The sequence below is a fragment of the Schistocerca serialis genome, chromosome 1 (assembly GCF_023864345.2).
Source record: "Schistocerca serialis cubense isolate TAMUIC-IGC-003099 chromosome 1, iqSchSeri2.2, whole genome shotgun sequence".
Classification (NCBI taxonomy): Eukaryota; Metazoa; Arthropoda; class Insecta; order Orthoptera; family Acrididae; genus Schistocerca; species Schistocerca serialis.
In genome coordinates, this window is record NC_064638.1 from 1082423738 (window position 1) to 1082495826 (window position 72089).

The 72089-nt window shown below is 42.5% G+C and overlaps 2 protein-coding genes across 2 annotated transcripts; one reads left to right on the plus strand and one right to left on the minus strand.

Moving 5' to 3' along the window:
* Positions 1–28559: 28559 nt before the first annotated feature.
* Positions 28560–56180, plus strand: LOC126455542 (glucose dehydrogenase [FAD, quinone]-like). Its single transcript, XM_050091296.1, has 4 exons — positions 28560–28838; positions 44743–44960; positions 48840–49042; positions 54979–56180. The coding sequence occupies exons 1-4, from the start codon at positions 28560–28562 to the stop codon at positions 56178–56180; spliced, it is 1902 nt and encodes a 633-aa protein (XP_049947253.1).
* Positions 56181–64655: 8475 nt separating this feature from the next.
* On the minus strand, positions 64656–65837 carry LOC126455550 (choline dehydrogenase, mitochondrial-like). Its single transcript, XM_050091308.1, has one exon. It carries the CDS (start codon positions 65835–65837, stop codon positions 64656–64658), a length of 1182 nt encoding a protein of 393 aa, XP_049947265.1.
* Positions 65838–72089: the final 6252 nt, after the last annotated feature.

Consider the following 72089-nt stretch of genomic DNA (forward strand, 5'->3'; position numbering starts at 1 on the left):
AATTAAGAGAAATCTGGGCTCGCATAGAAAAATTTAAGTGCTCGTTTTTCCCGCAGGCCGTTGAGAGTGGAACGGTAGAGAGACAGCTTAAAGGTTGTTCATTGAACCCTCTGCCAGGCACTTAATTGTGAATAGCAGAGTAATCACGTAGATGTAGGTGATTCAAAAATGCTTTAATGGTCTTTAATAACGATTTTTTTTTTCAAAAATATCTTTCACACTATAGAAATGCTGAAACACGTATTGCTTTTATTTCTGACTGAGAAACTAAATACCAGTTTTCATAGCTCTAGCTTAAAAATTGGATGTATTGTGACATTTTTCTGAAAACCTGACATCACCTCTTTCACCCCCTTAGTGGTGAAATTTCGAAAAATGAACACCCTCCCGAAATTTCAAGTCTCTATTCGTAGTGCTTTGGGCTGGTCGAAGTAATATCAGGACACTGCCTTTTATTCTGGGTTAGTCACTATCTATTATCACCTAGAATAACTCCCAAACTATGATAGTAGGTGAAAAATTTGTGGGATAAATGTTGCATGGAACAACGGGGGCCATAACATTACGTTGTGTTTTTGTTGCTATGTGGGGTCGAGTCAGAGATATGAAGGTCAACTTTGTTTCTTTAAATGGGATGCTATTGGGTATTTTTTTCTGATAGCTGCTATCGAGACGAATCCAATAATGTGTAAGGTCTTTGAAGGTCAGCGAATGTCGCAAAGGTGGCATGAACGTCCATTAACAGAAGGTGTTCGAAGTGATGACCAATGGTATTAATTAAGTGCTGCAATCTTCTTATCATGGATTGCATGGTAATCCTTATCCCTTCGGCACTTATCGGAGCACCATATCAGTTTCCACCATGAATTAAATGGTACGGATTGTATGTGCTGCAGTGAACTCTGCCGATGGGCTCAACTTCAGTTCCAGAGGGATGACACATTTATTAATTAGATTTTATTTACTGACGAGGCTACATTTAAGAAACACGGGAATGTTAATTTGCATAACATTCATTACTAGGCAACTAAAAATCCATGTTGGCTGCGCCAAGTTGCACACCAAAATCCGTGGTCGGTGAATGTATTTGTGGGGTTCTGGAGGCCAGAGTTATTGGCCCCTATTCCATCGAAGGAAATCTTAATGGTAGGAAGTACACCACATTCCTGCAAGAAACATTAGATCTGTTATTCAAATAAATACCTTTAGGAACAAGGAACTGAATGTGGTATCAATACGATGGGTGTACGGCAAATGTTTCGCCGATGGCTAGAAATGAGTTGCAGAGATGATTCCCAAATCGTTGGTTAGGACGCGGAGGAGATGTGTCGTGATCGGCTCGTACGCCACACTTGATGCCTTAGGATTTTTTCTTGTGGGGAATCTCAAAAAGATTATTTGTTAAGACGTTATAACTACACCTGAAGATATGCGAGAAGGAATTCTCAGAGCATGTGCTTCGATAAGAGCCAAAGTGATAAGGAATATAACACTATTCATGATAAGAAGATTGCGGCACTGCATAGATACCAATAGCCATCACTTCGAACACCTGTAAATGGACGTTCTTGCCACCTTTGTGGCCTTCACTGACCTTAAAAGACCTTACTGTTAAACATCATTGGATTCGTCTCGATAGCCGCTATCAGAAAATAAGTACCAAACTACAGCATCCCATTTAAAAAAAAAAAAAAAGTTGACCTTCGTATCTCTGACGCGACTGCACCTAGCAACAAAAAACCAACGTCATATTATGGTCCCACAAAAGTTTCAGTTCCTATCATGCTGTCGGAGCTATTCTTGATGGCAATAGTTAGTGACTCACCCTGTATTCAGAGGTGGACAGTTATCATGAGTGTAGTTAGATGAAAATTTAATGCGAGCAGGGGGCTGGAATGTTAAACATGGCTACATAAGTTATCAGCCTCTAGGGACAGAAAGGAGGGTCGTCGGATGCTATGTTGATGGTGCAGGAGGTGGGCTAGAAGTTAAATTTCAAAATCTACAGGAAATTTGGAATGAATGTGACAACGGGTAATGTGGAGTTTGGAATGAATGTGATACTGGGTAATGTGGAGAGGAATGAGTGGTTTGGTGCATTTACGCCTGGGTTTGGACAGGACCTTGTTAAAGATTGAGTTATGATTATTGATTTGACAGGGAGAGATTGGTGGATTATCTTTGGTGGGTTTTAGGAACAGAAAATTTTATGATACCTTCATGGTTCGGGGTTAAGCTATTCCACCACGTTCACCTCAGGTTTCAGTATCTTCGGAGTATAAATATATTCAGATATTGACACTGAAACCGTCAGATGCAGAGAACCTACTGTTTTGCAAAATGACAAAATGACGGTGAAGGTAGACTGTCTTGTCTTTGTCGGCGATACAGTCCTGATGAGTATTTGAGAGGAACTACAGTAGAAGCATACGTATAAATGACTGGACAAGGACGGTCACTCTGTTCCCCTCCAGTATGGGTTCAGCACCTTCACAGCAGTGTCACTTTTGTTGCTGTTTCAGCCTCGACACATCAGTGGTGACAGAATTACACGTACGTGACAACTGTCCCACAGTCAGCCGTTGTAGTGCTGGTCGTTGCACGGTCTCCGTGACAGAGATAAACAACACCTCGAGTAAAATAATCACGTGTTCCCTCACCAGTCAACGTACTGAGGACCTTGGTCATTGTGTCCCTTACCTTCGTGTTCTGTCTTTGTAGTAAGTCTACAAGAGGAAAGCATCTGTTGTTAGCAATATGTTTAAGATTACGACTCGTGATGCACACATCGTGTAAGGTGGCGCAGAGGTTAGCACAAGGAACTCGCATGCGGAAGGACGACAGTTCAATAGTCCGTCCAACCGTCTGTTTTAGATTTTCTGTGATTTTTCCCTTAATCGCTCGAGGGAAATGCATTGTGGTTCCTTTATAAAGGATACGATGGATTACCTTCCCCATTCATTCGTAATCATAGCTTGTGCTCCGCCTATAATGATACCACTGTTGACGTGAAATTAAACACTAATACTTCTTCCTTGCTTCCTTTCTTCCTAACTTACCCAAAGCACTTGTAAATTCCACTTTTGATATCGACCAGTACATAATCAAATGTTACAGTATTTTAGTTGACGTTAGTTTGTAACAAGACGAAAACAGACAGGCATTTTTTTTTTTAAATTTCCACTTGGTATTCATCATCTGAACGGGACAATATATACATGTAATGTCTTAACGGAGGAATACGAATTATTGCATCCTCACTGACGGAAGATGCACTCGAGACGAGTGTTACAAAGAAGAAAAGTCAGTGACTTATATACCGATCAAAGTTATCCTAATGATCACAGTGTCCACTGCTTATTAGACAAGCAAACGGAAATTAACTATAAATGGAACACCATATCTGAATGTCTGCTAGCAGCAATAATTTGACAAAAAAAGAATTCGGCTGTTATCTGAATGTCCTGAAAGGAAAGTCTACGATAAAGATGTTGATTGCCGTAGATGTAGAGCGTTTACAATTTGCGAATCGTCTCGATCGCATTTAAACTCAGGTAAGTTTGCATCTTACAGCATGTTATAATGTTGTAGGAGACTGCCTGTGGAATGTAAATACCTCAGGTTTAAAGGAGATGGATCACTGGAAAGCAGAAGCATTGAGTTGTCGGCAGACATATACAACAGAAAGAGAACTTGTTAGTTTTCGGATGTATCCATTGACAAGTTAGAGTAAAATACACACAATCTCACACATGCGCATACAAACGTCTACGCCCCCTACATGGTTCTAGCTGGCACCATGTAGGGGCATAGGTATGTGATACGTGTGTATAAGCGTGTGTCTCTTTGTATATTTTACTCTACCTCTTCACAGGATAAATCCGAAAGCTAGCAAGTTTTCTTTATATTTATTAATATATTTCAAACACCAGCGATATGTGCCAACACATATGTACCAATAGGAGTAAAAAGTGTTTACATGCAAGCTTACACTCGTCCGACATGTCTCACAAGTTCTGCACTGAGCAATAAGTATACAGTGAACATGGATGACAAAAGTGAGGGTTCATTAATTACTTTGTATCACCATAAACCTGAACAATGGGACGTTATGTGCAAGTTCTGTAAAAAGGGAGTGAATACACGTAATGCCTTAATGGATATGGCGAAATAATCTTTAAGAAAGAGAGTCTTCGTTGCTCAAATATGTGCTGTAAGAATAATATGTGGTGCTCACCCACGATCATCTTGTAGACATCTGTTTAAAGAGTTAGGGATTCTGACCATTGCTTCACAGTACAGTTATTTCCTCATGAAGTTTGTTGTAAATGATCCATTAGATTTCAAGAGGAAAAATAAAGTATATCATTACAATAACTGGAGAAAAATGACGTTCGCTTCTCCATATTTGTACACATCTACATAGCTACTCTGCGAATCAAGTTTACTTGCCCTGCAGAGGATTCATCGAACCACCGTCACAATAATTCTTTGTTATTCCAGTCTGGAACAGCGCGTGGAAAGACGAAGACCCGCATCTTTCTGGGGAAGTTCTGATTTCCCTTATTTCAATAGACGATAGTTTCTCCGTGCCACAAAACATGTAAACGTGGTTATATACAATAAACTTTACTTTCTGACAGCGATATTCATGTCTGAATGCTATGTTACACATTATCACGTTTATATGTTTTGTGGCCAGTAATGTGCATGAATGTCTGGTGATAATGGATGATTTGGTAATGGACAAGCAGTCCGAAAATAGTCATCAGTACATAAATAAGACTTCTTACTCAGCTTAAGACGGCTTCTTTAACAATTATGGTAATCATACAAAAGTTTCAGATCTGTTTCAACCGGGCGACCGCTACGATCGCAGGTTCGAATCCTGCCTCGGGGATGGATGTGTGTGATGTCCTTAGGTTAGTTAGGTTTAAGTAGTTATAAGTTCTAGGGGACTGCTAACCTCAGATTTTGAGTCCCATAGTGCTCAGAGTCAATTTTTCTATTTCAACCCTAGTATTGCTAAGGAACATCCCCTTGGCTACTAACAAAATGTTGCCTGTACTGTTCGGTATTGTTCAGTACTTCCTTAGCAGTTCTTTGAGTAGTTATTACTGCCTTTTAATGACAGAGGTAGCAGAGTATCAGTTGGCGTACCTTCACTACACCACCTTCCATGCACTAATTCGCCGGTTTCTAAATTTTCTCCGTCGGATGTACGTTAACGTCTGTATATATTTGAAAATAGTTTTTCAGGCCGTATTCAACAATATAAAATGCAAAAGACCAAATAAAACAGATCCACGCGTTGGTGAAGCGGCTATCTTAGTTCTCTAAATAATTTAGACATAATACCAAGGTAGTTTTCCCCTTGTCTCTTACAGTGTCTGTAGTAATAAATGCTCATGGAGCCACGACTATTAAATGGGCATTGTTTCATAATATGTTATTGTAAAGAGAAACCATCGTCAGCTGCAAAAAATTGTGGCACACACGATCTTCTGTCTGGGAGAGGAGTCTATTCGAGACCTGTTGCTGCGGTTTCAATGAAACGCTGCAATTCAGCTGGCTCTGAAAACACCGCCATCAGAAACTTTTCCACTGCTGCCAACTGTGATGAGGAATTTGTAGCTGGTATCAAAAATTGCCATTAAGACATCACTAATCTGGCTTTTTATAGTTAAAATAATTCCTGTCACCCTTTCGTGAATCTTGCAGAAGGATATGTTTCTCGTCAATAGCTCCCAAAAATCAGGGGAGGTTCCGCTTCAACAAACTGTGACATAAATTTATAGCGATTTCTGTCCGTATGTAAAACGTCAAAGCGATTGTCACACACTCGACATACATTTCCGGAGAAAAGTTTCAGACGTTGACACCCCATCATAGTAAGTAGGTAACCGGGTCAGTTAAACGACAACCATCATCAGGTAAAACTTTTGCTGTGGTTGGTTCTAAGACACCAGACATTGTTAACTATGGTGGTAATTACATTGTGGAGTTTAACATTGTCTCACGTCACTGTATTAATTAGAGTGAAAGTAAAGTCTGAAGATTGTTGTCACTCAAATGAAATGGGTAATCTTCTTAATTTTGTGTTATGATCCCCCTCCCCTGACGGTTCAATCCCGCGTCCGGCCTTCCTGATTTAGGTTTTCCGTGATTTCCCTAAATCCCTCCAGGCAAATGCCAGGACGGTTCCTTTGAAAGGGCACGGCCGACTTCCTTCCTCGTCCTTCCCTAATCGAGTGAGACCGATGACCTCGCTGTCTGGTCTCCTCCCCCAAAAGAACCCCAATCCCCCCCTCCCCGTCGGCCGGAGTGGCCGAGCGGCTCTAGGTGCTACAGTCTGGAACCGTGCGACCGCTGCGGTCGCAGGTTCGAATCCTGCCTCGGGCATGGATGTGTGCGCTGTCCTTAGGTTAGTTAGGTTTAAGTAGTTCTAAGATCTAGGGGACTGATGACCTCAGCAGTTAAGTCCCATAGTGCTCAGAGCCATTTGAACCATTTTGAACCCCCCTCCCCATGAGGTCAGGGGTTGTAATATGTCAGAACGACCGAGGGGTATGGTTAAATAGAGAGAGATGACTCACTCCAAAGCGCGCAAAGAAACATAGTCAAGTGTGTCAATGACTTTATTACATCTAAGAAACACAGCCAACCTTGAGCTGAACTCGGCGAAGGCGCCTCGCAGCGTGCGTGGATCAGCATCATGCAAATGCTGGAATCTGCAGCGTCGGTGTCCCGGTTGACCAGCCTTGCGGACGTAGCGATCCCACACGGGCCACGGCTAAACGGCCGCCGGGTGGAGAAACTGTGCCCGTGTCCCGGAACACGACTGACTGCCTCCTCAAGCGTGACTCGTGGGTGCCATGTTGAGCTTCCATGGGGTGCAGCCGACAGCAGTGTTGTAGTGAGCCTTTGCAGCTCCGGCAGTCCGCTCATGGCAGCTCATTTAGCGCCCAAAGACAGCTCTGCACCCGGGACACCGCGAGTTCGTGTGTTGCCCCGCCCTCGAGAACGACAGCCTGCTGTCCGCCGGACTATGCTATCCAGAGAGCGGTGGCTAGCAGCCCGCTCGCTCCTCGTGCCGGTGGAGCTCCACGGTGCGGCCCACAGCATCACAGCTACGAAGCGTCTCTGTAGTGGAGGTTCGAGGTTACTTCAGCGGGCCAGTTGGCTGCCCATCTCCATCACTAGAAGGTCGTCGTGGTTGGCCTGTAACTCAAACAATCTACATCCTCTCCTGTTCTAGATGAGAATAAAATGGCGACACGACTGCCTGCTTTGGGCCTCCAGGCTCTCTTATTTATACGTGTTTTCCCTATGCCTCTGATGAAGTTCCTCTGGAGGGGACAAGTGTAGTTCCCTTTGATAGTTACAGTAGTAGGACTGAATTTAAAAAGTTTTTTGTGTTGTTTAAGTAACTGGTACAAATCCTTAGTATTCCTCGAAGTAGCATCCTTGTGCTTCGATACAACACGTATAAAGCGATTCCCACTGCATGTACACCGTCTGGAACTCGCTTTCCAAGACCCTCTTTGGAGATACCGCGTCGGCGTTTTGTACGTCTTCTACGGAGCCGTATCGGCGTTCCTTGAGGTCCCTTTGAGCTGGGGAAAGAGGAAGAGGTGCGCCGGTGAAAGATGTGGACTATAGGGAGGGTGAGGTAACGTGGCAACCCTGTGCTTGTCCAGGTGTTCCAAAACCCACAGCTCGCAATGACACGGCGTGTTGTCATGGTACAGTTTCCAACAAGCGGCGACGCCTGGCCGCACTAGGAGCACGCGTTTGCGCAAACTTTCAAGCACTTATTCGTAACATTTAGCATTCACAGTTTGTCCAGGGGCCACAACCTCTCTGTGAACCACACCACGATGGCCAAAAACGCAGATAAGAAAGGTGTTGATCTTGACTTTCTCATTTTGGCTTTCTTCGGATGCGGGAAATTGACGGTGTGCCATTGAGCGCTCTGGCGTTTGGTCTCCAGGTCGTAGTCGAAATACCACAACTCGTCCCTGGTAATCACATTGTGAAAAAATTTGGGTTTTCACCGACACACTTCAGAATTTTCTGGGAAATTTGCAAATTTAGTATTCACAGTTTGTCCAGTGGGTACAAAGTCCCAGTGAACCACACCACGATGGCCAAAAAAGCAGATAAGCGTGGTTTTGACCTTGACTTGCTAATTTTGGCTTTCTTTGGACGCGGGGAATTGGCGGTGTGCTAGTGAGCACTTTGGCGTTTGGTCTCTGAGCCGTACTCGAAACACCAAGATTCATCACTGGTGATCACATAGTGAAGAAGATTTGAGTTTTCTTGGACACAGTTCAGAATTCCCTGGGAAATTTGCACACGATTCAGTTTTTGTTCTTCACTCAGTATTATTGGTATAAACGTGGCACGCACCTTTCGTATGGCCAAATCCTCGGTAGCAATTTTTAAGATGGTACCGTACGAAACCCCCAACTCATCAACCATCAGGCGAACGATAATTAATTGAAACTCTGAGCTGCCGACAGGTGTTGTTGATATACCTGATGGGGACAGCTGAAAATGCGTGACCCGACAGGGACTCGAACCCGGAATCTCACTCTTACATGTCAGACCCTCTATCCATCTGAGCCACCGAGGACACGGATGAATAGCGCGAGTGCAGGGCCTTATCCCTTGCACGCTTCCCGTGAGATCCACATTCCCAACTGTCCACAATCTACATATATAATGTACCTAATAGATATTTGCTTGCCCGCCGGAGCGGCCGTGCGGTTCTAGGCGCTACAGTCTGGGACCGAGCGACCGCTACGGTCGCAGGTTCGAATCCTGCCTCGGGCATGGATGTGTGTGATGTCCTTACGTTAGTTAGGTTTAATTAGTTCTAAGTTCTAGGCGGCTGATGACCTCAGCAGTTAAGTCGCATAGTGCTCAGAGCCATTTTGATATTTGCTTATCCACTCATTACTCGAGCACACTAATGTGACAATTTCCGTAAGAGTTCGGGCAACCTGTGCGCATTCGCACAGTGGATGGGTAACTATCTATTAGGTACATTACATACGTAGATTGTGGACAGTTGGGAATGTGGGTCTCACGGGAAGCGTACAAGGAATAATTCCCTGCAGTCGCCCTGTTCATCCGCATCATCGGTGGCTTAGATGATTAGAGCGTCTGCCATGTAAGCAGGAGATCCCGGGTTCGAGTCCCGGTCGGGGCACACATTTTCAGCTGTCCCCATCGAGGTCTATAAACAGCACCTGTCGGCAGCTGAGGGGTTCAATTAATTATCATTTATTCCAGGGGAGCTGAACGGTCATCAATGGTATCCGTTATTTCGAGAACAATTACTATCTTCATACATCAGACGAATGTTGAAGCGCCGGTCGGAGTCCAGGAGTGCCTTCACTTTGGCCACGTTTTCATCATTCCTTGAAGTTGACGGGTGACCGGCGCTCTGGTCGCTTTCTACGAGTTCCCGCCCCTCCCACAACAGCTTTTGCCACTCGAACACTGTTGAGCGGCTCAGGGCAGCAGCCTTGCAAGATGTCCTTAATCATTCCGATGGTCTCCGTCGCCGTTTTCCCGAGTTTCACGCAGAATTTGGTTGCGTAGTGCTGCTCGAGACTTTTCTCCATTTTGAAACGCCACCACACTAGTGAACGGAGGACCACAAAAATCGATATGCTGTCCGGTTTCGTGCAGGGGACTGGAACAATTGTCGGTCTCTCCGGAAGGATCCCCACCATCACACCCAGCCAGTCCGACCCCCCTCCACCGCTCCGTTCGCGCTACAGAAATTCAGTCCTACTACTTATTGAGCACACACTGTACAATGTCAGCATTCTTCATCCCGCTTCAGTCCCTATACACAGGTCACTATGCGCTGTTATAACTGCAACATATGGGCTCTTCACAGCACGTCGGAGCCCTGTGCTGCCCTGACTACTTCACATTAGTATGCAGCGCCCGCTCGGCCGCGCCCTCCAGCCTGCCAACGGTGTCCTAAACCTGCTTCGCATAATCGTCTGCAAAATATCAACATCGCCTGCGCCTGCCATCCGATGTGCCAATCTGTGCCGTAACTACTTACTGCGCGTAATTTGTAAGAATTCCTCTAATCCTCACCACACAGATATATTATTCTATAAAGAATGATTTGAATGCGTCAGTGCACACACCAGGCTTGGTACTATTGGAGATGGTGTACTCTTGAATTCCTCTGAGCTCATTTATACAGCCGTTAGAGGAAGGAAGACAATTTGGCGAGTGCAACATGGTTCTTTTAATAGAAATATATCACTGGAATTAATAATTAAAGCACTAAGTGCCAGGAAAAAATGCATGTTGTTAACTGGTGATCAAACCTTCGAATAAGTGGTCTGGTATTTAGTCACTGAGCCGTTACGCGGCAGATGAGCACATATGATATATTGTGCATTTCAGCTGTACTCGCGGAGTATTCAGTAATACCGTTATGTTTTAAGAAAAGACGTAAGAACATTAAACATACATCTTTACGAATATTCTGTAACAAGTTAATTGCACGACAGTACTGAGTACAAATGGGTTTAAATTTAAGCCTGTAGTTTAACTGGCCTACCCACGACTGAGGATTGTTCAAGGACTCCCAATTTTTTCGTGAACTGCTGAAGAGCTGTACGATATCGTTTTAATATCCACGCCTTTCAACCAGTGACCATTTGGCACAGAAATTTTTGTTGTCTGGAGTCGACTATAGCCAAAGGACGAGCCAGGAATAATTTGTTAAACACTGTCCACTTTCCGTCTGGAGAGCGGTTTCGTTGAACGCCTGCCGGAGCAGAGACCATTAAAAATTTAACAGAACTGGTGAAGAGTTATTAGCATACATTATGTAACCTCGTAACTAAGTGACGTTACATTTTGCAAGTCGTGAGGTGCACTGAGTTATGTAACTTTTTATATGTGTACGTGAGGATGGGGAGGGAAGTGTGACCTGCTTTATGTGGCGCAGCGACTTCCACAGCTGCACCAACCTCTTCATCTCAGTACCCCTAATACCTAACGTCCTCGGTTACCTACTGGATTTTTTCCAATATCTATCTTCCCCTATAGTTTTTGCTCTTTGGTTCTCTCAAGGAGCGCGGAAGTAATGCCCTTAAGTCTTAGAAAACGTCCTAACACCTTGCCTCTACACTTAGTCAGTGTTTTCCACATATTTCCTTCCTCCTTGACACTGAGAAGAGCCTCATTTCTTACCAGCCCATTTCATTTTCAACACCTATCCACAACACTACATCTCAATCGCCTCGATTCTCTTTCTCCTTTTCCCAAAATCCATGACTCACTTACACACAATGCTGTGCTCCAGACATACATTCTCAGAAATTTCTTCCTCAAATTAAGACCTATTTTGAGTAGTAGCAGTTCCTTTGGTGAAGCATTCTCTTTTGGTCTTACTCTTGATTATCTTTTATGTCCTCCTTGTTTCACCCCTCATGTGATACTTTGCTTCCAATGCAGAATAATTTCTTCAACTCATCAGCTACGTGGTTCCCAATTCTGAAGTTAAATTTAATGTTAATCTCATTGCTACTCTTCAACACCTTCGTTTTTATTATGTTGTCTCTCAGCTGATATTCTTTGGTGAGCTGACTTTATTTGACTCTAGACGTAGTGGAATTCTTCGTCACTTTTACTGGAGAAAGCAAGGCGTTCAGTGGATCTTAAAATTTCTCTAGGTCACCATGAACTTTAATCTCCCTTCTGAACCTTACTGTTACGTCTTCTTCGAAACCTGTGTCCTAGAGTGAGGCCCATTTTCATCTAAGCGGTTCTCTTTAGGTTTTACACTCTTATTTTTCGCTATTCATCCCTTCACCAGTATATACTGCATATTAAACGCCTGTTCCCCTTCGATTTATGCGGAACGTACCAGGGGACTTCAAAAAATACCTTAAACGTTATTATTACAGGTCAAGCAACGTTTCTACATCCAGGTTACACATATACATGGCACTATTTTTCAACACAGTCACCAACTCTCCTTAAAAAATGGACGAAACGTTCTACCAGTAGTTCCAATCCTCGCAATAGAAATCCACTCCTTGGTAAGCCATTCGAGAACAGCTGTAAGAATGTTCTTGTCGTTGTAAAATCTGCGGTTGCTGCTAATCAGTTCGTAGATTGCCTGAATATTGTCGTCCGTGGGTGATATCCATGTCCTATTTTCCCGATTAGCATTAGCATTGCCACTATTTCACTCTAGCTGACACGACATTGCAACTGGTCCATATTGCAACATAATTTCACTGTGAATCTGTTCGCAGTTTAGGGCTTTTCCCGCATAAATCGTACTGTCCGGAGTACTTCAGCTTTGGAGTAAGTATCCAGTTCGCTCACATTTTAATTCGCATAATTTGATGCACCTGTTAACCGTACCGAGGCACAACTTTGTGTACAGGAAATCTGCGACGTGTACACGCTCCTGACAATACACCACTCTTCTTGCCCATAGATTTCAAACCACTCTTGTTGCGCATTCATTTCAGCATAGGGCGACATGTGTAATTTAACTTTTAGAAGTCCTTTCGTACATGTATCGCACTTTCCTAGAGAGCCACTACGTACAGTCTAGGCCTTAGGCTGTTGTTGTTGTCGTCTTCAGTCCGCAGACTAGTTTGATGCAGCTTTCCATGCTACACCATCTTGTGCAAGCCTCTTCATCTCCGAATAACTACTGCAACCTTCATCCTTCAGAATCTGATTACCGTATGCGTCTCTTGGTCCCTATCCACGACTTTTACTGCCCCCTCCGGCTCACACTTCCCTCCAGTAGTAAATTTGTGATCCCTTGACGTCTCATAATGTGTCCTATCAATCGATACTTTCTTCTTGTCAGGTTGTGCTACAAATTTATTTTGAACCCAAATGTATTCAGTGTTGCTTAATTAGTTACATGATCTCTCCATCTAATCTTCAGCATTATTCTGTACGCGTTCCCGGGTTCGATTCCCGGCGGGGTCAGGGATTTTCTCTGTCTCGTGATGACTGGGTGTTGTGTGATGTCCTTAGGTTAGTTAGGTTTAAGTAGTTCTAAGTTCTAGGGGACTGATGACCATAGATGTTAAGTCCCATAGTGCTCAGAGCCATTATTCTGTAGCATCACATTTCAACAGCTTGTATTCTCCACGTGTGTAAACTGTTTATTGTCCATGTTTCATTTCCATACATGGCTACACTCCATATCAATACTTTCAGAAAATGCTACCTGACACTTTAATCTATATTCAATGACACCGAGTTTCTCTTTTACAGAAATGCTTTTCTTGCAACTGGCAGTCTATATTTTATATCGTCTCTACTTCAACCATCATCAGTTATTTTGTTGCCCAAATAACAAAACTCATCCATTCCTTTAAATGTCTCGTTTCCTAATCTAATACTTTCAGCATGTCTGATTTAATTCGACTACATTCCATTATCCTTCTTTTGCTGATGTTGATGCTCATCTTATATTCATCTATCCAGACACTGTTTATTTCGTTCAACTGCTCTTTCACGTACTTTGCTGTCTCTGACGGAATTATGGCAAACCTCAAAGTTTTTCTTTCTTCTCTTTCGACTTTAATTTCTACTCCAAATTTTTCTTTGGTGTCCTTTACTGCTTGCTCAATGTAAAGATTGAATAAAATTATGGATAGACTACTATCCTGTCTCTTTCGTTTCTCAAACACTGCTTCCGTTTCGTGCCCCTCGACTCTGAAAACTGCCATCTGCTTTCTGGACAAATTGTAAACAGCCTTTCGCTTCCAGTATTTTAGTTGCTACTTTCAGAATTTCAAAGAAAGTATTAAAGTCAACACTGTCGAAAGCTTTCTCTAAGTCTAGAAATGCTATAAACGTAGATTTGCCTTTCCTTAATCTGTCTTCTAGGTTAAGTCACAAGGTAAGTATTGCCTCACGCGTTCTTACACTTCTCCGGAGTGCAAACTGATCTTCCTCGAGGTTGGCTTCTACCAATTTTTCCATTCTTCTATAAAGAATACGTGTTATTATTTTAAAACAATGATTTATTAAACTGATAGTTCGGTAATATTCACACCTGTCAGCACCTGCTTTATGTAGAATAGGAATTATTACGCTCTTCTTTATGTCTGGGATTATTTCGCATGTCTCACAAATCTCTTTCACCGGATGGAGGAGTTTTGTCCTGGCTGGCTCTCCCATGTTTGTCAGTGATTCTGACGAAATAACGTCTGTTCCTGGAGCTTTGTTTTTCCATTGAACTAATATTTGTATTAAAAGTAACCTTGAGAAATTCATCGTCATTGAATTTTATACGGTGTGTCATCCTATATTTGGATCCACACCAATATTTATTGTGTTTCGACCGTTTAAATAGAAAAGCTTGCATGTGAGCAGTAGTATCTTCTGCATTTGGACCAGGGGAAGGATGGTAACTTCCAATGTATTGAGTGAGCTAAATTTCTATCACCTAATGTACATTTTTTCACGTGTTGCTTTAAGGGCATGCTCGTAAATCATTTGTCGATAATTTCCAGTTTCTGAAAACTATTATCATGTAAATATTTCGCTTTTACTTACGTCAGTAATGTGAACTTCTGTATTTATTTTCCCTGCATATTCAGAACAGGCCCTTCTACGACTCTCACTTGGTTCAGGAGTAGATAGTCCGAGCTCCCGCTCATTTAACTTTTACACCGATTCTGTTTCTGACACTTTTTCCCATCTCATACAGAGAAGAAAGTTACAATCGTCTTGAGCTGCAGCTTGCCACTACACGCTCTTATCTCAGCAGAGAATGTACTTTCTCCCTCCTGTGGTTGAGTTACAGCCTTTATCGGGGGTTGTGCTGTTGTAGAGAGCACCACCTGCAACACAGTTCTCAGAAATTATTACGTTTTGCTTCAACAGATATCTGACGAAACAATTTCTGAAAGTACCTGCAGCAATTCTCAACATATAATTCCTTTTAGTGTCACCATAAAGAAACGGGCCAATACCTTTCACACTACCTGGAAGACAGAGAGGGTCGGCCAGAATATTTCAAAGGTATTGTTAAACCACAGTCTAATACATACAGTCACAACACTCTCTGGAGCGAAAGTTGTACCATATGACATCTGGAGCGACACTTCCGCTCCAAGTGGTCAGAAAGTAGTACCATGCATCGTAAGGGTAATGTTTGTTTTGATTATTTACTACTTAATTACAGAAATAGTGATTATATCTTCGACTTCCACGCATTAATAAATAAGCAGGAGACATAAATGATCGTGAAACATATTAAGAACAGTCGAATCACACTGATTCAATGAAATAAGCTATAATATACTCACGAAAAAATACTATCCAATATGTGTATATATGCAGCTTATTCCGTCGAAAGCAAGAGAATATAAATGCATACTTTATGTAGGAGATGCAAATATTTCTGTTATCTGTTGTTGACGCTGTGAAATCTTTTGAGTCTAATGATTCGCCCGTTCTTATACTTCACTCGATTTTCTAATACACGAATATTTGTTGAAGATTCGTGCCGTTTGTGGCTCAAATTTAACAAGAACTGTGGTATTGGAGTCTTCTGTTGGGGGAACAGTTTTATTGCTTTCGAAGATTTATTATCACGTCTTTGTGGTTTTCCCTTAAGCTACATTTTTGGTTACTTATTTGATACGTTTAATAATGTAGATATTACATTCAATATACATTTCTTACGTTCATATTCACTGATTGGGCTGAAAGTGTAGCGAACAAATCTCAACGTAGTTGGGTAGACATACGACGTCTTTCAGCAGAAGGTCAGGTCTTGTAGAGCTTCCTAGTAAACCTTTGTTGTTGAAGGAAAACGATACTGCTCAGCAAACGACTGCTTGTTAGAAGAGAATCTTAAATAAACTGTCCTTAGACATACGATGTCTTTCAGCAAAAGGTCAGGTCTTTTAGAGCTTCCTTGTAAATTTTTGTTATTGCAGGAAAACGACAGTGCTCAGTAAATATCTGCGTGTTAGAAGAGATTCTTAAGTAAACTGTCCTTTAATGTGCCGTTTTGTACCTTATAACGTCCTTAGGAAACTAAATAATACAAATGCGGTGTCGCTTTTAGATTATTGTCAACTTTTATGGCACTACATACACCCCCTATTGTAAAAACCATGTTACAAATCAATGTAAATGTTAGTACTCGCAATCATCCGATATCGTATCCAAAAGTGTCGTTAACTAGCTGCTTGGGACGCTGCTGTTGCTGTGGGTAACAAAAACGAGACGGGGTGTCGCGACTGTTATGGTAGACTGTGGTTAAATGTTTCACAGTTTGAGAATGCAGTGTAGTATCTGTGACCAGAGATAGAACACGTCTATGTACGTGAACCTCGTTTCGAGGCAGTCGTAAACAGCTTTGGTGGGACACATTAACGGCTCTCTCAGTAACAACCCAGCTTACGCGAAGAGCGTGTGGAGCGTTCGCTGGCAGGTAAAGCTACTACGTCGTCCAGTGTAAAATGCTCTCTAAAAATGTCAGTCTTACACAAGTGTCACAAAGGGCAGTGACTAGAATTCCTGTCTGGGCACCCAGGTTTACTTTTTCCGTGATTTCCCTTAGTCGCTTAAGTAAAATGCTGCCGTAATTCCTTTTAAAAAGCTCGCCCGATTTCTTTCCTCATCCATATGCGTTCCGGGGTGCAAGTGATTTCTAATGACGTCGTCGTCGACTTGATGTTACGCATTAATCTCGATTCCTTAGCAACGTTTTCGTAAAGTATCATGGGCTGTTTCCTGCATTGATTCTTGAAAAACGGCTTGTACAATACACGCTCTTATTTTTGTCCGTTTTCGAACGGTACATCGTCTCCAACGCCCTCAATATCGATGGGCTTTGAAGCTCTACATACCAGTTTACGATGTCGTTGGTGCTAAATTTTTCTATGGAAGAGTCTGGGTAATTGACGTCTAGAAAGGTATATTCATTTACGTACGATTTCCATAGCGCAAGATATCTCTAGTTCGTATCTTTGAGTAGAAACGATCAGCAAAGAGGATCACAACAAAGTGTGTTACGGTTTCAGAAATATTCCATGGAAATTACGCGCCGGGAAGAAACAGTGAAGGTCATTGTTTTTAAGTGAGTCATTAGCAAGACAAACTATGAGTAATAAGACAAAACGTTCGTATATACATCTCGGAAGTAGAAGAATATGCGTCTTCTCTAGCTTTTCTGCCACTCCTAGCCAAATGTTACTGCTGTTTCTCATATTGCGAACGCCGTGACAGTCATCTGTCAAGAGGAATGCGGAACAACATAAAAATTAGACACCCGCTGTAAATATATTATAATTAAAAAGTGAAGAGAATGTTTATTTAAAATATGTTCTTCATTTATATAAGCATAAAATTCGCACTACACAACCAAAATGGCAAATTCCCGTATTTCCAAGTTATAAGTGAACATTCTAACAATGATTGTTACTTTTTATCTCAGTTAGGCACGTAAGAATTTAACAATGCGAAGTGATTATTACGAATGGAGGAAAATCTACGTCTTTCCTTTCAGAAGACGTCGTTTGGCGGTTACTGTTATTTATTTATAAGGTCAACGAGTGCATTTGAGCCATTTCAGGGTAGACACAATAACAACTGCAACTGCAGATTTTTAAATGAGTAATTTTATCAGTCAATGGCAATGATGATTTCTTTCCAAACGTTTTATCTGACTGTGATGTTCATTCCTGCCTCCCTGCCCCCCCCCTCCCCCCCAAAAAAGTCTCTTTCCGTTGTTGTGTGTCTGTCACATAGCCAGATTAATGTGTTGCCTACACCTTCATTCTCTCTTGGCAGACACTCTCCGTAACTTGTGGGCTGTGTCTGTTTCCAGCGATACGCTGTCGGTCTTGTAGGAAAGCGATAGTGAGTGCTTTCAGCTATCTACGCGTTTTGCATTACATTAGGTTACACTGGTCAGGTGCCAGTCGTTTAACGAAACACTGCCCTATTGACATTCGCAATTCTAAGGACACCTTACGCCCACATTATGAAAAGTTGTAATTTAGACAGTTACTTCATATTTTAAAATTTTCAAAAAATTATTCTTTTTAACGAATTCCTCTACCAGATTCATAAAAATTTTATAGTTTTCTATTAAATTTAAGTGATAGTAAACGATGTCATTTTCCTCAATGAATCTCATACTCAGTATTTTCGATTCAGTACTTTATTTACACACCAATATCTATTTAAAAAGTATGTTGTGAGTAAAAGTCAGAAACACTTAACGAAATTAGCATTTTTAAAAATATTTTTAGTGTGGGCAGAAAGTAACCACACGTTACTGAAAGAATCTTGATATTGCTAAGAATGTGCAAAATCATCTACATCTCCATCTACATGGATATTCTGCAAGTTACATTCGAGTGCCTGGCAGAGGTTTCATCGAATCACCTTCAAATTCTCTATTATTCCAACCACGTACAGCGCGCGGAAAGAACGAACACGTGTATCTATCCGTACGAGCTCTGATTTCCCTTATTTTATCATAGTGATCGCTTCTCACTATGTAGGTCGTTGTCAACAAAATATTTTCTTATTTGGAGGAGAAATTTGGTGATTGGGTTTTCGTGAGAAGTTCCCGCCGCAACAAAAAACGCCTTTGTTTTAATGATGTCCACCCTAAATTCTACTATCATTTAAGTGACACTCTGTCCCGTTTTTCGCGATAATACAAAACGTGCTGCCTTTCTTTGAACTTTTTCGATGTACTCCGTCAGTCCTACCGGTAAGGATCCCACACCGCGCAGCAGTATTCTAAAAGAGGACGGACAAGCAGAGTGTAGGCAGTCTCCTTAGTGGATCTGTTGCATTTTCTAAGTGTCCTGCCAATAAAACGCCGTCTCTGGTTAGCCTTCCTGACAAAATTTTCTGTGTTCCTTCCAATTTAAGTTATTCGTAATTGTAATTCCTAAATATTTAGTTGAATTTACGACCTTTAGATCTGACTGATTTATCGTGCTACCGAAGTTTAACGAATTCCTCTTAGCACTCATTTGGTTGATCGCAAACATTGCGTTATTTAGAGTCAATTTCCACCTTTCGCATCATACAGATATATTTTCTAAATCTTTTTGCAATTTGTTTTGATGTTCTGATGACTTTATTTGTCGATAAACGACAGCGTCATCTGCAAAAAACAAAAGACGGCTGCTCATATTGTCTCTCAAATCATTTATATAGATAAGGAACAGCAAAGGGCCTATAACACCACCTTGGGGGACGCCAGAAATCACTTCTGTTTTACTCGATGACTTTCCGTCAGTTACCACGAACTGTGACTTCTCCGACAGGAAATCACGAATCCAGTCACATAACTGAGACGATATTCCATAGTCACGCAATTTCAGTACAAGCCGCTCCTGTGGTACAGTGTCAAAAGCCTTCCGGATATCCAAAAAATACGGAATCAACCTTAATCCCTTGTCAATAGCACTAAACACTTAATGCGAGTAAAGAGTTAGTTGTGTTTCACAAGAACAATGTTTTCTAAATCCATGTTGACTGTGTGTCAATAGACCGTTTGCTTTGAGGTAATTCATAATGTTCGAACACAATATATGTTCCACAATATTGCTGCATATCGACGTTAATGATATGGGTCTGTAAGTTAGTGGATTACGCCTACTACCTTTCTTGAATACGCAACTTTCCAGTCTTTTGGTACGGACTTTTCTTCGAGCGAATGGTTGTATATGATTGTTAAGTATGGGGCTATTGCATTAGCATGCTCTAAAAGGAACCTAACTGGTACACAGTCTGGACCAGAAGACTTGTTTTTATTGGGTGATCTAAGTTGCTTCACTACTCCGATAGTAAAAGATCATCAATCGTAGGGATTATGCGTCTGTTTAAGTTTGGCAAGTTTGTTTAGTTGTTTCTGCAACAGTGTTCTGGCCAGTTTTGTGTACCAAGGAGGATCAGCTCTGTCGTTCGTTAATTTATTTGATATAAATCTCTCAATTGCTGCCGATACTATTTATTTGAATTCAAGCTACACCTGGTCTATAGTTATATTGTTAATTTAGAAGGAGTGGAGATTGCCTCTCAGGAAGGCGTCAAGTGAAGTTTTATCTGCTTTTTGAAAAGGTGTATTTTGCGTTTATTTTTGGAGGATTTGGGGATTACAATATTCAGTCTCGCTACGACAACCCTGTGTTCACTAAACCTGTACCCGTTTTAAAACACGTTATTAACTCAGGATTATTTGTTGCTAAGAGATCAAGTGTGTTGTCACAAATGTTTACTATTCACGTGGGACCATGAACTAACCGCTCGAAATAACTTTCAGAGAGTGTGTTTAACACAATTGAAGATGATGTTTTATGCGTACCTCCGGAATTAAAAATGTATTTTCATTTTCTGGAGTCTACTATCATATCATTACTTCCTTAAAAAGTAAGTTGTTAGTCTAAGTAAAGAACAGTTAACGATTTTAATTTTTTAATAATTTTTCGTAGGACGGTCATAGAGTACTTTCCGACCCCACCCTTGGAAAAGTGTGTTATGAAATAGAAGTTGGTCTTGATAGGGCAAAGTACATCGCTATTTAGTTGCAGGTTATAAAAAACACAAGCAGTGTAACTGTATTCAGGTCTCTTACAGATCTCAATGTTTTTCAAAGTAATCTAGAAATAGTACTTTTTCTGCCGAACAGAGACACAAAGTGATCCCCACGGGAATTAATTATCATGCCCAAGGGATTAATAGTCTTTATTATCCTTAATAACATTATAGACAGCTGACGTACCCAATTACTCCAGTACTACGGGAGCAACAAGTACATTCGTTTCGAAACAATGAACGTAACTGACTACCAGTGCAGCTATTTCGGTACATAGTACAGCAGCTCTGATAAAGGAATTTATCTTCAGAAATTCAAATTAAAATATTGTCTATTTATATTAGTATATAATGTATATTATTTGCATTTAAATGTATTTTTTATTACTGATCTTCGCTAATAATGCATGAAAACCTAGAGTGAGGACATAACCAATGCAAAACAATAACAGAGAAGTTTCATACGAAATCCATCAAATGTGACACCACTGCGCAAATGTTAAAAAGTGACCATTAGTACTTACAATAAAATGCATACTGCTATTAACCTCCTAGATACTCTGAATGAATATTAATATTTCCGATTTTAGCTCTGATTCGAGGATTTTCTAACACAGAATGTGGCAAAGTCTAAGAAAATTCTTAACCGAAATTATAATATTATGAGTTTATTAAAGATCCAGTACAGTAGTTTCATATAGAAAGCAACAGTTTTATTTTTGGTATTCTTTTACATCTTGCCACTTGCAGTTTTTGTACCTATTTATTTTTATCTTCGACTATTTAAACTTACAAGTTGTTGAAAAATTCATTAGCTTACGACATTTAAAAAAAAGGAACTGTAAAACAGAAATCAGTTGTTAAAGTACAACAAAAAGGAAAACTTGTATTTAGCTACCCACTGTTTATGAACAGCCTTGCACTTAGGAGTTTGTTACACGTGTCACTCCATAAGCAGATCTAATTTGTCAAAAATCTGTAAGAAATGCTTTTAATTTCCTTGGTAAATGGTGACAAGGAGATTCTTTCGATAACTTTTGGTGGTTAGAGACAATAATAGTTTCCGCGGCTTCGGGTAAGAAATTAAACTGAAGTATTTCAAACTTCCTTGGCTGTACCCTTGTTGAAGAGTACTCTTAGATTTGTTGACTTACGCGCAGGCCAGCACTTCGGGTTCCTGTGCCTCATATGTTTTCAGAACGGAAACGTACCAGACTTCGTATGTGCCTTGCTACACAAGACATTGAGAGTACTTCGTTGTTAAAAATTACCAAGCTTAATTCCAGTGGACTATAAAAGACCGCTATAAGGAATGTAACTATTAAACGTCGTCGTGTGTCCATCTGCAAAGTTCACGAGTGACGCTTTGAGCCTAAGAAGTAGCTAAGGTGTCTATTTGCACAACGGTACCCTTGTGCCCAAATAGCATGACGTTACTCCAAGGGATGACCACTCTAACTACCAAGAAGTCCACTACTTGTGATATCCAGTGTTATGTCGGTGCTCTTCAGTGTTACTGCCTGCTAGTCTCACTGAGTTTACAATGATCGTCAACGCAAGTAACAGTACTAAATTCCTATCAACAGAAATGAAATGCACACTTTGCGAACTGAAGTAAACATTTTTAGAATAATAGTTCTAATTGTAGATAGACCAAGAATGGGACATGTTTATGAGTCGCATCTGTAGAGACTGACAGATTGCGATCGCTTGGAACAACGTCATCAGAGCAACAGTGAAGCTTGAACACAGCGATGACGTTTTTGGAGATAAGATAATGCAACCGCGCCAAGTACGTAGCTATAAACTGAACACATCTCGTACTGACTCACCATCAGTTTCCCTATGTTGATCGTACTGGATGCCGACATAGCTTCAGAGTAATAATTTTCCATGCGTCAAACATCGTGACACATCTATTCGAAGTTCAGTAATATGAACATGAATTTAGTATCATCAATATCCTATCATTGCACGGCTGTCTACCTCAGCGAGTGTATTCAGTTGTCACCAGATATCTACATCCAATTCTAGGTGTCTTTCTTTTGAACTTTTGGCACACCTGGTCTAACTCATTAGAGCTTTCATTCAAGTAGATTTTATGTCAATCTGTATTTGCTCCTCAGGTAGTCACTGGCAGATATTGGGACATACTACAGGTGGAAATGCTTCAGATGCGATTGTAAGAGAGCACCTTAACAATCCTACAGTGTTAAATACTATACCCAAGGATGAACAAAATGATTTACTAGTGTGTATATTGAGTGCTGGTCATGAGGAAATTAATTCAGAAATAGCTAAGGCAGGTTTTGTGTAGGTGGTAGAATATGAAACTGAGGTGTCTTCGAAATTTCAGTTGGTTGTAATATACCGTTATCTATTATCTAATGAAGAGCCTGTTGAAAGATCTTCTTCAGCAGCTTCAGTTAGAATATTCAAGCCGATCTTGTCGAAGAACACAAAGAAAAAGTAATATCTGGGAGTTATGATGGTGCATGCGTCATGTGCAGCCAAATGTAAGAGAAGAGTATCATTTCTCGTATTATGTGCTTTGTTATGAACACCAACTCAACTTAATTCTTACCAAAGCTACAGGTAAAGTAAACAAATAGAACTGTTCTTCAGTACTATTGCAGACGTACCAATGTCCTTCTCATTCAGCTCGAGGAATGGTTGTTTAGATGCAATTGCGAAACGAAGAACCCCTCGTGGATCAGCCACAAAATGGGGCTTAAAATAGAGAACAGTCCTTACAGTTCATGAGGGTAAAGAGGCTATTCAACGATGTCTTGAACACATTGAAGATACCAGCAAAAGGATGGCAACTGTGAATCTGCCTTATAGCCTGAGGGAATTAGATTAGGAAATGAGACACTTAAAGTAGTAAAGGAGTTCTGCTACTTGGGGAGCAAAATAACTGATGATGATCGAAGTAGAGACGATGTAAAATGTAGACTGGCAATGGCAAGGAAAGCATTTCTGAAGAAGAGAAATTTGTTAACATCGAGTATAGGTTTAAGTGTCAGGAAGTCGTTTCTGAAAGTATTTGTATGGAGTGTAGCCATGTATGGAAATGAAACATGGACGATAAATAGTTTGGACAAGAAGAGAATAGAAGCTTCCGAAATGTGGTGCTACAGAAGAATGCTGAAGATTAGATGGGTAGATCACATAACTAATGAGGAAGTAGTGAATAGGATTGGGGAGAAGAGAAGTTTGTGGCACAACTTGACTAGAAGAAGGAATCGGTTGGTAGGACATGTTCTGAGGCATCAAGGGATCACCAGTTTAGTACTGGAGGGCAGCGTGGAGGGTAAAAATCGTAGATGGAGACCAAGAGACGAATACACTAAGCAGATTCAGACGGCTGTAGGTTGCAGAAGGTACTGGGAGATGAAGAAGCTTGCACAGGATAGAGTAGCATGGAGAGCTGCATCAAACGAGTCTCAGGACTGAAGACCACAACAACAACAACAACAACAACCTGAGGTTGAAGCACCAATACCGAAAATTTCCCTTTTGATTAGCGGTATTATATAAAATAATGTCCTACGTGGATGTCGGGTATAGACAGTTACCAAAGCGCACCACTGGTAATAAAGCAAGCGATTGCACCATTCGAAAACGAAATTTTGAAAAGTAGAGACAATGTTGATAATATCATGATCGAGGAAGAACAAAATGTAGCAAAAAGAAGATGAGACAGCATATGTATAACAATGAATGTACGAGTCGTGTTTTTAAGTTAGTTGACAATGAAAGGTTATTTTAAAAAAGTAAATTTATTTTCAGGAAATACATACTTCACTCTGTTTTTCGACATAGTTGCCAAGTTTGTTCAAACGCGTATCATACCTTTCAACCAATTTCAAAATACCCTCTTCATAAAAACTTGCCGCCTGCTCCGATAGCCAAGAGTTCACTACCGTTATCACGTCGTCGTCATCATTGTGACGGTTGCCACTGAGGTGTTGTTTGAGGTGGAGTAACAGATGGCAATAGCTCGGCGCAAGATCAAGACTGTAGGTTGGGTGGTCTAAAACTTCCCAGCCAATGCTGTCCAATAAATCGCGCGTCTGACGTCCTGTGTGAGGTCTTGCATTGTCTTGGAGAAGGACAATTCCCCTTGTCAGCATGTCGGTCTTTGAATCGCTCTGCGTAGCTTTCTCAGGGTTTGGCAGTATGATTCTGCATTGACAGTGGTTTCTCGTTGCGTGAAGCTGACCAACAAAACACCATGCCTATCCCTAAACACCGACGCCATGGTTTTGCTCTGGGACAGAGTCTGTTTGGCCTTTACCTTTAAAGGCGAGTGTGTGTGTCTCCATTCCATGCTTTGTCGCTTCGTTTCGGGCGTGATATACGAAACCCATGTTTCGTCTCCAGTTACCATTTGACTTCTTCGTGATAACGAGTCAAGAACTTCATCGCACACTCAAATCTTTGGTTTTTGTGGTCCTCTGTTAGGGTTTCGGGACGAAACGGGAGCACAGTTTCCCTAACTTTAGGTGTTCAGAAACAATGTTGTAAAGCACTGATCTCGACACGTCAGTAAATTCGTTTGAGAGACCTGTTATTGTGAAGCGCCTGTTCTCACGAATTCTCGCTTCAACTGAAGCCACCAAATCGTCTGTAATCAAAGAAGGGCGACCGGAGCGGTCCTAAGAAAATGGTTCAAATGGCTCTGAGTACTATGGGACTTAACATCTGAGGTCATTAGTCCCATAGAACTTAGAACTACTTAAACCTAACTAACCTAAGGACATGACACACATCCATGCCCGAGGCAGGATTCGAACCTGCGACCGTAGCGGTGTCGCGGTTCCAGACCGAAGCGCCTAGAACCGCCCGACCTCAACGGCCGGCGGAGCAGTCCTCATCCCTGGACGTTCTCACGGCCATCTTTGAATTCTTGTACTCACTTACTCACTTTGCTTTCACTTATACCATGACCACGGTACACTTCGCAAATCTCTCGATGAATTTCTGCAGCAGACAGGTTCCTTGCTGACAAAAACCGTGTGACTAAGCGAACCTCACACGCGGCGGGCAATTTGATAGTCTCAAGCATTTTGAACGCACAGAACAGAACCTTACAGGTTAGCTACAGAGCTGAAACTGAGCACAGTTGTTCCCGAGGAATGCCGGTACACGACGCACGCGCTAGTTGATTTATGCGCCCGAACTACTAGTGTCTACAGCAAAATGGACCTTACTTAAAAAGCACGCCTCGTAGCAACGAAGAAAGTATGTGACTAATAATTCAGCAGAAAGAACAGGGGTTTCAACACTCCACCCCTTATTGGCCTCCAACTTAACTCTCCAGCACTTCTTCCCTTCACCAAGAATTAAATTTCCTTACAAAATTCCTTTCTGTTGCTGTGCAGTTCTATCCATTTTCTAATAAAGCCACGTTAAAAATAGAATTCTCCTGAACATTTTGGAACTTCCTTCTTTCATCGATCGACTTAACTGTTCCGTTACTCAACGTTTCTTCGCAATTATTTTTCTTGTACCAAATTTGTCTGTCCATCATAGGTGATTTTTCTTTTTAGAGATGTCCATTTCTCTTCAACTGAAGTGCCTACTCTATTAGTCCCGATCACAGTATCCACGTCCTCAGCTAACTTCAAACACGATTCATCATTCCTTAGACATCTGTATCCCACTTCCTCCACACTAATTATTCGTACAGTTCTCTTAAACTTGATTCTGCTCTCCACCATCACTAAATTGTGTTCTGAGTCTTTATCTGCCATTGGGTACACCTTACAATCCAATACCTGATTTCGGAATCTTTGCCTGACCATAATGTAATCCAGCTGAAAACTTCCGGTGTCTCCGAGTCTTTTCCAGGTACGCTTCCACCTCTTGTGCTTCTTGAACAAACTATTTGCTATTACCACCCGAAATGTATTGCACCATTCAATTAGACTTGTTCCTCTCTCATTACTTCTGCCAAGTGCATTTTCTTCCGTAACCCTTTCTCCTACTCCCTCCCCTACAATGACGTTCCAATCTTCTATGTTTATTAGATTTTCCTCTCCTTTTACATACTGGACCACCTTTACAATATCCTCATATGCTTTCCGTATGTCTTCTTCTCATTGCGACGTTGGCATGTATAATCAGCTGTCGTAGTTGGCGTTGGTTTTCTATCTAATCTGACAGGAATAACCCTATCACTAAACTGTTCATAGTTGCTCACACTCTTCTTTCACTCTCTGCAAAGAATCGTAACCCTGTTATACCATTTTCTGCTGCTGTTGATACTACCCCATACTCGTATAGCCATAGATCCTTGTCTTCTTTCCATTTCAGTTCACGGACCCCCACTATTTGTAGATTGAGCCTTAGCATTTCCAGCCGGCCGAGGTGGCCGAGCGGTTCTAGGCGCTACAGTCTGGATCTGCGCGACCACTACGGTCGCAGGTTCGAATCCTGCCTCGGGGATGGATGTCCTTAGGTTAGTTAGGTTTAAGTAGTTCTAAGTTCTAGGGGACTGATGACCTCAGAAGTTAAGTCCCATAGTGCTCAGAGCCATTTTGAACCTTAGCATTTCCCTTTTCAGATTTTCTAACGTTCCTAGTAGGTTAAAACTTCTGAGACCCCACGCTCCGTCCTGTAGAACGTTATCCCATAGCTGATTATTATAAATTTTTCATATGGTCACCTTCCCCTTGGCAATCCCTTGCCGGAGACCCGAATGGGGGAGTAGTCCGGAATCCTTTTCCAATGGAGAGATCATCATGCCAGTTTTCCATTTACGGGCCACATGTCCTGTGGATACATATGATATGCCTTTAATGCAGGAGTTTTCATTGCCTTCTGCATTGTCAAGCCGTTGACCATTGATGATCCTTTCGTCTTTTCGGGGCATTTTCCCACCCCAAGGACAAGGGAGTGCTTTGAGTACTACCGCGCCCTCATTAACAAGGCAGATGCCAGAACGAGGGTGACTTATTATACTAGAAGTCCTGGGCAGCCATTTCTAATGATTTTTATTCAAAACTAAAGCAGTGCCTTAATTGGAAATCGGGCCCAGGTCGTTTTGGTCACTGGCCAAAGACGCTATCCCTGTAGCACCGCGTCTGAGTGCTACTTGTTGCTTCTAATTTTCTACTTCATCTGTCTCAGTGCAACTTTTTGTGGGAAGTTCTTGAGGTAGATTCGTATTGTACTATTAAAAAATTATTTCTTAAAATGTCAGTTTCATGGGTTTAGCAACTTGACACCTTTACGGACTGATTTTCTGGATGTGCTAAGGTTTTGTTATAAACTTACTATCCAATGTTTTTCATAATGTTGGATGATGTGTGTGTGCAACAAAAGAGGTTTCTAGTTAGTACAAGAGTTTTGTTTAAGTCAGTATTGCTGTGCACCATTTTGCTTACTGCCTACTATCTTGTATCTCTTAGGTTAAAGCTTTAGTGCTAATTTGTTTATTTTTCTCTAAGTAAGGGTTTTTCAATATAGCTAAGGCAGGATGCAATTACAAATCGTGAGATTTTGTAAGATATTGGGAATAGTGTCTTACAATTAGTTTCTCTCTTAACGAAGTTTTCTGATGATGTGGTTTTAGTTATTGTTATGAGTAGATCAGAAGCAGTAAGCGTCCTCCTGTAATTGTTAATAAATTCCGAAGTAACGAAATTAAACTAGTTACGTACATCTAATGTTGTTATGAAATCATGGTTCTGATTAATTTCTGCGGTTAAGCCGCTTCAAAATGTATGTTGTAAAGTTGAAGAATTCTTTTGTTTCGAACCTAATTGTTTTACCGCTGTAGTTGGATCACTGGTGCACCCCTTGCACCCCCAGATTCAAGCACCTCTATTTCAGTACTCCGGAATTAAGGAAATTATTTGCATTTCCTGCAATGTTTTATATTGTTGAACAAACAGGTTACGCTTGTGACCAAAAGGCCGTCTCCCGACGGCAAGGGTGTCACGATGTGTCTTCCAGCAACGCTGAGGCCACGTTGGTCGTCATCCGCAAACCAGTCCTGCCACTGGGCGTCTACCAGCTGGGTCTCGGACCCCGAGTCGCTCGTCTTCTTCGATCTGCTGGTACTCCTCGTTCGGTCAGTGTACCCCCTCCTGACCGCGGCTTACGAACTGCCTCGGGATGCCGCCTGTGACGTGGAGGGCAGCTACGACTTCGTTATTGTGGGCGCTGGAAGCGCCGGTGCCACCCTAGCTGGCCGTCTCAGTGAGAACAAGAAATGGAAGGTAAGGCTATGTACAGCTGACTGTGACGTTTCCATATTTTATATACAAAATCTCTCCAGTCTCATTAGTAGCCTCGAGCCTTGATCTTCCATTCTCATATTTGGCCGATACCACGTGTAGTGAAACCAGCACGGAAAAAACGTGACAGACATTGCTGTATACCAGCATCTAAGTAGAGAACATGACACGTGCATGTGTTTGTACATGTTAACATCAGAGTGCCAATTCTCGAATAGTGATAATCATGCATTTCAGTAGCAAAACTAATGTTGCCTGTCTGGAAACATATACAGAGTGAATATTAATGAAACCGACAAAATTCAGTAACGGATTCCTGATTGGAAATGGAGAAAGAAAAGATCCTATGAACATGTGTCCGGAAATGGACGGTGTACCTCATCATCATCACCATCATCATCATCATCATCATCATTTAAGACTGATTATGCCTTTCAGCGTTCAGTCTGGAGCATAGTCCCCCTTATAAAATTCCTCCATGATCCCCTATTCAGTGCTAACATTGGTCCTCTTCTGATGTAAAGCCTATTACAACAAAATCATTCTTATCCGAATCCAGGTACCTTCTTCTTGGTCTACCCCGACTCCTTCTACCCTCTACTGCTGAACTTATGAGTCTCTTGGGTAACCTTGCTTCTCCCATACGTGTAACATGACCCCACCATCTAAGCCTTTCGCCCTGACTGCTACATCTATAGAGTCATTCCCAGTTTTTCTTTGATCTCCTCACTGTGGGCACCCTCCTGCCATTGTTCCCATCTACTAGTACCTGCAATCATCCTAGCTACTTTCATATCCGTAACCTCAGCCTCATTGGTAAGGTAACCTGAATCCACCCAGCTTTCGCTCCCATACAACAAAGTTGGTCGAAAGATTGAACGGTGGACAGATAACTTAGTCTTGGTAATGACTTCCTTCTTAAAGAAGAGAGTAGATCGCAGCTGAGCGCTCACTACATTAGCTTTGCTACACCTCGCTTCCAGTTCTTTCACTATGTTGCCATCCTGTGAGAATATGCATCCTAAGTACTTGAAACCATCCACCTGTTCTAACTTTGTTCCTCCTATTTGGCACTCAATCCGTTTATATTTCTTTTCCACTGACATTACTTTCGATGTGGAGATGCTAATCTTCATACCATAGTCCTTACATTTCTGATCTAGCTCAGAAATATTACTTTGCAAACATTCAATCGAATCTGCCATCACAACTAAGTCATGCGCATATGCGAGACTGCTTATTTTGTGTTCACATATCTTAATCTCACCCAGCCAGTCTATTGTTTTCAACATATGATCCATAAATAATATGAACAACAGTGGAGACAGATTGCAGCCTTGTCTTACCACTGAAACTACTCTGAACCATGAACTCAATTTACCGTCAACTCTGACTACTGCCTGACTATCTATGTAAAGACCTTTAATTGCTTGCAAAAGTTTGCCTCCTATTCCATAATCTCGTACAACAGAAAATAGCTTCCTCCTAGGAACCCATTCATATGCCTTTTCTTGATCTATAAAACATAAATACAATTCCCTGTTCCACTCGTAACACTTCTCCATTATTTGCCGTAAGCTAAAGGTCTGGTCCTGACAACCTCTAAGAGGCCTAAACCCACACTGATTTTCATCCAATTTGTCCTCAACTAATACTTGCACTCTCCTTTCAACAATACCTGAGAAGACGGTGTACCTGGAACTAAAATACATCGTCCCGGAACATAGTGCAGAGCGGCGCTGCATCCACGTCACACCAGATGTTCAAAGTGTCCTCCATGGAATTGCAAGGCACAATAGAGGTTACCATGCAGTATTCACATAATTATACTTCGCCTTACACCACGTTGGCGTGCCTGTTGCCTGGAGCTTGTAGTACGTTTCATCTCAATATCTTGTAGAATCCGGTCCTTCAGATCTGGTATGGACACATTCCGCCGTCTCCCTGCATGTCCGTCTGTCTGAAATGACCCATGGTCACACAAACGTCCAAAAAGGCTTAAAATGTTCTGATGTGGTTGTTGTCTGAGAGGGTACTTGTTTTGATATAGCCGTGCTGCCTCTCGACCGTTCCATCTACCTGGTCTACACAAACACCATCTCGGCTTGTTCCCGACATGAACACCGTACCGTTCGTCCACTTACAGCACGCTGCGTCAATCACACGGTCTGCATACAACATACAAGGGGCACACGGCACGTGGTCAAAAATGTTCAAATGTGTGTGAATTCCTAAGGGGCCAAACTGCTTAGGTCATCGGTCCCTAGACTTACACACTACTTAAAATAACTTAAACCAACTTATGCTAAGAACAACACACACGCCCATGCCCGAGGAAGGACTCGAACGTCCGGCGCGAGTGGCCGCGCAGTCCGTGACATGACGCCTCAAACCACGCGGACACTCCGCGCCGCACACGTTGTCAAAGGAACTGTCATTCGTCAGCACTGTCTACAGTGACAACGATGCATTACAGGACACATGTTCGTAGTACCTTTTTTCCTCAACTTCCAGTCAGGAATCGGTCATGTAAGTTATCGGTTTTATTATATTTCACGCTGTATAATATTCTCAGATTTAACAAACGACGTATCCCGATGCCAAGGTCATGAACATGAGGAATAAGAATAGAATAGTAAATTGAAATCTTTATGTTGCGCAGAATATTTGCCACTGTTTGTCGCTAATCGACAGACTACCAAAGGTTTAATCATTCTCTATTCATTGATCATGTCTTACAATTAATATTGCAGTGTCTCTTTTTACACTATCCATGTGTTCGTTTGGACTTATTTTCACTTAATAACAAGTGAGAAAATATTATCAACTTTCATTATATTAACTATTATACAAAGTAAGGACCTCTGAGATGAAAACACAAGAAAGAAGAAAAGAAGGGAGAGAAAGGAAAACCATTAAGACGTGGTTAAGACTGCGTGCAGTACATAAAAGACAATGAGATATAGTGTAAAGCACCTTATTGTGAAATACACTGCTGGCTATTAAAATAGCAAGGCTCAGAAACTGTACAAACAAACGTAAAATTCATGTGAAGTGTACTAGAAAGAAATTATTAGCATTTGAACACCACCACGCGAAGTACGCTGTGCGAACGCCTTCTACATTCTGTATGTGTGGAAATAGTATACACAGGCTTTCTCATTCGAATATCACAATTTACTTGTGTTTATTTGTGTGAACATCGTTCATTAAGTTAAACCATCTACTGTCATGAGTCAGTATTCAGCATCGCCAAAATCGTGGTCTAGCGAGATTGTCCTATGTCGTTGCACGAATTTGCTCTTTGTGCTGCTCGGAATTCCACGACTGTCATGGGAATATAAGAGTGCGTGCTGAAAACTTATTCCTCTGAATTTTTCATGTGAAAGCACTTAAAGCTTTCTAAATAAAGAAGAAAGTTATTAATATTCTACACCTTTACCTTCATTTCTGCATATCTGCAACCTCGTGCCGCTATAGTGCTCCAAATTGTAGGGCGTAACAGAGCGCTGTCTAATGCAACTACGTCTGTGCTTGGGAAACAGCATGTTGTAGTCAAGTTTCGAATCCGAAGAGTTCGTTCAGACATGGAGCACCCTATCCTTCAGCATGATAATGCTAGACCACAAACGAGCGCTGTGACGTATGCAACAATCTGACGCCTTTGGTTCACTGTCATCGATCGTTCTCCTCGTAGTCTCGATTTGGCCCCATTCGATTTTTATATGTTTTCAAAACTGAAAGAACACCTTCGAGGACTTCACTTTGATGATGGTGAAGAAGCGATGCCAGTAGAGGTAACGACTTCGTCAACAAAGCCAGACATTCTACACTGACAATATAAACAAACTGGTCTCTCGCTGGGAGAAATGTGCTCATCGGAGGGTGACTATTTTGAGAAATCAACATATAGACATGAAGAATATTGAAGTAGAATGTTAATAATGTTTCTTTTATTTGGAGAACTTTAAGAATTTTCATATCAAAAATTGGGAGGCATTACTTTTCAACACGACGCCATAGAATCATTGCGTTCAGGAGGGCCATAATTCCATACAAGATCGCATCGATCCCATGCCATTAGGGCCCGCCAGGACAGGCATGTGTTCTCGGCCGCATAGGATAGCAACTTCACGCACCTAGTGTCGGGAGACTGGCATGTTCACAACGTTACCAGTATCCACAAGCACAGTACGACGCCGTCTGGAACACCACAGAACTGCTGCAGCCTCGCTTGACGTGCCACGTCCAGCAACAACACTGGGCACGACAAAGGCACCAAGTCGTCTTTTCAAACATTCCCCATCATGACGAACTCATCCGTTGGCGTGATGTTGCACGTAGCCAATAGTTACACATTGCTACCATCTTTTGTTCGCCGAGCCGGTAATTTTAACAGTAGGTGTTACATTTCTGAACTGTTAAGGTCGTTGGCTGTGCCGTAGTTTCGAGGTTTCCGTGATTTTCTCTTTCTACAGTTTAAGACAAGATCACATATTGCCCTTGCTGTCCTAATCTACGGACAGAGAGGGTATTCGACAGCTATTCTGACAAGCATGTTATCCAGCTCTTACCCATTGGAAACATCGGTCTTTTCCCGAGATACTGGCATACCATCACTTACCAGACATCATCAGTGAAGTCCAGCATACAGTTAAAAAAATGTCACATGGAAAGAAAATCGAGTATGTTCGCAGGTTTTTTGTTCTTTGGGGCTCGCAATGTAAAATATACCTTGTAGTGACATGATTGTTATGAATATCAGCCAACTACATTGCTCATAAATGGTTTTTATTTTATGAGTCACTCAGATGAGCCCACTTCGTCATATTTTCATCATCAGGTGTTCTGGAAATACTTAAGTAAATGATGGTCTTATCATAATGGTCTATAACCATGATCAGAAAAGTTATAATGCGTTCATTTCGTGTTTTATCTTACATGTAATTAGAACAAAAGCTACAATAGTAATAAAAAACCAACCGAAATTCCACACATCACTTATGTGTCAGGGTAATTATGTAGACACGTAATATCACTGATCCACTGCCATCCAAGCTGTCAAGAGAAAAATAGCATGCATAAAAAGCGTCCGCAGTCAGATATACATCTCCAACGTACATCTAAGGAGAACTAATACTTCTACAAACAGACGGGACATGGTAGCAACGATACTACGTGCAAGGTAAAAACAACAAACGAATGTATTATAACTTTTCTGATCATGGTTACAGACCATTACTTACTTGCGTATTTACAGAGCGCCTGATGATGGCAGTTGCCGAAATGGGCTCATCATGAGATATTTATAAAATAAAAATCATTTGAAAAGCATTGTAACTGACTGATATTCATAATAACGCTCGCAAGTACTCTTTAAGACACATCTTGCTATACACTACGAGCCACACGTAAGATATTCAACCGTCTGACTGGTATTCTGGCATAGAACCTACCGTCAATAGCATATATCATGCACGAGTGTCAATTGTAAAATTTTTAGGATGGATCTGATGTGTATCTAGAAAACATAGAACCCTGTGAATATTTCAGATCCAGCCGTAGTTGCAACAGAGAGATTTTATAATTGATATGGATGTGCATAATATGTGCCGCCGACGATGGGATATATGTCCGAATACTGGCCTGGGAACTGAATATTTTACATGCAGTCCATAGTGTCTTGGAATAAGCACGGAATGACGTACCCGCATCTTTCATCCAGGCTCAGCTGTAATAGTGCCTATGTTGTTGCCTGTGGGGATAGCCCTGTGTACTTAATTTCACCCACTGTATACTGCCGAATCGCTTACACATTTTATCATGTACTAGTAGAGAAACGCGGCGTTGTTCAGGTATTTATTTATACCTATGCGTCAACGCCCGTGCCATGCAGAGTCAGGTCTTGTGCTTAACGTTTATGACGTCACGTATCCTCATCTATCTGTCGTACAATGATAAAATTTGGTAGGTACATTCAGCGGTATATTTGGACACTGTCTGCAAAATGTGTTGCGAATGGAGTTATTTGCAACGAAATAATAAATTCAAACGTCATGCATGATGCGACAGTTTTACACGCAGCTAGTGTTCATGATGTCATATCTCCTACAATGTTATAGTGATACAGATACAATTATATATATATATATATATATATATATATATATATATATATATATATATTTATATATATATATATATTGCAAATACATTCAGCAGCATATGTGGATACCGTCTGTGAAATTTATTGTAAAGAAGTAATACATATAAGAGTTGTGCATGATGCGACATTTTTCACTCATCTTATAGTTTATGATGTCATGTTTCCTGAACTATATGTCCCACAATGATGTAGTTTTGCGCTTGTGTCCAGTGGTATACGTCTGTCTGTAAAAAGTGTCGTGAATACAGTTTGTAGTGAAGAAGTAATAATTTATGACGTCATGTCTCATGTGGTAAATTTTTAACAGCAGAAAAGTAGTAAGCGATAAACATCTGTTCTTTCAACATTTCGTAGGGGTCGTGATCGAAAAATAATTTCATAAAGGTTTGAAATTAAGGTTTGCAAAGTTGCTAACAGCTCTCATGCACGAATAAAAACTGCAATTCACGCGTCGGTGTCTAGGCCCGTTTTTCACCCCCACCCCTTTGAGAAATAGGTGGTTCTAGCCCCCACAGCGATTGTCACCTGACAGTAAAGTAGGTGTGTACCAAGTTTGGATCAAATCTGTCCATTGGTTTAGGAGGAGAAGGTGGAAAATACACGTACCCACACATAGACATACGTTCACTTTTATAGAATTTTATTCATTTGTTTGTCTTCATAATTATAGACTATTATCGGAAATGCTAAAATCGATAATCAAAATCAAGTTGGCTTGGATAGTAAGACAATTATGTGTTAACTATTTATTTCTGATACTTAATACAAAAAAAGAAAGAGGAACAAAAAATGAAATGAAAGAAAACTAAAATTGCTTCTACTATTACAAAAATACAAGAAATCCTTAACCACTTAGGTTGGTTTGTGGGGGCTGAAGGGACCAGGCCCTTAACCACTTACCCAACTAATAATCTACTATGAGCACTACAAAATTTGTTCTTTGTTTGTTCATTTATATTGGTGCATTTAACTTCTAGATGGTTGTCTCTGCTACTGGACCCGCCTTCATACTACCCCGGTCAACAGCCATTATCTGCAGAATTCCTCGGGCGCCGAGCAGCACGACAGCAGCGTTTCCACTATAGCAAGTAATTCCACCCATCACTCTTAAAGTCCATACTTCCGTGATCATTTGCACCGGCCCAATGTAGATTCTTGGGGCAGTATTGCATTCGGTGGTCACCGATCTCTTATCTTCTATCCATCCACAAAGTATGTTGTCTAGCGTGGGTGGCAGCATGATGACTTATGGTTGAATGCCTCGTGAAGCCATCCTTGTCCTTCCTGGATATTGCCGAAAATGCGCCAAGTCGACTAACCCCTTAGTGCTGCTTTGGGATCCAACGTGCTTAATACCTGACGTCCATTACACGGTGCATCTTCAAGGAGCGTGCAGTCCCACAATGTGTATTCTGATGTGCCCACACTGCCAAAGATGCAGCTATCATTCATCTGTCCTATAATTTTATATAGATACGTAGCATATGGGCCATGGCAAGTCGGGTAATGTACCTGTCCACTCGAATGGTTAAGAAATCTCATTTCTAATCGCTCCCTGATGTCAGGGAGAAATTCGTATGGTCTCCTACCTGTGTCTGAAGTCTCCCACTCATTTTGCCACATTTATAATATGCGATCTTTTATTACCTATTTTGAACTGCCTCGTTACCAGGCACCCTTCCAACTTCTATTTGATTGCCTTCCTTTAACCAGTAAAAGGCTCCCATTTTCCTAATTGCCAAGTACAGTGGGCATATTCCTAGAATTACTAACAAAGCATCATTAGTGTGCTGCAGTAGGCTCCCGTCCTTCTTAGTACTATTCCTCGTTGAACTCTTCTCGCTAATGAGACTGGCTTCACTAGGCACAGTCTGTGGGCCAGACCTCCATACGTATAAAACAAAGTAAAGAAAAGAAACTGATGAAGTACCAGGAATCGAATCTGGGTCATTCCATTTCGAAGACAGCGATGTTCACTGTTCGGCTGCTTAACCTATTTATGATCCAGTTCTAAATGTTGAAATCATGTTTTGCTCATCTCCTGTACGTTTTTGTACTAGGAGCAAACCAGGTGGCGCTGTCGTAAGAAACTAGGCTCGTGTTTAGAAGGGCTGTGGTTCAAATCACCATATGACCATACAGATTTTAGCTCTTTCCCTAAATCGCTTGAGTCGAATGCACCAATGTTTCCTTTGAAATAGGCGATCAGTTTTCTTTACCGCCTTTCCACAATCCGAGCGTATTCTCCATTTCTGACGCCCCCAACGTCAATGCGACATCAAACCCCTAGCTTGTAAGACACCAACAAAGCTAGCAAGTCTTTTGGCTGCAGAAGTGATCTGCACTGTTTGGACCGACTTAGATAAAGATTGCTCCTCACGAACCCAGATTCGTAGATGATTCTGTTGCGCAACGGACTGAACTATATGAATACAATGTCCGTAGGAAAATCAGTCCCAGGTGTTGGTCCCTACAAAAAAAATTAGACGTTAGATAATTAAAAGTGGTTTTTCTACTGAATTAACAGTCTTCGCCAAATTTTTAACTCCAGCGGATTTGTAAGTACACATTGCTTGTAAGTACACATATAATCAAGAAAGCAATAAATACACACTGTACAGTGGGGGCCGATACTGAATGGATTTAACAGTATAAAATTTGATTTTTATTTCTCACTTGATGTCCCTCGCGGCCTTCTGCCTGGCGACTAGTTTCATCATATCAGTCACTTTGCAAAACCGGACAGAACCACTTTGAAACTCACGTGATGAAACATCAGCAGCTAAACTCACATGTTGGTGAAGAGGTAACGCTACCGAACTGCGCGTCTACAACTTGGCTGTCCAGTAGGGAGGGTTGGAGGCAGTCACGTGGGGGTGGAACCGCGACCAGCCACCGGGAGCGGATACGCTGTCCGCTCTCTTCTGCTGGCAGCTTCCGAACCGACTAGACACTCTCCTCTCCTGCTCTCTTGGGTAGCTGCCGATTCAGTTTCGGTGGCTTCTCTAGACCTGCCTTTCCTTTTTACGGCATTAAACACTCATGCACTTAAAATATGTTTGATATTTCACCTCAGTGGGTGCCCATTGCTTTCCTTTCCTCGCCAATCCTGACGCATTAACAACATTAATGTGCGCAATAAATCACTGAGAGGAATTACCCAATTGGGACGTTGAAATACGCTTAAATCGGGGGTAGACTGGTTGGCAAATTCTGTAAGAAAGAAGGAGGTTAAGAGTGACCACAGTTTCAATACATTATTCATCCACAACTGGGGTCAGGTGTGTAGGGATTAGCCTGATCTTGCCATAAAGACATATGAAATCTGCATGCGAAAGACAGAATATCCTCGTCCGTGCATGAGCCCTCGAATCTCAGATCATTTGTTTAGTCACGAAAGCTGATTAAGTTTAGATGCAATAGACCAAAAAAAAGCCTATCTCCTTTCCGTCTCAGTTATTCTATGCTGCCAAATAATATCACTCTAGTTGACGAGTCGCAGCGTCGAGTCCTGCAACCGTCGGTACCTTCTTCCAGCAACGTATCATCAAGCAATGTGGGATCGGCTGACACTCACAATCTCAAACATGTCGTCTGCCGTGCCTCCGAAGTCCAAAAATCCTCCTCTCCACGGCCCCAAGCCCCGAGAGTCTGCTTCCACACCTTCATACAGATTGCCCAAGAAAGATTTATTTTACCTCTCTGCTCTGCACAAAACCTGCGTAAAAGATTATTTCACCACTCAAAAGGCTTCCTTTCACATCGGCCAATACACTTTTTTTTCCAGCGAGCAACATCCCACCTAGCAAATGTTTTATTAGTTATCCAGTCAACTTCCTTGCGGCGTTCCGGCGAAAGCAGTTCTGAGAAAGCCGACTCCCGAACTCCCACTTCACAGATATCTTTTACGTAGCTCTGTGGTCTATCTTCCTGCGTCTGAGGTTTCCAGAAAAGGGAGTGGTAAACTCCTACTTACAGATTGTTTTCGTACAGCCAATGGTCTTCCGTCCATCATTGCGAGAGAAAGAAGATAAGTGGAGTGGCCTCAGTCTGTCACAGTTCCTCTCCAATAAATGGAGAAGAAAAAATGTCAACAATAAACAGCCGCTGAGGTTTCCACGAGAAAGCAAGGATGGAAATATTCCAACCAGCATGGGATAGTCCGTTATTTGACGAAAGCAACTCTCCACTCAGGTGTTCTACGACTAGAGAGAATAACATGTAGAAATAATGTATTTCGCGCTGGTTGGATATGTAACACAGTCCATTAACCGGCTCTTTTCAGACGGCCTTCCGGACCCCACAGCACGTGGCTATGTCCGACGCCATCTTGACCGCTCGCTCCATGTCGGAGCCAGCCCAGACAATACCAAGTCTTTGACCTACCCACATGTTTTCAGTTTCCGGGCCACTGCCCCTCCTCCCAGGAGCCCGCTTCTAAGAAGATGCCTATTGTCCCTAGAGATCTCCGGAGTTTGCTTCTAGTGGCCCCCGTGCCTTCATGAGGTCCCATTGAGGACTTTGTCAAACTCGTAAAGCACAGGAAGTACAGGATATGCAGTTAACTGAAGAGGCAGAAGGATATTGTGAGATGGGTTGGCATGGTATTTTCATCCACAAAGACGTGCTGGAGGACACAGAAAGTCTTTTTATAAGTGTGTTATACTTATAGGAGATCAAAACAAATATAGAACATAAATATTGTATGATCCGAAGTTTGGTAGATGTACAGCTTACACGAATGAAAACTTTGTGTGATAATGAAAACTGCTCTGTGTAATATTCCCTAAAGTAAAAGTTATTCACAGTGGCTGCAAGTATAAATTTTACTACTTAATCTACATGTTTTCTCTCATATAACAGTATTTCCAGGAGAATTTCGAAATTACAAGGAACATAATCTTAGAACTGCTTGCCACACTTCACTTCGTGTAGTTTCAAAAGGCTTTGCCTTCCTTCGAGGCTCGTAGTGCAATGATCATGCTGTGCAAGTTTTTTTTTCCTCTGAGAGAACAAGGAGTGAATAAAAATGGTGATATGGACATACGGCCGGAAATGGGCTACAAGGAATGTGTGGCCTCTTGAAAGTGGAGATAAAAGATCTTTGACGAGGTAGGTTTTCAGCTATCGGAAGCACACATGAGAACACACTAGGTAAATGAGAATGTCCTGTACGAGTGTTTCAACTCGACACTCAGGAGGGTAGTAGTGTGGGCCACGACAACGGTACGCTCGCACATCAGTACCAGGGGGCATCCGGTACACTGCTGTTGCCGAGTCACTGTGGTGTGAACGTGTGTCATCTAGTGCAACGATAAGAGGCGACGGCCCGGTACACAGACCAGGATCAGGCCGACATGGTCTTCACACAAGGACAGACAAATGGTTCTGGCAGGCAGCAGCACGATTGTAACACGGAAAGTATCCCAGCCGACAGCAGCTGCAGAATAAACTCTTTTCAGCTGTGTCGTCGTTTGTGTGAGGCAGACTCGTATATGGGAACGGGTAATTACGAAAAGCAGGTGCACCCGATACATACACAGGTCCTCGAGGAGCAAGCGTTGAACACTGTACAGTATGACCCCGGTATCAGTAGGAGAGAAACGGCTCGCCAGCATGTGGTAAACCTGATGACCTTTTGGAGCATTCTCCACAGCTGCCAGTATCCGTATCACTTACAACGCGCACACGAACTTATTACCTACGAACTTGCCTCTGCAGCGACGGTTTTGTCACAGGTCCATCGCACAGGCCACGAAGGTACCGAGATTACCGTCCATCCATGGTTTTCACAGACGACAGTAACTTTATGTGGGGTCGTATCGTCAACTATGACCACGCTCATCTGTGGGACACAGAGAATCCCTGTGGTATAGTGGCAGCGAGCCATCACACTATTCATAATGTATGGACAAATCGACCACCTCATGGGACCAGTAAAATGATATGACGTGATCGTATGGCACTGATTCCCGATAATCTCCACCTGCGAAAGTTCGTCTGCCAAGCTGCAAGTCTTTTTAGTGGACGTCACACTGGGCTGATAAAATCATGATATCACCCAGTCCTCGAGCGGAAAAAATCCCCAACCCTTCCAGGAATCGAACTTCGACCCTGTGCATAGCAGTCAGAGGTGCTGACCACTCAGCTAAGACGGTGAACAGTAGGGCCAGTGAACTTTCCACAACGGCTTACTGTCTAGGCAAATTTGCTATTCTTGCGGAAGAGCCATTTTCCCCTGCATGGAAGATGTGCCTTTGTTGGCACGAGGGGTAATATGCCTTCTACGTGATGGTTGGTGCTCCAGTTCATTGCCACATTTCCATGCGGAGGCATTTCGACAACATCTGCGCCAATCGATGGAACGGCCGACGTGCTCAGGTTGCATTGACCGCCATATCGCCGGACCTCAAACGTTTCTAATTTCTACTTTCATTGGCACCTGATAGTAGTCATGTAAGCGGAACATATCTCTGACTTACAGACACTTCGACAGCACATTCATACTGCCTGTAACACCATTCGGTTGCAAGATGGCATGTCTGGAAACGTGTGACAGTTACTGCTACATCGAATTTGCGCATGCGTAGAAGACCGTGGGATCCGCTTCGAACGCTTTGTTAACACTGGTCTCATGGTAGCATATGGATCTCTGTACTGCACTGTACTGTACAGTCGTGATGAATTAATAAATACCCTACTGCATAGAAACAATGAATGATCCATTTTGCTCCTTATGCTCAGAGAGCGTTTCGTCCAATTAGCCCAAATTTAGAAAATTTTGTAATTTGGAAATTTGTTGGTTGGTTGTTTCGGGGAAGGAGACCAGACAGCGAGGTCATCGGTCTCATCGGATTAGGGAAGGACGGGGAAGGAAGTCGGCCGTGCCCTTTGAAAGGAACCATCCCGGCATTTGCCTGGAGCGATTTAGGGAAATCACGGAAAACCTAAATCAGGATGGCCGGACGCAGGATTGAACCGTCGTCCTCCCGAATGCGAGTCCAGTGTCTAACCACTGCGCCACCTCGCTCGGTTTGGAAATTTGTGGTAAGGTCTTATGGAACCAAACTGCTGAGGTCATCGGTTCGTAAGCTTACGTACTTTTTAATCTAACTTAAAGTAACTTCCGCTAAGAACGACACATACACTCATACCCGAAGGAGGTCTCGAAACTCCGACGGGGAGAGCCGCGCGGACCGCGACAAGGCGCCCTAGACCGCGTGGCTGCCCCGCGCGGCTCGGAAAATTTTGCCGGGTGTGAGTACGACTCACGCACTGAGGCTTCAGAACAAATTTCATTACTTAGACAGACAGTTCGTGCATTACGGTAGTCAGAATCTCGATGATTGTTGGCTGTTATCCACACTGATACTGGCAAGACATCGGTCGCAGGGATTCCAGGGCTTTCGAGAAAATTTTAATTTCAAGTTTGAAGTCGATCAACAAATGACAAAAGAAATATTTTTTTACCTGTAATATACATTTCAAATTATCCATTTTCTAATTTTTTTCCCTTTCTTGTATTGTGAAACTTTTCTTCCCGCCAAATTTCTTGATTCTAGTCAAGGGGAAGTACCTTATTGATTTTAATGGATGAGTTTGCGAGTATCAACACATGTGTTATAAATGGACAGACAGACAAGAATTTTGAAGTAAATGGGAAGTTTCTTGTAAGTTTTGGGCAGTAACTTTGCAAGTATCGAAGTATGTGGCATAAATGGTAATATCTTTTTACTGCATTGACATTACAACGTCAAGTGACTATAGACCTTAATATGTGTCATAAATTTCAACTTGAAAAGTATACCCACCTGAGAAAAAAAGGGGTTGGACATACCGAAGGACAGACAAACAGTCATGTAACAAATGACCAAAAAAATGTTCGTCTGATATAATTACAATTGACAATTTTTGGATTTTTTCCTTTGCCTGTGCCGTACCGTGAAAGCTCTCCTGCTGACAAATTTCATGATTCTAGGACGATGGGAAGTATCCTATATGTTTTGCTGACTAATTTCGCGAGTATCAAAGTATGTGACATATCTTTTGCTGACACTAACTTCGAAGCTTCACTTTTTACACCTTCGTGAGATCATAGGCGTTAGTACATCTGTCTACATCTACGTGATCTTCCATTCTCGAATGCGGGAAAAACGAGCACTTAAATTTTTCTGCGAGAGCCCTGATTTCTTTTATGTTATCGTGACGATCATTTCTCCCTATGTAGGTGGGTACCAATAGAATGTTTTCGCAATCGGAGGAGAAAACTGGTGATTGAAATTTCATGAGAAGACCCTGTCGCAACGAAAAATGCCTTTGTTTTAATGATTGCCCCTCTAGTTCACGTATCGTGTCTGTGGCACTATCTCCCCTATTTCGCGATAGTACAAAACGAGCTGCCCTTCTTTGTACTTTTTCGATGACATCCGTCAGTCCTACCTGATGCGAATCCAACACAGCACAGCGGACATGCATAATGTAAGCAGTCTCTTTGGTAGATCTGTTGCACCTCCTTAAGTGTTCTACGAATGAACCGCAGTCTTTCGTTTCAACATTATCTACTTGTTCGTTCCATTTTAGGTCATTTGTAATTGTAATCTCTAAGTATTTAGTTGAATTTACAACCCTCACATTTTTGTGACTTATCTCGTAATCGAAATTTAGCGGATTTCTTCTAGTACTCATATCAATAACTTCACACTTTCCTTTGTTCAGGGCCAATTGCCACTTTTCGCACCATACAGATATGTTATCTAAATAATTTTGCAATTAGTTTTGGTCATCTGATGACTTTACAAGACGGTAAATGACAGCATCATCTGCAAACAATCGAAGACGGTTACTCAGATTGTCTCCTATGTCGTTAATGTAGGCCAGGAACAATAGAGGACCTATAACATTTCCTTGGGGGACGCCGGATATTACTTGTGTTTTACTCGATAACTCTGCGTCTGTTACTAAAAAGTGTGACCTTTCTGACAGGAAATCACGAATCCAGTCGCACAACTGAGGCGATATTCCATAGACACGCAGTTTGGTTCGAAGACGCTTGTGAGGAACGGTGTCGAAAGCCATCTGGAAATCGAAAAATATGGAATCAATTTGACATCCCCTGTCGATAGCATTCATTACTTCATGAGTATAAAGAGCTAGTCGTGTTTTGCAAGAACGATATTTTCTGAATCCCTACTGACTATGTGTCGACAAATCGTTTTCTTCGAGGTACTTCATAATGTTCGAATACAGTATACGTTCCAAAAAGTGACATTAATTTAAACTTGATACGCATACTCGTTCCTCAGAAAAAGCGTTTTGAACAGTCAGACAGACAGGCTTCCTTTTCTACCTATTGAGGTATGGAAAGCTAAGAATCATCCTGTGTGTTTGAGGTATCACAACTGGAGCTGATCACTACCGAAGAAAGTGTCAGGTATTTGCACTGGGCATAACTGGAACGGTTCTCTATGGAAAGATGATGTCTTCAGTAGCACAGAGAGGTGTGTGAGTTACGGAAAACTTAGGTCGATAGGATGGTTTTAGAGGTTATCGCTGTTTGGAACTTATTGTAGGACTCGCAGTAATCGAAACTTCCAAATGAAGCGATCGTCGGTTCTAATTAAAGAGGAAAAAAGGGATTTTTGTGAATCACGGGTGTTAAGGGATTTACGCAAGAGTGAACCGACGAGTGTTGGATGAGCTGTGAGGATTCCTGGCCACCAGGTGCTGCTTCTGGAGGAGGGGTCGGCGCCGCACGTGTCCTCAGAAGTGCCCGGCCTGGTTTCGCCAGTCGCACTGCGCTCCAGCGGCAAGATGTTCCACACGGAGCCGGAAGCCCACGCATGCCGAGGACATCTGGGAGACAGCTGCACCATCGTGACCGGCCGCGGTCTTGGAGGCAGCAGCTGCATCAACGACATGTACTACCTCCGCGGGCACAGGTCAGTCATTGTCAATGTCTACCTCAACCGTTATTGCTATTACGCTTTACCCTCAGTGCTTTGCTTGCAGTATTACTGTAATGTGAGTGCAGTGGTGATCTTATAATTCGGTTGTTTTCTTTGCCAAGCATGTGAACGAGGTGGCTTGTGCCACCTATTCTTCAGTACTGTTCGAGTGATTGGGATCCGCACCAGGTGGGTTTAAAGGAAGACATCGAAGCAGTTCAGAGGCCGGCTCCTAGATTTGTTACCAGTACGTTCGTATAATACGGAAGTATTACGGAGATGCTTCGGGAACTCAAGTAGGAATCCCTTGAAGAAAAGCGACTTTCTTTTCGAAGAAATTTAGAGAACCAGCATTTGAAGCTGACTGCAGAATAACTCTACTGCCGCCAATACAATTTCACGTAAGGACCACGAATACAAGATACGAGAAATAGGGTTCATACAGAGCCACATAGACTGTCATTTTTCCCTCGTTCTGTTCCTGAGTGCCGGCCGCTGTGGCCGAGCGGTTCTAGGGGCTTCACTCCGGAACTACGCTGCTGTTACGATCGCAGGTTCAAATCCTTCCTCGGGCATGGATGTGTGTGACATCCTTGGTTAGGTTTAGGTAGTTCTAAGTCTAGGGAAATTAAGACCTCAGATGTTAAGACCCATAGTGCTCAGAGCCATTTGAACCATTTTTGTTCCTGAGTAGAACTGATCAGTAAATGACTAGCAGTAGTACAGGGTACCCTCACCACGAATGGAGTGTTGGTTTGCGGAGTATGTATAAATTTATCAAAAGCGCTGCTTTCGTCTTAATTTATTTGTCATCTGTAGCTATGGCACTGTGGAAAATTATTGTTCATCTATACACATCCCAGCTGATGGGATATCATTTCTTTGCATAAGACAAGTAGGATATCATACAAAATGTTAACATCTGAAAGCAAATAGGCGGTTTTGTTTTTGTTCTGACTTCCCATTTTTTATTTTTTATTTTACTTTTTTTTTATTTAATTTAAGAAGCAAGAGCCACTTCTGACAAACCTATCAGCCCGTAATGGAATGTGGTACCTCAGGACATAATCTTCCAAAAGAATAATATAACGTTTTCAAGATGACTTAAGGCCTCCACAAGCAAGCTCATGACCAAATCTGTGTTAATGTGAGTAAAATTGACTCTCTGTGCAAAGCTGATTTCTGTATCTCGATTAGCTACGTCTTAGATTACACAGGACGAAACGAAGCATAGATTTAGAGGAAAAGACAGCAGAATGATAATAAATGTTCTTTATTGAGCTTTAAAAGCATAAAAAACATGAATAAAAATTATTAAAACAATTTTTCCTGATATATACGTCATATGCTGGAGAAAATTTTTAATTAAACGCCAGGGACAGGTAAAGGTATCAGGTCGAAATTTATTTCACATACTAAAGTCTATGGTCCCATGGCGGTGTTATAAATGTAAGCTTAAAAGTGAACGCGATATTTTGATACTCGCAAATTCACTCATCAAAACCTAAAGGATACTGAGTGTTGGCCCAAGATCATGAAATTTGGCATGGAACAATGTTTCAAAATACAAATAAAGGAAAAAATCCGAAAATTGTTAATTTGTGATTATACTACACGAAAAAAAATCTTCGGTCATCTGTTATCCGACGTCAGATTTGAAATTAAAACAATCACTAATTCTGCATTCAGGTTGATCGGGTCGCCTTTTTTAAATGTCAGTCATCAGGCATAAAAAGGGACGAAGATTGGATTTAACGTCCCTTCAACATCATCATTAGAGATGGAGCAGAAGCTCGTATTGTCTCAAGGATAGGGAAGGATATCGGCAGTCCCCTTTCAAAGGAGCCGTACTGACATTTGCTTGGAACCTAGGAAAATCACGATGAACCTCAGTCTGAGTCGACAGACGTGAGTTTGACCCGTCGTCCTCCCAAATGCGAGTCCATTGTGCTAACTACTGAGCCACCTCACTCGGTAAACATCAGGCAAGGAATGACCATTGCCCAAATGACGCTTTTCGGAATTTATTCACCATCAGATATCAAGGTGTGATTACTGCTCGTATATATGACGTTTCAAATTGTATGTGACGCAAAAATTCACAGACTAGTCTGCCTGAATGGAGATATACTGATTATTTTAATAATGATCGCCTGCCTGTCGCATGAATTTGTCACATTTATATTACTGAAATTAAAACATTCTGGATAATATTGAAATTCAAGGAACCGATATCTGGCCAGTATGTGTCGGTAACAAGTAAAAGTGATCGAGATTCTCGATTCCTCGAATGGATGAACTGTCTAGACACATAAGTAAGTTTGTACCGAACACTCAGTGCGCGAGTTCTACTAGCACTTGGCCATTTTTTTTATTTATATGTGTGGTCCGAGCCTTATCAACAAATATTACTTGGTTTCGTACTTATGTTCTGCACATAAGTGCAGATGTACAAGGTGTAATTCTGAAGTTTCAATACTGATACATTTCTGAGTAGGGGAGCGCGCGCGGACCGGTTCCGCTCGATGGGGGCTTCAGGGAACGAACTGACGCTGCGGCAGTTGCCTCCGGTACCCTGTAGAGTGCGCATCGCTTGCAGCGTGAGTGCGTGTCATTGACCTCGGTCGAAAAGTGGGAGAGGCGGAAATGGAGAAGAGTTATGCGATTAAGTTTTGCGTGCGACTGAACAAAACCACCACGGAGGCTCTCGGTATGATTCATGAGGCCTTTAAGGAAGAAGCCATGTCCCACGCAATGGTTTTCATGTGGCACAAACGCTTCAAAGATGGCCGCGGGAATGGTGAAGACGACGACCGCTCTGGGAGGTCATCATCACGCCGAATTTGGAGAGAGTGCGGGAACTTTTTAAACAATGACTATCGTCTTAGTGTGAGTGGTCCGCCGTTTGAGGGATCGAGTTCACTGCGTCCGCCCGGCGATCAGGGGTGATTGGATTCTCCACCATGACAACGCGCCCGCTCACACGTCGCGGGCCGCCGCCGAACTTTTGGTCAAGTTCAATGACAACACTGCCGCAGCCATCCTGCAGCCCTGTCTCGGCTCCAAGTGACATTTCCTCTTCCCCCGAACGAAGACTGGCCTAGGGAAGTGATTCGACTCCATCATCGCCATCCAGCAGGCTTCGACGAGAGCCCTTCACAGAAAGATGCCCGAAGCCTTCCAGAAGGGCTACGAACAGTGGAAGACGCGTGGACAGCGCTGTGTTCATGCTGAAGGATCATATTTTGAAGAATTTTAGTTCGCTGTACTTAAATGTCCAATAAATCTCTAGTTCTGAGTTAAGTCTTGAAACTTTTGAGTCACACCCTGTACAGCTGCACATATTTCGTATATTATTGGGTAGCTTTATATTGTCTTCGTGAACTACAATACCAGGAAGTAGTATTAATGTTTGAAAGACACAGAGTCGCTTAGCTTCATGTTCGTGTTTTCCACGAAAACATGACGTAATGTCGCCTGGCTCATATGTAACATTTTATGATAGCCGTCGCTCCTGTATGTGAATACGGAAGCTAGGAATTGAGAGAGTGCTTACTGCATAGACCAAGCTGTTAGCCAATGAACAACAAGTTCTCAGGTAAACAGTCTGATCGTCGTGTCAGACGTGCACAATGTTTCGACAGCAAAACGAGTTTTCACCGTCAAACGGCATTCCAGCTTCCTGCCATCAGACCACCAACGCGCCGGGTGATGAAATATCGTTTTGCTATCGGAATAGTGAGCTTGTCTGATACGACGAGCAAGTCGGTTCGCCGAAAACCTTTCCTTCACACTAAAATCGGTAAAAATGAAGAATTACACGATTTAGTTTTAGTCCAGTTAGTGACAGAGTTGGTGAATCTTGGCTTTCAGATACGATTACGACAATTGGGAAGCACTTGGCAGCCCCGGCTGGTCGTATGAGGATGTGCTGCCCTTCTTCATGAAGTCTGAGGACGCGGTATCGGAGGACATATGGGGGCTACCAGACGCACAATCCCACCACAGTCGAGGGGGTCCTCTAACCGTCACCACGCCGACCAGGGAACATCCGATTATCCACGCCCTGCAGCAAGGTACGCCTATACAATTGCGACTTTCTTATGCGAGACAAGTACATCGCGAAAAGTACTGTAGTTGGAGTCACGAACGATGGCGGTCGAATTTAGGCTTGTTCTGCGCATCTATGGCACTTATTCTCCGGCAGGCAATGAGCGTTCAGCATGTTCTGGGTGCCCTGCTATGAATGACGTAGCTAGGATTAAACGTGATCGTAATTACTTGTTTAGTGAATTTCGATCCAATTTGTTGCGAGCTGTCATCGCTAATTGTAGTGATAAGTATGAATTCTGCACAAGCAAGCGAGAGATATAATTTGCAGTATTTACGCTTTGTTCAAGCGGAAAGCACGCGCATGCACGTACCGCAACTGTCTCTTAGAATTGTCAACAATGCAATTTGCATCCTCGACATGCGCGAACCACCATCGATCGTAGATCGGACTATAGCCACCCGATTACAAGCATGCATTGGTTGCATTGGAGCGATGCAAATGGTGTAGAACTGGTACCAAACGGCCATGTCACACTTCAGCGCTGACGTGAGCTATGACTGTGTAGTAGAGTGTATGTGATAGTCAGTTGTATGGAATCAGTACAGTAATATGGATTCACGTAGGGGCCTTACTGAATGTGAGGATGGAAGTGTCCGTGACCACAATGTTAGTGACAGTCTGCAAGGAATGGTGTATCGCTCGCAGCCGTAAAACACATTGTAAGAAAGACTGTCGAAGACACTGAAAGTCAGGGAGAAGAGATGAGTGTTGCGTCCTGTCAGTGACAATAGCTTTCAATTTCGACAGCAGTTGCTGCTATCAGGGAATGCAAGTCCATTACAGCAAGTGTCCGTGCAACGAGGAATAGAACAAACCACAAAAAAATTAAATAAATGAAACATGTTGCAACAAAGCGGCACAGAAAGTTCACGCCTTCAATGGGACAAATAAAGCAAAACTGGGCAGCAAAAAACTGCAGGCGTTTCATATTATTTCTTTACTATAATTACTATAATCATTACTTTAGTATAATTAAGTATACTCTGTCCGAACAGCCCTCGGAAGGCCCAACGGTATCGACCGACGCCGTGTCATACTCATCCGATTGGTGTCTCTAGATACGGATATGGAGGGCATGTAGCTACGACAGCGCTCGCCCTGCCCTTTCTTAGTTTTCGTGACGATAGCAGTTACTTCTCAGTTCTGTAGCTTCTCAACTGGCCTTACAAGGCCTGAATGAACCCCACTTGCCAACAGTTCTCGGCAAATCCGGAAGGTCACCCATCTGAGTGCTAGCCAAGTCCGACAGCGTTTAGCTTCGGTGATTTCACTGGAACCGTTTTTACCACAGTGGAATGACTGTTTGCCGTACGCATGTATATATACAAATGTCATCAGCGAATATTGCTCTTATTCTCCTTTCACGTTGAATTTTAATCCCAATCTTGAATCTTTCATTCATTGCCATCATTTCTTCTTCGTTGTTTATATTGAACAGTTCGATTGTTCAAATGTGTTTGAATTCCTAAGAGACAAAATTGCTGAGGTCATCAGCCATAGACTTAAACGCTACTTAAACTAACTTCGGCTAAGAACTACACACACATGTCCGACGAAGAACTCGAACCTGCGGCGGGACATAGCGTCCTAGACCGCGTGGCTATATTGAACAATGGGTCGAAGTTTCGACCCTACTGTTCAATCAACCAGCTTGTGAAAAAATGCAAGAATGTAATACATTGACAGCTGGAAGATTGCAATGGGAAACCCGATGTCAAACACCTATGTATGAATGTGAACAGCAATCAATAAATATGTGTAAGGGAAGAAAATAACATATTCCTGTATAATTTTTTATTTACGTAACTTCTGTAACTTGAAATAAGTGTATGAAGGGCTTTCCACCTACCAAACTAGTCTGTTTGTAAGAACTTTATTGAGGCAACTGCTTACAGCTGTCAGATATTTGAAGTAAAGCATCATGAGCCTTCATTTGTACATAAGCAACTTTATTTCTCAACCGGTTTCACTTACTACAAGCATATCTCTGGAGGACTAGAACTAAAACGAAACGAAATATACGCTACTGGCCATTAAAATTGCTACACCACGAACATGACGTGCTACAAAAAAATGGTTCAAATGGCTCTGAGCACTATGGGACTTAACATCTGTGGTCATCAGTACCCTAGAACTTAGAGCTCCTTAAACCTAACTAACCTAAGGACATCACACACATCCATGCCCGAGGCAGGATTCGAACCTGCGACCGTAAAAGTCGCGCCGTTCCAGACTGTAGCGCCTAGAACCGCACGGCCACACCGGCCGGCATGACGTGCTATAGACGCTAAATTTAACTGGCAGGAAGAAGATATTGTGATATGCAAATGATTAGCTTTTCAGATCATTCACACAAGGTTGGCGCCGGTGGCGACACCTACAACGTGCTGACATGAAGAAATTTTCCTACCGATTTCTCATACACTAACAGCAGTTGACCAGCGTTGCCAGGTGAAACGTTGTTGTGATGCCTCGTGTAAGGAGGAGAAATGCGTACCATCATGTTTCCGACTTTGATAAAGGTCGGATTGTAGCCTATCGCGATTGTGGTTTATCGTATCGCGACATTGCTGCTCGCGTTTGTCGAGATCCAACGACTGTTAGCAGAATATGGAATCGGTGGGTTCAGGAGGGTAATACGGAACGCCGTGCTGGATCCCAACGGCCTCGTATCAGTAGCAGTCGAGATGACACACATCTTATCCGCATGGCTGTAGCGGATCGTGCAGCCACGTCTCGATCCCTGAGTCAACAGATGGGGACGTTTGCAAGACAACAAGCATCTGCACGAACAGTTCGACGATGTTTGCAGTAGCATGGACTATCAGCTCGGAGACTATGGCTGCGGTTACCCTTGACAATGCATCACACACAGGAGCGCGTGCGATGGTGTACTCAACGAGGAACCTGGGTGCACGAATGGCAAAACGTCATTATTTCGGATGGATCCAGGTTCTGTTTACAGCATCATGATGGTTGAATCCGTGTTTGGCGACATCAACGCACATTGGAAGCGTGTATTCGTCATTGCCTTACTTTCGTATCAGCCAGCGTGATGGTATGGGGTGCCATTGGTTACACGTCTCGGTTCGTATTGACAGCACTTTGAATAGTGGTCGTTACATTTCAGATGTGTTACGACCCGTGGCTCTACCCTTCATTCGATCCCTGCAAAATCGTACATTTCAGCAGGATAATGCACGACCGCATGTTGCAGGTCCTGTACGGGCCTTTCTGGATACAGAAAATGTTCGACTGCTGCCCTGGCCAGCACATTCTCCCTCTCTCACCAATTGAAAACGTCTGGTCAATGGTGGCCGAACAGTTGGTGCGTCACAATACGCCAGTCACAACTATTGATGAACTGTGGTATCCTGTTGAAGCGGCATGGGCAGATGTAACTGTACACGCCATCCGAGCTCTGTTTGACTCAATGCCCAGGCGTATCAAGGCCGTTATTATGGCCAGAGCTGCTTGTTCTGGGTACTGATTTCTCAGGATCTATGCACCGAAATTGCGTGAAAACGCCATCACATGTCAGTTCTAGTATAATATATTTGTCCAATGAATACCCGTTTATCATCTGCATTTCTTCTTGGTGAAGCAATTTTAATGGCCAGTAGTGTATATCTAGTACAGACAGTCAAATAATAACATACCCTGCCGGAAAAAAATTTGTGCACCCTTTTAGAGGTTTGCATTTCACTCAGAATTTATTGTTGCAACAGTTCATATGATGTACATGAAACGATTACATCTATAGAGCAAGAGCAGAAGCTGTTCTGTGGTACCAGATATCGACCCATGCTAAAACACCAACACTGGTACGTGGTGTAGCCTCCACGGGCGGCAATGCTGGTGCTGACTCTGGCACCCAGTCGATCGTACAGATGGCGAATACCATCCTGGGACACGTTAGTCCACGCCTGCTCAACTATTTCGCGTAGCTCTAGTACAGTTGGTGTTTGATGAGTCGGACGAGTTGCTTCTCTTCCCATCATGTCCCACACGCGCTCGACTGGAGACAAGTGCGAAGAACGTGCTAGCAGAGAAAGTTGCTGCACGTCTTGCTGAGCACGTTGAGTTTCACGGACAGTTTGTGGGCGAGGGTTGTCCAGTTGGACTAACACATCACATTCATACAGAACAGTGTCTAACAACATTCTGAAGGTGCTGAGCTCAGGTTAGCGTTCACTCCAGAAACACCCAAGGTGAACGAGAGTTGTAGCTAAAGCACCCCAGACTATAAGGTCTGGGGAAGATATACCAGGTCTACTTCATACGTGCGAACGACGATCACTTGCGTGCAGGCCGAACCTGCTTTCATCGACTAAGACCACGGCGCGCTACTCCTTCTTCCAAGTAGTCCTCTGATGGATCGAGCCGTCCACGTCGATGCTATGGCGTGACTGGGAGACTGGCCAGACTTGTGGGTGCCCATAGTCACATTGCTAGTAAACAGTTCGCAACAGTTGATGTTGACATGTCTGGGCTCACGAGCCCACTTATCTATGTTGTGGTGGGTGTACGGTCTGTCCTTACAATACGACGGTTCTGGAGGGCATCTGTGCTGCGTGAACGTCCAGAACCTCGTCTACGGGTGTGAGAATGTTCACATGACCACTGATACCAGCATCAGTGCACAACCGACGCAGCACTCCCAATTTGGAAGGCAATTCTCCAGAAAGTCGATTACGCCACTGGGAGGGCCACAATTTGACCTCTTCCAAACTGATTCATTTAGCAGTAGGAACCCCGAGTGCATTTCCCTGGCACGGTTACTGCTTGTTTCACACTTTGGCACCACACTGGACCTTCCGGCTGTAAGCATTCCCTGTTAAAGGGTAGACACAGATGGTGCTCTAGTAGCTATGCCACAACGTTGTCTGTTGGCGGACGACGTTCAACCCATTATCAGAACGTCTACTTTACCCCAGGAGGTATATGCCGTCATCGGATCAGAATCGATGTCGTCTTCATGGGTAAACTATTTTTCTTTTCCTCGGCAGGTTAGATATTGTATGTACAAAGAGAGAATCACCTGCAGTACTTACAGAGTTGTACAGCGAAAAATCAAAATGCTGTTAACATGGCGTAGGGCGTTATAATACGTTCGAAATAACTAAATATCACGATGAACAGCACTCGAACGATAAACCTGACTTCAGTGAGACTCATACAGGTAGTGTTATAAATATAAGTTACAAACAGGTATATGTTATCAACATAAGGCAAAATATCATATAATGAAAGAATATCAAAAGCAATGGAACATGTATCATCACAGACCAACGAATCATCTATCAGGCCAAAGATTGGTAACAGTTATAGATAACAAAAAATATGTATTGGCGTCAACAAAATCCTTAGTCTAATCTTAGTCATATCTAATAGCGACTCCTTATTAATAAAGTGTACAGTAGTAGTTTCGAATTAAAAAGGGAAAAAACGTTATGACTAAGTAATAACATCGTTTGTCATTTTCTATGAACACCATTGTTACATAATGAAGTGATAAGCTAGTTTTGTTTAAGGTACCATTACAGTCATGAAATTCAATGATTCTTAGGCTTCGTGTAACTTTTTGTTTCCGTAAACATCAGTAATTCAAATATGTCGATGTAATATTAAACTATTTCACTAAATCACATTTTCTGGGTGACTTCTTGTAATGCGCAGGATAAGGTCTGTACTCGATTATTCCGGAATGATCTACAATAATAGAACTTTTCGTCCTGAGCAGTAAATAATTTTCCCACGCCATATACAAACAAAAGGTGGAGGAATGTTAGTAAAAAATTAGTCCTGTTACAATGGTACAGAATGTTTCTCAGATTTGTGTTAGCTTTATTCCTTGTGTGTATATAATTATTCTATGGTATTTTTTCTGTTTTTCAGGAGCACTTCATTTCAACCAGTCTTTAGTCACGGACTTCAACAGAAATGATATGATAGGTTACGGATTAGTCCAGCACACCATAAGGAATGGAACCCGTTGTAGTACGGCCAAAGCCTTTCTTGCACCAGCCAAACATAGGAAGAATTTGCACGTTGTGCAGAAAGCCTTAGTAACTAGAGTACTAATAAATACTAAGGCGAAACGTGCTTATGGAGCTGAGTTCATACTCAGAGGCCAAACACGTCAAGTAAGAGCTTCTCGAGAATTAATCATTTCCGCCGGAGCCTTAGGCTCGCCAAAGCTACTCATGCTCTCGGGCATCGGCAGACCGGAACACCTACACCAATTTGACATACCTGTTGTTCAGAACCTGAGCGTGGGAGAAAACTTACAAGACCATCTAATGTATGTTGGTATTGCGTACTTGTTGGACAAAGATGTGTACAGCGAACCAGAAAACATCGACGCTGTGTACGAATACCTCAAAGAAAGGACAGGACCTCTCGCTTGGCCGGTGTGTGAACGGTACACAGGTTTCGCTGCGAGAGCAAACAGTGAGACGAAAGGAGCCCCTACTGTTCAAATACGCCATTACTGCACTACCCACAAATTGTCGTTCAGGAGCGCCACCATGCTGTCTTTCTTCCAAGGTCTGAAATTAGACACACTGCTGAGTTGGCTGGACGTGCTGAGACAAGCGCAAGCTGCTGTAGTGCCGGTGGTGACACTGCTTCGGCCACTTAGCAGGGGTAAATTGGAGCTGCGCAGCAAAAATCCAAAAGACCCTCCGCGGATATCTGCCAATTACCTGTCCCATCCCGATGATGTGGAGACTCTGCTGGATGGTATCCAGCAAGTGGTCGACATTGGCCACCATGTGCCTGGGGTGAACTCCGTCCACGACATCCCCGTTAGCCAATGCTTACAGCACCCGCGCCTCACAAGGCAGTACTGGCGATGCGCCTTGCCCTATCTCACTTCCTCAGGGTCCCGCCCAGTTGGAACGTGCCAGATGGGCACACACAGGGAGTCAGTGGTCGACCCACGTCTGCGAGTAAAGGGCATCAGTGGCCTCCGCGTAGTCGACTCCTCTGTTTTTCCGCTGCACGTCAGTGGAAATTCTAACGCACCTACCATCATGGTGGCAGAGAAAGCAGCCGGCATGATAACTGAAGACTGTGGTGGCAGATGTATCTCTTGACGCCGACGTCTCATGTACGAATAGAGTGGATAATCAGACTTACGAAGCATCGCCATGAACCAAAAGCAACTGATACGATCACCAATTTCTGTAATGATAAATTCACTTCATACCATTAAAGACTTGGAGATCAGGTAAAAGTCTCGCAACTCATATGAAATTTGGTGTTCAGTCTCAGTGGTCTACTTTCCGCATCTCGATTTCATTACTACTAATGCATGGTACGCTATATCTATAAAAACAGCGTAATACTGAGATTGCTGGTTATATTGATATGCCAAAATACCCGGCCGGAAAGACAAGTGTGTTGAAGAGCGGCTTCCGGGTCGGGTGGAAGCGGCGACCCCGGATCGAATCCGCCCGGGGATTAACGACTAGGCTTAGTGTGATGGCCAGCCTGGATGTTGATTTAAGACGATTTACCACATTGCACTAGGTCATTACCTGGTTGGTCCCCATGTCCCACTTCACTTATATCATTCGCAAACATTCAGAAAACTTTCACTCAGTTACACATGGACACGCTGCATGGAGACAGTTGTGGTACATATTTTCCCTCCCACTGAGGGTGGGCATCGGGCCACCCTTAATTTAACCATGCCAGCACTGTTAATAACCAAGACGACCCTGCAACTATGCAGGATAACGGCATAAGAAAAAGAATAGGATACTAATGCACCAAAATAGAGAAGTCACGAAGCTGGACAGGCAAGCACACACAACGTATTACAGAAGTAATGGCTGTAGCAGAATCAGGGTCTTCTACACTGCTTTTACAGCTCTGGTTCTGTGGGTCTCCATGCCTTTACTTCTGTTATCGTCCTATCGCAAACCTATTTGAGAATATAGCATCCTTTTAGAACACTTTATTGCTTAGACCGCAGGTTTCGTTAGATAGATAACCAGTTCACTGGCCTTCTTCAGATGAATAATCCCAGAACGTGCTACCTATTAAACGTTGTATAGAGTACTGAGCACTACATCGTAGTGCAGAAGAACGGCGCATAATCCCTGTTTGTGCAGTTAAGTGGCCAGTTTCCATCAGCGGGATGGCTTCAACTCGTCCCCATGTCATGCAGGGTTGGCTGTTATATTGGTTATGGTTATTGTCTCAGAAAACGTGAGATCATCATACACATGGGGTTCTGTGCTCTGTACTCTACACAACCACTAATATGTTCGACGTTCTGGGATCATGGATCTGAAGACGACTATTGAAGTGGCCGATATTGGTTGTCTACGTAACAAAATTAGCAATCTAAACAATGAAGTGTTTTAATGGGATACTAGAGCCTCAAATGTAGAAGATCACTTCCTGACAATCATCACTAAACTTTATTGTTTTTATTTACTACACGAAAGCTTAAAACTTGAAACTTTCCCCAGATTTTCATTTGAGCTTTGCGTGGCAGTACGCAGTTCTTTGTACTCGTTACGTCTTTCTAGTTATTACTCGGCAAACAATCGCTGTTCCCTCTTGCGATGTCTCTGACGTTGTTGCAAAGGGTAAGTTAAGCCTTAATATTATTTCTCTTTTCTTCTTTCATTTTTGACATTCCATCTATAAAAATACTTACTTTTGCAGAGTAGTTTTAGCAAGACATTTCATTGTAAATAGTTTCAGCATGCCAGTTCACAATTTTTAAAAAAATCTGCTTCTTCCTTAGCACGAAGCTGCTATCGAAAATATAGCCTCTCCGTACATACTATGTTGTACGTGAGGAAGGACTAAGACAGACGTCATTATTTTGCTATTAGTTAAACATGAGACCAAATAGACGTAAACAGTGCATTTTCGTAAAGTATACTACGAGAGATCACGAACTCTTGCAACTGTTTTTCAAACAAGAGATATTTGGCCAAATCTTTCTGAACAATTGTATTTTCCCCAGTGCAACAGATCTCATACTATTTCGCCATTCACAATAGAAAGTTACTTAATTGCACTCTAAATTCTGCGGTTCACTCAGTTCCTATAAAAAAATATTCTTTTCTGTGCTGAGAGGTTTACAGCATACGTGAAGATAGTATGTACTTTTCTGTCATAAGTTATGTTGCTTGTTACTGACAGCGAACGTCACTTTATTACATAAATGTTCGGTGAAGACACTGCTAAATAATTTTAATTTCTTCTGTTCGGAGAGATGTATTTTGTTATTAGTCATGTGTCTGCTTAATTAAACTAATTATTATCATCATGATCACATACATTGGATTCCAAGTTTGTGACTAAAGTGCTTTACATTACGCTGGAAACGGAAACATTTAGGGGCATGTATTATTCTTTGAAAAGATCAACACATTATTGTCTTAAATCCATCTGAAACTTTGCAGGTATCTTGCAAATGTATTACGTATATATTTTGTATGCAGATAATACACTTTCGTTCTAAAACATATTATAAGTATGTTACGTTAGTGCGTATCAAATTGTATCCTTGTTAACGTTTAGAATAAACGATTTTAAAAGTTACCTAGTAACATAACATTTCTCTGTCTGTAAAGTCTCCTCGTCTAGAATCTGAGGAAATTTTGTTCTTCATTATGTATCTATGTGCCTGAATAATGCTCATACTTCTAGTTAATTGTGCACAATAAAGTTCCCAAAATGTTGTGAAACAATATTTTACCACTATTTCTGCAATGCTCTTGATATGGAGGAAAGTACTAGACTGGTTAGTAATCTCTAAGGAAGCATTTAATTAAGTTATTATCGTTTCATTAATGGCCAAATCCTTGTATGAAAATTATCATATATGTTACAAAGAAAGATGAAAGATTTTTGCTAGACGTTAATTCCGGTAACCATAACTTACGAACGAGTAATCGTTTCGTTGGTTATTTCATTTTTCTACATTCAATTAGTTGTCTGTCAGAGGTTAAAAATAAGTGACAAAAATGAATGAAGAGTTTTTTAATAGGAAATTCACAATATCATTGTATATACCAACCAAAAAATAGGTAATACGTATTTAGAGAGTACAGATGTGAGATTAGATAGTATGGTATCTGCAGGGCTGCACCCCTGCATACTCGGCCACCCCACTTGCATATCTGCTTCACGGGCCACGTAGAGACTCTGTCTCACCTTGGATGTTGTCAACTGAAGAGTGCTGAGCTGTTTACTGTCAACCGTCCTGCAGCCGCACAGTGTCGGAGGGCGAGCAGGCCGTGATAAAAAGCGCTGCAGTCGCGGGTACCTCTTCATGTCAGAGCGGTCATATGTTCAGGTTCCACCACACATGTAACCTTTCGCGGACGCGATCTTTAGTCCGCACCTTGAGAGCCAGCCAACCGTTGCGACCGTGCGGTTCTAGGCGCTTCAGTCTGCAATTGCGCTGCTGCTACAGTCGTTGTTTCGAATCCTGCCTAGCGCAAAGATATGTGTGATGTCCTTAGGTTAGTTAGGTTTATGTAGTTCTAACTCTATGGGACTGATGGCTTCAGATGTTAAGTCCCATAGTGCTATATAGCCATTTTTTTAACCTTGAGAGCCGGCTATGCTCCATACTCCGAGCAATCATCAGCTGTCACGGTTTTCCGTTACGGACCCAACGCCAGCCAGTGCTGCTGCCCACTATGCTGTCGTCTTGCCCTCGCCGTCAGCTATTCCCGAGAGCACTGGTTCGCACGATCTGCGTGTGACTGCCCACAAATACGCTGCCTCTTGGGACCGTATTGTTGCGACACCTTACTGCTCACCAGTGACTGTCCTCTAGCTCCCAGCATCATTGGGTCGTGTCGTTACTATCGTCCCTGCTCCACAATACTCCGACGTTCATGGAAATGTGTGCTCAGAAGCTGTATTTAGTTTAGTTCCTTTAATAAACAAACATTTCCTATTGCAGATGTGTACCTCAATGCTATCCGACACATCACTTGGCAAAATACATAGTGATTCACTGATGGAAAAAGTATTCCGACACCAAAAGATAATTAATGTAGGGTAAGAAATTTCGGGAATACATTTGCCTACGTAACATGTTTAAGTAATTAACATTGCTGGATTATTGGTTAATGTAAGCGCGAGATAAGCCACTTCAAATGTGATATGCTGGTACATTAATAACCAACATAACAGCCAGAATGTTGAATGCAGTCATGCAGACGTGCATGCATCGCGTTGTAAATGTACCCAATGTCAGCTTGTGGGATAGAGTTGCATGCTTGTTACACTTGGTCAATCAAATGGTTCAAATGGCTCTGAGCACTATGGGACTTAACATCTATGGTCATCAGTCCCCTAGAACTTAGAACTACTTAAACCTAACTAACCTAAGGACAGCACACAACACCCAGCCATCACGAGGACTCGGTCAATCAATCAGCAGTCAGGGAGCTTGGGATAACTATGGGAGTGGTCTTTCTGGCAAACGTAATCGCACTGCAGTCAATAACTGCAGGTGTAGGCCCAGTCTGTATAGCACGTAGACAGGTTGGCTGCAGGCCATCAACTGGCCTCTTTGTAACCAACACAGGGCCATCACTGGCGACGCGCAGAACCAGCTTCCATTAGAAAACATAACAGACCTCCACCCTGCCCGCGAAGGAGCTCTCGCTCCACACCATTGAAGTCGTAAATACCAGTGGTTTTTGGTCAGTGGAATGCACGATATAGGAGTCTGGCTCTAGGCTGTCCTTAAAGTAACCTATTTGTAACAGCTCATTGTGCCGCTGTGGTGCCCACTGCTGCTCACATCGCTACTGCACATGCAGTTAGACGCGCCAGATCCACACGCCGAACATGATGGTCGTTCCTCTCCAATAGTGCCACGAGGCCGTCAGGAGTCCGGTCTTCTTGAGGCCGTACATTCTTGTGTCCACAGCTGCCAGTCATCATGTACATGGCTACAATACTGCCAATCTTCCTGCAATATTGCAGAATGAACATACAGCTTTTCGCTGCCGACCTTGTTCAAACTCAGTGACGTGTGGTTAATTGTATCTTTGTCACTTTAAAGGCATTCTTAACATGAACACACCGCCTTCAATTTCAAAGGTAACTAATGCTCCCGACCGTTACAACGTTTGCTTAAAGCAAATCTTATTTGTATCCTCATAGCGTCGCTACTAACGCCAGTCTCATGCGACTGGCGCGAAATTGGAATATAAATCAATTTTTATATGAAGAAACACGCCTACAAACTTACTTTTATTTCGCTCAACTCCTTCTTGGTGAAGCGGTTTTCGCCCTCAGTTTAGTACCTGTACCTTCATCCAGAGTATTTTTTTATTTTTTGTCAGGATCAGTTCCGAAATTGCACAGTACCTGTTCCTTCAACCAGAATATTTTCTTTTTTTTTTTTTTTTTTTTTGTCAGGATCAGTTCCGAAATTGCACACAGTTCATCATTCATCGGCGGTGATGATTTGATCTGAATATCAGTATAATCGCTCTAGCAGTGATGAGATACAGAATGGAGTTGATGATTCACCGAAGGCGTCTGGGAGTCGTCCTTTGCCCTGACCACTGAAACGCTGCACATAAACTGCGGACAGTAGTTAAGAGTTAGGTCCAAGGCGCGAATATTTCACTCGGTGGCATCCTACATGTGCTCAGTAGGACTGACACCACGTTTCCTGGGGGAATATAGCCTTCGTTACGATTACAGAAGGTCCTTAAACGATTCTGAAACAATTCGAGGCTGATTGCCTACCACATTATCCTGCCGGACATAAATCTAGCTTACTGGTGAATAAATTAACCACAATGTCTTATGGTTCCTCTGTGACACAGGATATCTGATGCACCGCATGCCTTTTATTTATCCACCATTTGTGTATACTTACAAAACACCCCTCCCCCCCCCCTTCCCCCCCCCCCCCCCCCACCTAATATACGGTGCCCAACTGGCAAGTGCGATGCATTACTTCGTGTTGTTTTGCGCATATTGACATCAAGGCAATGTATATCACCAACACCTCTCTACCAAATGTTTACATCCTGTGACCAGCGTACTGCCTTTGACATTTCGTCGTGATAGAATAATGCTAAGACGGCCCAGTTCTAAGGTGAGTGGCGTTACCTCACACTGCGCTATTCTGGCCCCTCTGTGTGACTAGAATCGTTGTCTCGTCGTAATAGAACCAAGCTGAGCGAATACAAATAGTGGCCTCTGGCCCGATGTGGGTCATCAGCCTCAACAACAACTAGCTGCCACCGCCGTTAAGGTTTGGTCCATAGACCTCTCCTAGAGCTGATACTGCTGGTGCCTAAATGCTGCCGGCCGCTGTGGCCGAGCGGCTCTAGGCGCTTTAGTCCGGAACCGCGCGACCTCTACGGTAGCTGGTTCGAATCCTGCCTCGGGCATGGATGTGTGTGATGTCCTTAGGGTAGGTTAGGTTTAAGTAGTTCTAAGTCCTAGGGGACTGATGACCTCAGATGTTCAGTTCCATACTGCTCAGAGCCATTTTTTTGTTGCTCCATACCATATGAAAAGTCCCCTATTGAAAAATTATACAAGACTGTGCTTAAACTGACACACAATATTTTTTTTGCGCAACGCAATCTGACTTTCAATAATCCCTACAAAAGAATGGCCCTGACTAACATTAACCTATACCTTTCACAAATCACTTACCTCACAAAAATCTTCATTACTCGAACTACTGCAATACAGCGAGCGCCACTACTGCCAGCTAAATAAAAAATTCAAACTACTGAAGGCACTAACTACTGATAGGCATAGTTAGCAAATGAAAGATTTTGATAGAGAGCAAACAATGTATTTACCTTAATAGTCATAGTTGACATCCAGTCTTATAAATTTCAAAACTCCGCCATTTCTCTCCCCACATCCACCACTGCTGGCGGCTCACCTCCAACTGCCGAACGCTACGCGTTGTTCACATCCAGCTGCCCAACACTACAATGGCAGACAACAATGCAAACTAGCCACAGACTGCACACAGCACAGCCAGTGATTTTCATACAGAGCGCTACGTGGCGTTACCAATAAGGAAACCTAAACAGCCTACTTACAGCCACATCCCAAATTTTCGCGCCCTGTAGAAAGACGTTTGTGCCCTTCGATTTATAAGTTTTTGCGGAGCTTAGACCTTCATTCCTTCACTTGTAGTTTTGTATGATTAGATCCTTACTTTTTATTTTCTTATGGAAAATCTGAGTAAGCCTTAACCAGGCGAAACACGTTATTTGTAACAAAAATAACTTAGCAACCATTACTTTTTTCCATCTGACGCGTTTTTATTTGACTGCCCCTTATACTATTACTCCTGCTTCAACTAATAGTACCACAACCATTACTACTAATTCTTCACTTACACTGCATTACAACTTTCATAAGAATTTTTCTGAATGTAAAGCACGTTTTTACGTCCAAGGACAAGAATGAAAGTAAAAGTAGTGCCTAGAGGGAAGATGCCATACTTTTTGCATTTAAATTAAAGTATGATGGGACATTTTGAGAATCCTACAAAGAGATTAAGCACACTTGTTGAGCAAGGTTTCTTCAACTTGAAAATGTATGTTTATGACAAAATCGTAAGTTTTGTGTCCGGTAGTAACTTTTTTTTTTTTTTTCGGTTTGGACTATCAAGCATCTCACCCGAAGCTAGGGGTAAGATGACAAAATCAACTTGATACCATCACCAATGACACTGCATATTTAATTGTCAAACGCTGTGAAATACAAGTGTGTTTTTTTGCAATTAGTGACCATTCTATCGTTGATATTTATTGTTTTGCAGCACAGTCATTACACATGTCCGATTTGCAATCAAATACTTTTGGAAAGCTCGAAAACAGTTCACACCAACAAATGTACATGCCCCATTGCTATCTGGAGTCTTCCTCCACTCCACTGGGCTCTACTTGTGGTTCTTACTTAATCTCTAGTCATAGTTGCAAATAAGTAAATGTAAATTTTTTGTACAAATAAATATACTAATTCTATCATTATTACAAAGGTTATTAAATTAAATCAAGAATCTTAATGCAAAACCTTTAATAATTATAAAATCAAAATATAAAATAATGAACTAACGCGTAATCTTAAAGATAGAGTGCCCATTGTAACTTACAGAAAAGGTGCCGTATTTTTTAGATATCGTAGTGAGCTGCGAGTTGAAATGTGTACCCCAGTATGGCATCAAACGGTAACTGGACTCACACTGGTAAAAATGTATAGACGTGACTGCTATTGTTTTTAAATGTATCTGGGACTTTTTACAATGTAAAATTTAACGCATACCACAGTATTTTTGCTCTCAAAGACGAAAAATATCCGTTACATCCGTCACCGAGTGCCTTTCTGTCTTGACAAGGGCATCATACCACGATTACCATCTCCGCCCGATTCACTCTACATTCCTTGTGTCACAGACACTTTTCTCATAGAAACAAACACATGTGTTCACTCACACATCCAGATACATGTCACACACCTTCCATACCTGAACAAATTTTCACATCAGGATGATGGTTTCTACGTGATTAGTGTTATTCATAGAGAACTCAGTTTCGTCCGCGCCATGTCTCAGCAATCATATCTGCAGCCTTTTCTCCGATCATAATGGTTGGTGCGTTGGTGTTGCCACTGACGATAGCTGGCATGACCGAGGCGTCGACGACGCGCAGCGCAGATATGCCCCGCACCCGCAGCTGTGGATCGACGACTGCGTCATTTCCGGCGCCCATGGCGCAAGTGCCGACCGGGTGCATAGCCGATGATGTCACGAAAGGCATGGCGCAGCGCCAGTAGTCCTTAGTGAGGGCGCCGTAGTGGGAGCACTGTGGCAGTGGTACGTGGCGAACACCTCGCACGCCGGGGGTCCGCAGGCCGACGTCGACCACCTGCTGGAGGCCTTCCAGTAAGGTCTCCACGTCCTCGGGTTGCGTCATGTAGTTGGCCTTGACGATCAGATCATCGTGCGGGTTCGCGCTTCGCAGCTCGACGCAACCCCTACTGCGCGGCTGCAGAAGCAACAGCACTGGCCCAACCATGCACCCTGTTTCCGTTAACACTTGTATCCACTCTGCCTGCCGACTAATTTTCGTCGTTGCTGATATGATGACTGGGACGGTATCGCCCACGGGGATCGCTAGTGCTGCGCACTGGTGATACACTTGCATGCTCGGCCTGTTTCCCTTGGAGGTCTCATTTATCGTCTGCAAGAAGCCCATAAATCCATTGCAGAGGATGTTAGAAAACGGCCCGCTTTTGTTCCGGTAGTACCTGAGCGTGTCCTTTAGCAGACTCTCCCTTCCGAAATTTCTGCAGTCGAAGACATACGCGAGGCCCTCGTAGAGAATGTGATCGTGGTAGTTACAGCCAACGCTAGAGTTCTGGATAACGGAGATCCCCAACGGCTTTAAAATTTCCTGCCTTCCAACTCCAGAGTGCATAAGTATCTTTGGTGAACCGAACGCCCCAGCAGACAGAATGATTTCACGAGATGCTCTGACTACTTTCGTTCTACCGTGCTCCAGATATTGCACGCCGTAGGCGGCCTTGGTGTTGACGTCTATCAGTACCCTGGTTACCAAAGCTCTCTGCTTTATATGTAGATTCGTTCGTCTCCTCGCTGGCTCGAGAAATGCTTTTGCTGTGCTGCAGCGTCTTCCTGCTCTTACTGTTCCATGGCAATATCCATAACCTACCATTGTGTTGTCGTTAAAGTCAGTTACAACACTCATGTTGGAGAGAATGACTCCTGGAAAAGTTAAACAGACGATAATTGGTATTTAATAAGGATCTGGGAAAACAGATGCAATGTTTCACTGAAATGAACAATGTGTCAAAAATTCTACGTGCAAAGTATTTATTTTCCTAAATCACATCGTGTTCTTTGGAAAACAATTTTGCAAGAAATCATATTATTACATGTACATCATAATTTAAGAAGACATAAATAAAAAATTTAAATAAATTATATTTACTGTAACGATATGCGTCTGAACAATATGGACAAATTAGCAGGAGCTTATAAGTCGTCGGCTATGACTTAAATACTACAGAGCTCTCATATTACTCGTATGACCTAAGTGGCAGTGAATGATTCTCGCTATGTAGTTTTGTTCAAAAATGGCTCTGAGCACTATGCGACTTAACTTCTAAGGTCATCAGTCGCCTAGAACTTAGAACTAATTAAACCTAACTAACCTAAGGACATCACACACATCCATCCCCGAGGCAGGATTCGAACCGGCGACCGTTGCGGTCGCTCGGCTCCAGACTGTAGCGCCCAGAACCGCACGACCACTCCGGCCGGCTATGTAGTTTTGTGACAACCACGTGTATTGTATGTAATGGCAAGTGACCAGAATTTCGCAATGCAAAAGGTATCCTCACAGCCAAATATAGAAGTTTAAGGAATTGTTTGTATTTCACTGTAACAAATTTCGAGCATTTTGTGCTCTTCTTTATGCGCGCGTACATACATACATAGACATCTTTACTCAACCACGTAACCGTAAGTGAAATTACACGGAAAATAAATACAAATTTGGTACTAGTAAAATACAAATAAATGTTTCATACAGTCACGGTTTCTATATTTGATGACTTTAGCCACGGTACATTAGGGTATGAAGATATTTTTGCTTTCTTTCACATCATTTGGCTTATTCTATTGAGATTTACATTGTGTTGTGTTAATTGGTTCTTGTACGCTTTGTAGCACATAGCGATGGATCTGTAGTTTATTAGCTGCCTCGATGAATTCATAGGTAAGTTACCTAACAAGCCAACTTATTTCAGAGGTCTGATGCACATAAATGTCTGTATTAGTAAACAATTCTAATTTAGTGCTGTTAAAATGTTTTCGACAGTTCCGTAGGGTCGCAAGAATATCTGCGTAATTCTGTTGCATTATCGAGAGTTGTTTCTGGTTAGACAAAATTATATTTATCGCCTAGAGAAGAACACATGTTGTCACGGTGCTCGCTTATTTCCAAGTCCGTATCGATCTTAGTGCTGAGTTTTCACTCAGACGGCGCTTTGGCGTTAGGCGGTTGTTTCCGGGTGTGATCGCTGGCCGCAGCGTAGCTGGAGGCGTGTGAGGAGGAAAGAGGTGGCTACCTTGGCGTGGGGACAGTTCGGTTCGGTTGGGGTTGTTTGCGTCTGGACGCCGAGTGGTGCCCGATGGGAAGACCGGACCGTGATTTGACGGTTAATAGTGTGGACAGTGGCCTGGTGTGCCGTTTAACTTGATTCGCAAGGGGAGAAAAATTTCGCCTGTTGTAGTTTGTCGAGCCTGAGTTTGAAATACCTTCTATGAGCGGCGGGATGTCATTTCGTCCTCCTGTCTCTCCGTCGCTGGGAATGCTATCCTCGTTTACCGTCCCATGGATGTATATCGACGGGGTACGCTGCTCTCCGTACTCTACTAGACGCTGGTGATGGAAGTGCGTCCTTCAGCGGCACGTTAGTCTGGGCGCTTTATGTTTGATCTTCAAGTGCATAGTCTTCGAGTGGCACTCCTTAGAGTTTGCCTTGCGCAGTTAGATTGGGGTTTATTTTGACTTGTGGTGCTCCCGCTTTCCATTAGCGAAGGTTAAGCTTGATTCGGCACTCCGTACGACGCTTGGCACCTCAGCAGGCGGGTCGGAGCCACCTTCGCGACTAAACGGAAGCATTTGGACTGAGAGGTCATGCGTTTTGCATATTGTTCATAAATTGTTGTTTTGGTATTAAGTTGGCTGAGGTTTCATACGGATTTCTCAGCATTTGGTCTGTTGTCCGGCCCGGGCTAGGTCTCGTTATTTTAAAAGTCGATCCTTGTTTTGGCTTAGTACGATATTGGTTTAGTGCCTGGTGGTTCTCGCAGTACGCCGGGTCGCTGTGGTTGTGTTGTATTTTGTATGGGGCTGTGTGCTCGGAGCCGTGGAGTACCATTTGTGTGAACTGCTTCACTGGGGAGTACTGATCGGGCCATTCTTGGTCCTCTGCTGTATGAAATGATTTTATTATTATTTTAAAGTAGCATCATCACTTAAATGATTTAATTCTTGTTGCGTTAATTGCAACTTGGGTACTGAGAAGTTTAGTAGTGTAATTACGGAAGATTTAATACTGGCACATGCCCCTTTACCTGTTTCGTAATCTGTTAATTCTATTAATTACCGATAGACCTTAAGCTCACAGTCATATGATGTGATTTTCTTAAATTATTGTATTTTTATGTCATGTTATTTTTTTTTAATTTGCTGATCAGTGGTGTACTGTTCCAAGTATTAAAATGTTTCACATAGCTATTGGGTGGAACGCGCGGAACCACAACGGAGAGAGTATTTGCTTGCCTTACGTCACCGTTGTTGGCGCGACCTAGTGTCCGTTGTTTGTTTTGGTGCACCTAAGTTAAGTATTGTGTTGCCTCCTCAAAATGGCTCAACTGGGTCTGAGCACTATGGGACTTAACATCTATGGTCATCAGTCCCCTAGAACTTAGAACTACTTAAACCTAACTAACCTGAGGACAGCACACAACACACAGTCATCACGAGGCAGAGAAAATCCCTGACTCCCGCCGGGAATCGAACCCGGGAACGCGGGTGCGGGAAGCGAGAACGCTACCGCACGACCACGAGCTGTGGACTGTTGCCTCCTCCCTTGCGGCCCGGCCGTGTTCTTCTCATAAACATTTCCTTCAAGGCCTTTTCTTTAATTTTATGCTAGTATTATTTTAATTTCTTACATTGCTAAAATTGTGCAGCCTTCATTATGCACACTGTTTCTCATTGCGGAGTTGGTGTGCCATTGTAATTTCTTAAACTCGATTGTGTGTGCCCTTCGTGATACATATTGTTTGTCATAATATATTTGAGTATGGAAATTATAATGTCTCATATTTCATTATGTGCGTGTGTAATGGTGCAATAAATGGATGATTGTTATTTCTGTTTTTGGTGCCCTTCATGCCTCCTTTCTTGTCCCTATTGGTACGCTTTCCTTGTACTTGTGTTGGTAAGCCACATCACATACTACTCATGTTTTGCAACTGAACGATTATTTTATTTTTAACCTAGCGTGTTTCACATATTCTGAATGGGCATAAACAGTAGCCTCTATAAGAAAAGATAATTATTCAGCTACACAAATTTTGTTATTTGACATGAAGTGTTTCGTGACAGCACATTGTAATTAACTTACAATTTACAAAAATAGAGGTTTGGTTTACCTCTTAAATATATTTGTCCTCCCCTTTTCTGTTCATAATGGGTCTATAGTAGCATTAGAGGAAAAGTAGAGTTTTCCAATTCACAGTTTGTCACAATTGTCTTTCAGTGGACATAAACTTTCTTGCTACACACTGCACATGACCTTTGTGTAGGGTTGTCTGAGAGATCACGGGGGCTATAGAGGGTGGCGGTGGAGCAGGCCACTGCGGCGGCAGAGGGTGGGTGGAGTGCGCGCACGCGCGCGTGTGTGTGTGTATGTGTGTGTGTGTGTGTGTGTGGCGAGCATGTTCATGAATGTGATTATTTATAAAGTAATTTTTAGAAGTTTAAACTGTTTTTTTCTGGTAACCTGTGTAGTGTTCCTATACCGTCCTGTTGTGGATTTATTGATCATTCAACGTATTTTCAATTTTCTTTGTGACACTGCGTATGAATTAGTTTTCGTGGATAGCGAGCATTCTCGTTCTTTTGTTACAATGGAATAATACTGTAGCAGTATGGTGGTGATTTTCTTGTATTATATTGTATGTTGAGTGGATACATTCACTATTTAGTACCACTGCAGGTTCTTTATACCTAATGCTACAGTTTCTTATATCATCATCGTCATCATCATCATCATGCTTTAAGACTGATTATGCCTTTCAGCGTTCAGTCTGGAGCATAGTCCCCCTTATAAAATTCCTCCATGATCCCCTATTCAGTGCTAACTTTGGTGCTTCTTCTGATGTTAAGCCGATTACTTGAAAATCATTCTTAACCGAATCCAGGTACCTTCTCCTTGGTCTACCCCGACTCCTTCTACCCTCTACTGCTGAACCCATGAGTCTCTTGGGTAACCTTGCTTCTCCCATGCTTCTCCACCATCTAAGCCTGTTTGCCCTGACTGCTACATCTATAGAGTTCATCCAAGTTTTTCTTTGATTTCCTCATTGTGCACACCCTCCTGCCATTGTTCCCATCTACTAGTACCTGCAATCATCCTAGCTACTTTCATATCCGTAACCTCAACATTATTGATAAGGTAACCTGAATCCACCCAGCTTTCGCTCCCATACAACAAAGTTGGTCGAAAGATTGAATGGTGCACAGATAACTTAGTCTTGGTACTGACATCCTTCTTGCAGAAGAGAGTAGATCGTAACTGAGCGCTCACTGTATTAGCTTTGCTACACCTCGCTTCCAGTTCTTTCACTATGTTGCCATCCTGTGAGAATATGCGTCCTAAGTACTTGAAACCGTCCACCTGTACTAACTTTGTTCCTCCTATTTGGCACTCAATCCGTTTATATCTCTTTCCCACTGGCATTACTTTTGTTTTGGAGATGCTAATCTTCATACCATAGTCCTTACATTTCTGATCTAGCTCTGAAATATTACTCTGCAAACTTTCAATAGGATCTGCCATCACAACTAAGTCATGCGCATATGCGAGACTGCTTACTTTGTGTTCACCTATCTTAATCTCACCCAGCCAGACTATTGTTTTCAACATATGATCCATAAATAATATGAACAACAGTGGAGGCAGGTTGCAGCCTTGTCTTACCCCTGAAACTCCTCTGAACCATGGACTCAATGTACCATCAACTCTAACTGCTGCCTGACTATCTAAGTAAAGACCTTTAATTGCTTGCAAAAGTTTGCCTCCTATTCCATAATCACGTAGAACAGACAATAACTTCCTCCTAGGAACCCGGTCATATGCCTTTTCTAGATCTATAAAACATAGATACAATTCCCTATTCCACTCGTAACACTTCTCTATTAGTTGTTGTAAGCTAAAGATCTGGTACTGACAACCTCTAAGAGGCCTAAACCCACACTGATTTTCATCCAATTTGTCCTCAAATAATACTCGCCCTTTCTTTCAACAATACCTGAGGTTTTACCCACAACGCTGATCAAAGACATACCTCTGTAGTTGTTACAATCTTTTCTGTTTCCATGTTTAAAGATTGGTGTGATTACTGCTTTCGTCCAGTCTGATGGAACCTGTCCCGACTCCCACGCCATTTCTTGATGAGTTCCGACTTAATTTCATCCACCCCGGCCGCTTTACTGCACTGCAATCTATTGACCATTTTCTCCACTTCCTCAAATGTGATCCTATTTCCATCATCATTCCTGTCCCATTGTACATCGAAATCTGAAACATTACTGATCGTATTTTGATCTACATTGAGCAACTCTTCAAAATATTCCCTCCATCAGCCCAAGGAATCCACAGGATTCACCAGCAGTTTTCCTGACCTGTCCAAAATGCTTGTCATTTCCTTCTTACCTCCCTTTCGAAGACTGCTAATTACACTCTAGAATGGTTTTCCAGCAGCTTGACCCAAGGTCTACAACCTGTTTCCAAAGTTATCCCAAGATTTCTTCTTGGATGCTGTAATTATCTGTTTGGCTTTGTTTCTTTCTTCAACATAACTTTCTCTGTCTACCTGAGTTCTAGTATGTAGCCATTTTTGATATGCCTTCTTTTTCCTTTTACAGGCTGCCTTGACTGTGTCATTCCACCAAGCTGTTTGCTTCATCCTACCTTTACACACTACTGTTCCAAGACATTCTTTGGCCACTTCTAGTACTGTGTCCCTGTACCTTGTGCATTCCTTTTCTAGTGACTGCGATTGACTACATTCAACTAACTGGTACCTTTCTGAGATCACTGTTATGCACTTGTGTCTGATTTCCTTATCCTGAAGTTTCTCCACTCTTATCCTCCTACACATGGACCTGACCTTCTGCACTTTCGGCCTCACAATACCA

What these genes read in the sequence shown, in the direction of transcription:
- LOC126455542 (XM_050091296.1), top strand. Translation starts at nt 28,560, where the DNA reads ATGTGTCTTCCAGCAACGCTGAGGCCACGTTGGTCGTCATCCGCAAAC. An exon ending in GTGAGAACAAGAAATGGAAG is followed by an intron (nt 28,839 to 44,742) that starts GTAAGGCTATGT and finishes CCTGGCCACCAG; the next exon opens with GTGCTGCTTCTGGAGGAGGG. An exon ending in TACTACCTCCGCGGGCACAG is followed by an intron (nt 44,961 to 48,839) that starts GTCAGTCATTGT and finishes CTTGGCTTTCAG; the next exon opens with ATACGATTACGACAATTGGG.
- LOC126455550 (XM_050091308.1), bottom strand. Translation starts at nt 65,837, where the DNA reads ATGAGTGTTGTAACTGACTTTAACGACAACACAATGGTAGGTTATGGA.